Raw genomic sequence first — 72,089 nt, forward strand, 5'->3', positions numbered from 1 at the left:
CAAAAAGAATTTCTAATTTTGACACTTTTCCACTTTGCCCCAGGCCATCCTAAATGAGCTCGGGCCCAGAGAAGGCGGCGGTGTTTATTCTTTGCTATTTTATGTTATTCTTGCACTTTTTGCCTATGCTGTCTTTCACCAAGCCTGCTGGTGTGAAAACTGATATAATCAATGATGAACTGCTATCTGCAGTAGGCTGGTAATGTTTACTTTTACAGACCCTTGCGTTCTAGCTAATAACCAGGTAAGTGTCAAGTACAAACTCAGAAAACACCAGAAAAACTTCCAAGCAGCAGGTAAGTATATGAACGGTAAAAAACTGTAGCAAAAACAGTAAACAAACGGTATTACAAAGAAATAAGAGCTGTACATAGTATGTACACTGGGTTCGAATTGTGGTGGAGGTCTTGGGGGCTCCATGGTGGAAAGTCTATGAGGTGACACATATGGAGCTCAAAACACATTTAGGACTTTTAACTACCATAGCAGGACTCAAAAACGCCAGCCAGTACATGACTAGCGAACACAGCTTTGAATAGTTCTACACACATAAAATCATAATATTTTTCATTAAAACACAGAAAATCATTTACTTCTTGCAGAAAATGTGTTTTGATAGTGAAATTCTTAATGTTATGCAGTCATTTTCAGACTTTGGGACACATTTACTTGAAAACAATGGGAAACTTACTGCTCACCATGTGGCCATGAGGGACAGGGATGCAGTCTCACTTCCTGCTCTAAAATGCAGGGGCGTGGCTAAATTAAGGCTCCGCCAATGGACTAAAACTCATTATGTTTTAGTTGTGACATGAAAATGTAGGACAGCATTTTTTGAGTAAAGTTTTTTTTTATTTAAAACATGAACTTTTGATGAATCTAAGTCTTTCAAGTTAAAAAAAATCTGTAAAAAAATAAAAAATAAAAAAAAACATTTTGCAACATGAAAAAGTATTATTTTCAGAAGTGTAACTTTAAGGGTTAGGTTTTGGGAAAGACACCTCCCAACATAAAATACTCTGTAAATGATGATTTTGTGTATATTTAGCTTATTACCATCTCAATTAATGCCTTGAGTTTAAGTACACACACATTTGTTTGTGAATTGTGGGGACGTTACATAGACTTCCATGCATTTTTGGAAACTTACCCAAACTTTAACCTCTAGCCTAATCCTTATCCTAATTTTAACCCTAATCTTACCTTACCTTAAAACATGTCTTAACCTTAGAATTTATTGATTTACATTGTGGGGACCGGCTTGTGGCAGAAAGGTCCCCCACAACATGAGTGTATAAACAGGTTTTGGTCCCCAAAACATGGTATAAACCCGGTACACACACACACACACACACACACACACACACATATATAGCATCAACACAAACACACACATGCCCACACATAAAAAACACCAGCCATCACCCACAACTCAGAAATGGGCATTAGGAGTGAATCCATACTCAATGATGTTTAAACTGGTTTTATATATAAAATATCTTCTGTTCTGTTTAAGAGCTACATAGGGTGGTCAGTTTTATCTCACTGGTCTGGCAGCAGGGCGGAGGAGAGAAAAAGCTGGCCACTGCATGACCACTATCAACATGATCATTTTAGCCGCAGAAACATTTTATACGTTTCTCAATTGTCTAATGTTTAAGACAAACGTATGAAATTTTTGCCCTTAACCCAAATTTTTTTTTTATCAATCAAGACATTGTCTGAAGTTTTGCTCCTTTAGTTTTGCACTGGAGCCATGAGGCTAATGCAGCTAACAAGTTACAGGAGCCTACAACCACTAGTTTAGCATCATGCTAACTGTAAGTCACTTGGCTGAAATCGCATCAAGTGGTTAAGTGATGTCTAATTGAGAAGCATGAAAAGAGGTAACAGTAGCTAAGCCTGTCACAGCTATTACACAATCGCCTAATCGCAATTATGTGAGATGATGGCAACTACCTGACTATCTGCAATTAGGGGCTGCACAACTTCAGATTTTTTAAAGTTGGCATTTATGTGATGAAAGTTGAGTTTACAATAACAATCCCTGATGACATCATGAATAAAACCACAGAAGAAGGGAATGTTTTGCAACAAGCGATCAGCAGATTGTGGCGCCCCCATTCCAACGAGCCCTGGATTGCGTTGCTAGCCTTCAGGGAACTGGAGATATGGACCTCAGAGCTGCTAGACGATTGCTATGGTATACCAGGTGGTTGCTAAGAAGTTGCTAGGCTATCGCTGTGGTGTCCCATGTTGTTGCTAAGGTGTTGCTAGGCCATTGCTATGGTATCCCAGGTGGCTGCTAAGGATTTGCTTGGCCATTGCTATAGTATCCCAGGTTGTTGTTAAGGTGTTGCTAGGCTATCACTATGGTGTCCCAGGTGGTTGCTAAGGTGTTGCTAGGCCATTGCTATGGTATCCCAGGTTGTGGTTAAGGAGTTGCTAGGCCATTGCTGTGGTATCCCAGGTGGTTGCTAAGGAGTTGCTAGGCTATCGCTGTGGTATCCCAGGTTGTTGCTAAGGTGTTGCTAGGCCATTGCTATGGTATCCCAGGTGGTTGCTAAGGAGTTGCTAGGCTATCGCTATAGTGTCCCAGGTTGTTACTAAGGAGTTGCTAGGCCATTGCTGTGGTAATCCCAGGTTGTTGCTAAGGAGTTGCTAGGCCATTGCTGTGGTATCCCAGGTGGTTGCTAAGGAGTTGCTAGGCTATTGCTATAGTATCCCAGGTTGTTGCTGAGGCGTTGCTAGGCCATTGCTATGGTATCCCAGGTTGTTGCTAAGGTGTTACTACATAAGGGGTAGCTGGTAGTATGAACACCGTAAGCCAAATCAGTTAGAAAAAGCACCAGCAACCTATTCAGATATTGGCTCTGCGACTCTCCAAAGATGAATTTTTCATCAAAGGTTCATCAAAGAATTTTTGACCATAGAATAAGAACAAAACAAAAATAGCCTGTAAAAATTCAGTTTGCACAATGCTACGCTTGCAGTTTGCATGATTCTAAACCAGTGGATTCATAAGCTTCTAATACTTGTTAGCAACATTAGCCTTGTAGCTCCAGTGCTGAACTAAAGACTCAAACCTCAGATTCCAAACATGTCTTGGCTGAGATGCTTTGATTTTTGGCCAAACTGTCACTTATATATTATAAAATGATATTCCAGGCTTAAAAATATACATTATCAAAATATACATAATCATCATACACGTCCCTCTAACAGACATATATATGAGTGCACAGACATGGATGTACATGTACATTAATGAACAACATGTATGGGTTACATGAAAGCGGGAAAAGTTGATTGTCGATTCATAATTACAGTCTTTTTTCTTCTTTGCTCTCACGTTTATGTGTCTCTCCAGTGCCCACTACAGTCCATCCAAGCAATAGTTTGCTGTACAGCTCCCTTTACAATAAGAGAGACAACTGCTTGATCTCAGGTTCGAAGATTCAATACTGTGGGACAAGGTTCAGGTATTAGCCTTTGAGAGTTGTAGGGTGCCTCTCATTTACTTTGACAGGTCACATGGTCAGCAGCACATCACGTATTAAGCAAGGAGTCTCCTGAACCCCAGTCCTCAAGCTCTGGCTCCCCAATGGAATTAGGAGCCGTGTCCAAATTTAAGTCCCGCCTCTTCCCAAACACTTGCTCTTGCAGCTCGATGATGTCGTGACGGATGTCCGCCATCATGAGCAACAGGAAGTCGAAGGATCCTGGAGGTCCCTAGAGCAGAGACGGACAATTTATCAGAAACAGCCCCAACACTGTAAAATCAATCATCTGTCTTAGTAAATTAATAAAAATAAATTGCTGTAACCTAAATCATCTGCATATTTACAGCAACATTGAGGCCTAAATATTTCAATGAATAATTTTCTTGCTTATATTGTTGGTTTTATTGGTGGTTTTATTTTTACACTGCCATTTTCCAGCCTCAATGCTTAGAATTAAACAAACTATGTCTTAAAGACTGATATGTCTTAGGCTGTGATGTCACAACCATGATCATTTCATCCTTACATGGATGTGCACAGTATGTTTTATTACATGGTGCATTAATCTATGAAATAAGGAGAATAAAATGACATTTTCTATGATGTGTGCCCTTTAACCTTTTTCAACACCTTGGGACCACCGGTGGTTCCAAAACGCATTCCGTCATGTTCTTTATAACTTTCATATTTCATAAGCTACATTCTAAAGGTGGTGATCGTATGAGAGCTGTAACTGTCTTCTTTCTAGTCAAATAGATGGGTGATGTCATTTTAAACCCTTATAATAAAAGAAGCTGAACTCCCAATTTTTTTTCTACTGAAAGTCGACCCATTTTTCCACAAATCTGAGCTATAAACAGATGGCGTCTCTTCAGTGATCTGCTCTGTAAAATTATTTTTATAAAATAATACAAAGAGCGTCTAAGATTTTTGGATTTCAGCAGTAAATTGTAAGCATATAGCAATGTGTGTATGATCATAAAAAATTTGCCTTACAATTTGGTCATGTAAATTCAGATGAGAAACCTAAATATACCCTGGAGAATAAGAGGTTAAAATATAATAGTCCACTTCTAAACAGTGCTGGCGTCAATCCCATTCCAGTTAATTCAGCTTAATGTAATCAGTGTTTAATTAAGTTAAATTCAGTTTAATCAGTTTAATTATGCCCATCACTGTTTCTCAGGTTTTTATGTTAGTGTTGTGGGACCAGACGTCATCTCATAACGAGGACGTGTTGGGACAACCTTAAGAAATGGTGGCTAAATGTAGGTGGGAACATATTTCTAAAACAATCCGATGTCTCGTAAAGGCAGAACTCACAGTAGGGGGCGACGGTGCACTCGACAAACTCGTCAGACAACAGGCCTCAATTTAAAAAAAGCTCAATTTACGCATGCAGAGTGTGTCACGTGTGCAGAGAACAAAATACACGCAGTAAAAATAAATGTTACCTCTTGCTGTTCCATTATCCTATGTTAGGTTTCCCTAACTAGCTTGTCTGGCTTGTGTTATTGATTGTACTCCAGATGTTATAAGAGCACAGACTAAAGGGATTTGGGCACGGGTTTAAGAGAGGACGTACCCCTGTCAGACAGCAAAGGTTCTACAAGTTGTACCCAGTTGCGTACTCTCGTAATGAGATCACATCTGGCCCCAAGAGACTAGTTTTTATATGTGCTTTGCATTAGTATCTCATATATACACTCACCAAGCACTTTATTAGGAACACTTCACTAATATTTAGTAGGGCCTCTCTTTGCTTTCAAATAGTCTAAATTTTTCGCGGCATGGATTCCACAAGATAATTGATTGCTATTAACGGGCCCAAAGTGTGCCATGAAAACACCATTACACCACCTCCACCAGCCTGGACTGCTGACACAAGGCAGGTTGGGTCCATGGATTCATACTGTTGGCGCCAAATTCTGACCCTACCATCTGTGTGCCTCTGCAGAAATTGAGATGCATCAAAACTGTCCAGTTTTGGTGAATCTGTGGCCACTGCAGCCTTAGCTTTCTGTTCTTGGCTGACAGAAGTGGAGCTCGATGTGGGATTCTGCTGTTGTAGCCCATCCTCCTCAAGGTTCAACGTGTTGAGCATTCTGAGATGCTTTTCTGCTCAACACAGTTGTACAGAGTGGTTATCTGAGTTACTGTAGTCGTCCTGTCAGTTTGAACCAGTCTGGCCATTCTCCGCTGACCTTTTCATCTGCAGAGCTGTCGCTCATTTCAGAGTAAACTGTAGAGACTGCTGTGTGTGAAAATCCCAGGCGATCAGCAGTTATAGAAATCCTCAAACCAGCCTGTCTGGCCACACTCATGCCATGGTCAAAATCACTGAGATCACATTTGTTCCTCATGCTGATGGTTTATGCAAATGTTACCTGAAGCTGCATGATTTTATGCACTGCACTGCTGCAACATGATTGGCTGATTAGAGAACTACATAAATGAGCAGGTGTACAGGTGTTCTTAATAAAGTGCCCGATGAGTGTATGTACTGATCAGAACTCTCTGCAGATGTGACCTGCGTATTCATTTAACCAATGTTTTGCTTATTGATTTAAGAAGGATATTCAGTAAGTAAAGGAATCTGATCCCAGTCTATAGTGGCTGAATGAAGCAGATAAACTCACTGGTGGTCCTCGGGGTCCAGGAGCTCCTCTCTCTCCCTGTAGAGCAAAAACATTCACATAATCACATCATCAGCCATTTATAGAGGGTGTGCTAAAAGGGGCTGTGTTGTTTACTCTCACACACTAACACACATACCTTAAGTCCATCTCGTCCAGGTGCTCCTGGTGGTCCCTGTGGAAACGGTGACAAAAATCCAGTTTGTGTGGGTTTATGTGCCAGAAACAGGCAGAATTAAACAGGCTGTTACTGTGCCTTTAATATATATGAGATATAATATAATATACTGATATATAAATGTTCTGATTGGCTGCTCTTTAACGTGATTATAAAACACATGGAGCGTGAAGCATCAAGCCAGAAACATCAGATCTGGACAAAAAAAAATTAGAAGCAGAGGGCGACCATAGCTAAAGAGCTTACCACAGGTCCTCTGCGTCCTCGCTTTATGTGCTCCAGGTCAGGCTGGGGGCCCATTGGACCCATGTCTCCTCTGGGCCCCTGAGGGCCTGGCTGACCCCTGGCTCCAGGTTCCCCCTTCTGCCCTGGAGGCCCTGGATGTCCTAAAAACACAAATTACATCCAGACTATTAAAGAAAATAGTCATTATAGTGTCCACTTCTAGTCACTTATAGAGAAATTCCACCATTTTTTTTTACATTTCTGCGTTTTTATTTTTTTTGTTTTTTTGTTTTTTGTACCCGATTTTCTCCCCAATTTAGTCGTCTCCAATTCCACCCGCTAGTTAGGACTCCCCCAATCACAAGATACTATCAACTGTTACGTCAGCTAACAGACGCCTGCGCTGAGTGATGGGGGGAGAAGGAGGGGCCATCCTACCCACCCAGAGAGAGCGAGGCCAATTGTGCTCTCTCGGACTCCCGGCTACGGATGGCTGTAGCATCACCAGGGATCGAACTCGCGATCTCCTGATGATAGGGCCAACGCTTAGACAGTTGCGCCACTCGGGAGCCACATTTCTGCATGTTTAAATGGTTAAGACACAAATAAAGTCATTCAGAGTGGTTTGGTGTGAAATGCTCCATTCTAGAGAAACTTACTGAGTCAGAATTGTTTACAGTGGTGGTGATAGGATGAGTGTAATGCCTCTAAAAAAGCTCCCTCACAGAAAGTTATTACATGAATTGGCTATGAATATGGTGCCTGATGCCTGTGAGATCAGCTTTGGGTTTAAAATGTATTTTTAAAACACATTTACGCCTCAGGGGTACATGCAGGGTGTTATCAGGCAAAATAGTCCTGTAAGAAATAGACTTTCCACCATTTTACTATCATTAACATTACAAATAAAAACTCAGAAGACTCGTGTAGGTTCACTGGTGGTTTTGGACAGTAAACAAAATGGCTATATTTGTGTTGTAGTCATGGCGACCCCTGGTTCCTATCACCACCACTGTAAAGTAATCTGAGTCTGTATGTTTCTCCATAATGAACCATTTCACACCAAATCACTCTGAAAGACTTTGTTTACACCTCAGTTTCTGAATTATTTAGCAATTTCTGAAAAATCGGGAGCTTTGAGACTATTTAAAAAAGAAAAAGAGCTGTGTGCGTATGTGTGTGTTGTACCTGGCAGGCCTGGGGGTCCAGGTGCCCCTGGAGGACCCGTGGGGGCGTGGCCATCAGAATTTTTGCCCACCCTGCCAGGAAAAGGTTTTTCACTGCTGTTAGCTAAGCCAGGCGACAGCACCTACACACAAAACAGCACATCACTCAGAAACTAGCATCTTTTCCTGAATGTAGTTTTCTTTAACATTTAAAGAGGAATTATCTGTGCTATCCATGGAACCTTGGAACTTTGACACTGGCCAATTTAATCGGTCAAATAATGTATTGGTCAGGTGTTAATGCATATATTTGTCTGTTCAAATTCCACATTGTCTTGATTTTCTAAGTGAAAATAAGTAAACACATCCTCCACAGAGAACACAATAATGCACATTTTAATAAACAATTGTTGTTTACATGCTAAATTTAACATTTTGGCAAAAATATTGAATTTCTTCCAACAGAAATTGCTCACTAAACCATGCAGAAAAATGCTCTACTCAAGTGTGTTTCCTGTAGAGGATGTGTTAACATACACTACGTGGACAAAAGTATTGGGACACACCTCTTAATCATAGAATTCAGGTGTTTCGTTCAGTCCCATTGCCACAGGTGTATAAAATCAAGCACCTAGCTATGATCAAACATTAGAAAGAACGGGGTCGTTCTAAAGAGCTCCCTGAATTCGAGCGTGGTTCAGTAATAGGACGCCACGACTGCAACAAGTCAGTTCACAAAATTTCTTCCCCCCTAGATATTCTACAATCAACTGTGAGTGGTATTACTGAAAAATTTATGAACCACAGCAACTCAGCCACAAAGTGTCAGACCACGTAAAGTTACAGAGCGGGCCGCTGAGTGTTGAGGAGCATAGTGCCAACACTGCTGACTCAATAACTGCAGAGTTCAAACTCTGGTTTTAATATTAGCACAAAAGCTGTGCCAGGAGCTTCATGGTTTGGGTTTTTATGGCTGAGCAGCTGCATGCAAGCCTTACATCACCAAGCACAACGCCAAGCATTGAATATAGTGGTGTAAAGCACAACGCCACTGGACTCTGGAGCAGTGGAAACATATTCTGTGGAGTGTTGAATCACACATCTCTATCTGTCAGTCTGATGGGCGAGTCTGGGTTTTGGAAAATGCCAGGAGAACGTTACCTGCCTGACTGCATTGTGCCAGCTGTAAAGTTTGGTGGAGGAGGGATGATGCTATGGGGCTGTTTTTCAGGGGTTGGTCTAGAACCCTTAGTTCCACTGAAGGCAAATCTTAATGATTCAGCACCAAGACATTTTGGACAATTCTATTCTTCCAACTTTGTGGAACAGTTTGGGGAAGAACCTTTTCTGTTCCAGCATGGCTGAGCCCCAGTGCACAAAGCAAGGTCCGTAAAGTCATGGCTGGGTGAGTTTGGTGTGGCAGAACTTGACTGGCCTTCACAGAGCCCTGACATCAACCTCATCAAACACCTTTGGGATGAACTAGAACGGAGATTGTGAGCCAGACTCTCTCGCCCAAAAGACACTCTCCAAAATCTTGTAGAAAGATTCCCTGAAGAGTGGAAGCTGTTACAGCTGCAAAGGGAGACCAACTCCATATTAATGCCTATGGATTTAAAATGGGATTCATAAAAGCTGCTGTAGGTGGAATGTGTTGGGGTCCCAGTAGTTTTGACCATTTAGTGTACTTCCACTTAGAAAATCAACAAAACATGTTCAAACTTTTGTATATGACTGCAATTTAATTTGGGATGATGAAATGTCAAATTCTTGATTCTTTGCCTTTATTTAAATTTGTTTCTCACTAAAACAGGAATATAATCACTAAATTACTCAATTAATTGGAAAAAAAGTTGAGAGATTAACCAATTACATTAACTGTAATTGTTGTTTACAGTCCTAGTTCATGCATACATATGGCTGCATTACCTGTCCAGGTTAATGTGTACACATGTGTTTGTATGTGTTACCTGTCCAGGTGAGTGGGCGTGTCCTATGCGGAGTTTGAGCTGCTGTAGGCTGGCTCTCATGCTCATGATGTCCTGGCAGGTGAGGGAGCAGGAGCCCGCGCTCATCTGATTATCAGATTTAGCCACAGATCCCGTGGAGTGAGCGAGAGACACTACACACACACATAATAATAATAATAATAATAATAATAATATAATAAAGATATTTATCATGAATTCAGCATGGTGTTTCTACACTTTTGACTTCACCCAACTCTGCACGCTACACACACAGAAATACACGCTGTAACTCATGTTTGTATTATATCACTTGTGAGGACTTGCACCGAGTTCCAATGTATTAGTGTAGCCAAGCAATACTGCACCTAAACCTAACCTTAACCTAAGTATCCAAAAGGCAACCCAACCTGTCTGCTCTTTTAGTTTTTCCCAGTTTAAAAAAGGAAGCACTGAAATGTCCTTATAAATGTCCTTATTTGTCCAATCATTGTGGGGACATGTGGTCCTTACAGGGATAGTAAAACACACACACACACACACTCACTGTTGTGTGCAGGAGTACAGGAGCGCTGGTCTGCGGTCAGTGTGTATCCAGCACTGCACTGGCAGCGGAAACTGCCGGGTGTATTTTCACACACATGTTCACACACCGTCCCGTTAGACTCCTCACACTCATCCACATCTGTGTAGAGAGAGATAGAGAGAGAGTGAGTGAGAGAGAGAGAGAGAGAGAGAGTGAGAGAAAGAGTGTGAGAGAGAGAGAGTGTGCGACAGAGAGAGAGTGTGAGAGAAAGAGTGTGTGAGAGAGAGAGAGAGAGAGAGAGACAGAGAGACTAGGTAATATCATAAATGTATTTTTGTCATTTTTAAAAAGAAAAATATTAGATCAAAGGGCCCATAACCTACATGTTTATTGTTATCAAGTCTACAACATTTCAACTGTCAATTCTCATTTTATTTACTCTAACTAGTGTTTATGCAGCCATTATTATTATTATTATTTGGAGAATTAAGAGTCATAAACAAATACATGAATGTGCCAGAACACCAACCTAAGCAGTACGGGTGTATGTGCTGCCGATGTCTCTCCCGATCGAAGCGGTATCCGTGGTAACAAGTACACACCACCCGGCCAAAATTATCTGTACACTGCTGTTCACAGGGAGAGCCAGCACACACATCTACACCTACACACACACACACACACACAGAAATGCACAAATTTCTCAGGCAGATCAGTTATATAAAGAACAACAGCGCCCTCTGGTGGCTGTGAAGAACAATATAACCTGGTGTAACGACATCAAATGGAAAATCCATCAAGTTTGACTGAAACTCATTAAAAATTAAAAAAATACCTTGTTTTAATAAACAATATCACATTTCGATAAAGACTTTTCTTACAGTGCAGTGCGCAAGTCAGAGACCACCCTTCTGTATTTAACTTCCAGTCAAAATGGCCATTATGTACCATTATGTACAAGTTATTCAGAAAACATATTCAACAGAAAATTACACAGAAGCCTCAACAACTAAATATATCATCAGTTCTCAGTGTTTAGTGTGTCGACCAAGTTGGTTTTGCATTTTCTGATTCTCACAACCCAAGAAACCCCAAACACATTCAGTGATGTTGAGGTCTGGACTCTGGGGTGGTCAGTCCATTGTTCAGCTTCTGTGTTTGATGTGTCCGTCTCCTTTTCTCAGTAAAGTTCTTCTTGAACAACTACACATCCTTTCAGACCCACAGCGCTGAGTCGTCTTCTCACAGTGGAAGGATGGCCAGAAACACCTGTGGATGTTTTCAGATCTGAAGCAGCTTGATTTTCTCCTCTCTCTCAGAGATGAAAGCTTTAAGTGCTGTTTATCTGACGGGGGCAGTTTTTGTGTCTACCAGGTCTTCCAGGTGGTTGTTAGGAGCCCAATTTATTCTGTAGCTCTAATATTTGATATAATATTATTAATATTAGTATTTTATGCAAGTGGATTATTGACCATGGTATATTTTGGTTTGTCCATCTGAATTTACATGACCAAACTGTAAGGCAAATTATTCAGTAACTGCATGAATTAAATGTACATTTATATATTTTTTTTTTTTTCGTAAAAGTTCCCCTCAAATTAACATGTGTTTTATGATCACACATATTGCTATATGCTTATAATTTACTGCTGAAAGCCAAAAATTTTAGACGCTCTTTGTATTATTTTATAAAAATCATTTTTACAGAGCAGATCACTGAAGAGACGCCATCTGTATAGTTTATAGCTCAGATTTGTGGAAAAATGGGTCGACTTTCAGTAGACAAAAAAAATTATGAGTTCAGCTTCTTTTATTATAAGAGTTTAAAATTACATCACCCATCTATTATACTGGAAAGAAGACAGTTACAGCTCTCATATGACCCCCACCTTTAGAATGTAGCTTATGAAATATGAAAGTTATAAAGAACATGACGAAGTGCGTTTTGGAACCACCGGTGGTCTCAAGGAGTTGAAAAGGTTAATAATCTCATCAGAAAAATTCCCTGAAAATGAATAATGTGTTCGTAATGGCCTATTGGACAGGATACTGAATAAATGAACGGTGATCTCTGATTTAAGCACAGCGTTGTGTGTTTGGAATACCTGGTTTTTTGTGTACAATGTACAAATATCATGTCCTTTTCAATTATAGATATGCTGACAGTCATTTTACGATTTAAAATTAGTGTTTGAGCTTATTATACTAATTATACTTGGAAAAAAAGTCTACAAAAAGTGATTCACTTGATAAAACAGGATTTTACCTACTTTCTGGTATACACTGGCCCATCACGAACCTGAAACCCTTACAGCACTTCCGCCTGAGAGAGAGAGAGAGAGAGAGAGAGAGAGAGAGAGAGAGAGAGAGAGAGAGAGAGAGAGAGAGAGAGAGAGATTAAGTTTAAAGTGAGGAGTGGCTGCTAGTTTGCTGGGCTGAAAAAGAAAAAGCAATAAACATCTGATTTTTCATCTTGAACAGGTGCATATGTGGAAATTACATTATGAAACTGAGGTCAGAGAATTACTGGAGTGTGCTGAGCCAACGCAAACCATAAACGCTTCCCGTCATGTAGTATGACGCAAACAATTCCCATAAACAACGTTGCTCCCTAAAACAAACCATTCCTCCTTCATTATTCCTGATCTCCGCCTGTGACATTATGGAACAGGATGAGTAAGGACATCAATAAAAATGCAGACATTGCAGTCATAAATAGGATCTTAGGAACTTTCTCAAGAAATAATTACCAAACAAACTGAGGAAGATATCGGTGAATGAAGCTCAGTGTTTACATCTTTATTTATATACTAACACGTCACGTTTCATAGATATAAATGTCAGGTCTGCACTGGAAGACAAGACATTTACAACAGTTATATTAAGATATATTATTCCTCTTGTGCAAAAAACTTTTATCTCCATTTTTTACTGTTTTTTTTACTTTTATATTTTGAAAACTGTAGTCACTCTTTGCACTGCGTTAAAATTTTGTGATGGGCGAGCAACACAAATGGTCCAAAATTACTTGTAAAAGTATCTTTCACCAATAATTTCCATTACAAGTCAAGGTTTTTTCCTTCCCCTGTAAAGTTAGCAACAGCAATAATATACAAATATAAAAATTAGGCATGTGCTTGAACAAACATGTTTTCAATACGGCTTTGAAAACATCTTCATACACACCAATCAGGCATAACATTATGACCACCTCATGGTGTGTTAGTGCGTGTTGTGCTGGTACAAGTGGATCAGACATAGTAGTGCTGGTGTCCACTCACTGTCCACTCTATTAGACACTCCTACCTTGTCAGTCCACCTTGTAGATGTAAAGTCAGAGACGATAGCTCATCTGCTGCTGCACAGTTTGTGTTGGTCATCCTCTAGTCCTTCATCAGTGGTCACAGGACACTGCCCACAGGACGCTGTTGGCTGGATATTTTTGGTTGGTGGACTATTCTCAGTCCAGCAGTGACACTGAGGTGTTTAAAAACTCCAGCAGCACTGCTGTGTCTGATCCACTCAGACCATCACAACACACACTAACACACCACCACCACGTCAGTGTTGCTGCAGTGCTGAGAATGATCCACCACCCAAATAGTACCTGCTCTGTGAGGGTCCATGGGGGTCCTGACCACTGAAGAACAGGGTAAAAGGGGGCTAACAAAGTATCAGAGAAACAGATGGACTACAGTCTGTAACTGTAGAACTACAAAGTGCACCTATATAGTAAGTGGAGCTGATAAAATGGACAATGAGCACAGAAACAAGGAGGTGGTCATAATGTTATGCCTGATCGGTGTATATCACTAATATGGATGTAAAACACCAAAACATATCAATAATACGGATTTAAAAACATCTTCACATATTAATACCGTGGATATAAAACACCTCTATATCCATAATATGGATTTAAACACCTTCATATACAATCGTATGCAGAAGTTTGCACACCCAGTGAAATTCCATGTTTAAAATAAGTTAAATAGAAATGAAGTGAAAAACATTAAAATAAATGAATACGTTAACACATCTTCTACAGGTAACACACTTAAATGTGGGATTCTTCTATTTGATTTAGTACAGTTTCTATTTATTTGCTGAGCTTAACCTATTCTAAAAAAAAAATTAAAAATATTTAATGTGCCATAACTTTTGCACAGGCTACAATTTTTTTTTCTCAGCAAATAAACAATGTGCATTAAAATGTGCAGGAGTATGTTCTCTTTATTAAATCAACAAAACATATCATCTGATTAGAGCACCTAAACTTTTTGCATACAGCCGTATCTGTAATATGGATTTTAAAACACCTTTAGATATCAATATTGATTTAAAACATGTTCTTATCAATACTATGGATATAAAAAGATGAAGAGATCTGTAAACACCTGCACATAGACCCCTGTGCAACAAAATAATAGTCTTTACTGCTGGTTTTGGCTGGTCAGAGTCCAGATTTAAACCCTATAGAGAATATTTGGTCTCACATTCGACACAAACTTGTTTGGCACTGTTTTTCAGTTGTATGAAGCAGTCAATGTTTATCAATGAGTGGAACAGTATTGAGTCCTTCTTTAAAAGGCTGCCTGCAAGTTTACCTACAACACTTCAACATCTAAAGAAACCAAAGGAGAAGCTCTCCCATGTAAACAATCTATTTCTTTAATGTTTTGTTGTTAAGATCATTAAAAGCTTAATGTTTTGTGTTTTGGGCCCCATTTTTAGCACAGAAATGTATATTCATAATATTCACCAGTGCACAGCTCCCGAGTTTAGGACCTTGATAGGAAAATGTGAGGAATAACAGAGGGACAGAGTCTTGAGTGGACATCACCCTGTCCTGTCTGAGGGAATGGAGCGTGCTTCCTCAAGGATCATCGCCTTCTTTCATTCTTTTCCAGCCTCCGTGCTGAAAAACACTAAATCACTTCTCTCTGCTCACCACAGCTCATCTGGCTCTGATCACCGCGGCTCTGATCGGTCATTGTTCACGCAGAGAGAAGCAGGCAGTGCGCGGACGTGTGTGTGAATGCGTTTACGTGTCTGTGTACGTAATCTTGACTGTTTGTTTGGGTTTTCCAGCAGTTTGGACAGCAGCCCTTCTGTCCATTCTGCGCTCGTTCTTCTGCACTACTTCCTTATGACAGGAGGACAAATGAAGAACAGATGCTTGTCTCTCCTTTCTGCTCCTTCAGCTGCTCTTACTGGGCCGCTCTAGAAGTCCGTAATTAGAGTATTCGCATACGACTAAATTTGACATTTAACTTCTGCACAATTTAATTGTTGACATGAAAACAGAGAGGTTTGCAGTGAAATGATTCATTGTAGAGAAACTTGCTTAGACTCAAAATTTCTTTACAGTATGAATAGGAACTAAAATGGAAATATAGCCATTTTGTTTATTATCCAAAACTACCAGTGAACCTAAATGTGTCTTCTGAGTTTTCATATATAATGTTAAGGATGGTAAAATAGTGCCAAAAAATAAGTTTTCTTTTGGTACTATTTTGTCTTACAACACTTTTTACCTCTCTGCCATTAATGGACATTAGAAATTTCAGCCAAAACCTTCTTAAAACTATCATAAAACAAATGTCTCAGGCATCTGGCAGTGAATTCATAACTATTTCATGTAATAACTTTCCATGGGGGAGCTTTTAGAGGCTTTGGTAACACTTTCTATGAATGTCACCTTTGTAAGCATCTATAAACACATTCATAACATGTTATAATGCATTCATAAGGCATTATAAACATGGCTATAAATATTTATAAAAATGCATTAAACATTATAGCCATGTTTATTATGCATTATGAATTGTTAACATAATACATTATAAGTACTGATCATAACAAATTATAAGAGCTCACAAGTCGTATTTGTCCGCTCTAAGTAAAGTGAAGCGTACTGTACTAAAGCCTCCTCCAGTGTTCAGAGTGAGGCTTCAAGTTGAAGTATTTACTGAAGGATTTACTGAAACACTAAAACATTCACAGTAAAGCACATTACAGGCTTCAAATGTCAGAGTTTAAACTAGAGCTGCATCAGTGTTTTACCCAATGTGGGAAAGGTAATGTTCACCACCGTTAGCTTGGTATTTGTCTTTACGCTCTCCAAGCTGGGACTGACTTCTTTGGCACTGACAGTATAACATGTTATTAACACTATTTATAATGCATTATATTAACAATTCATAATGTATAATAAACATGGCTATAAAGTGTAATTCTGTGTAATTCATTTTTATAAATGTTTATAATCATGTTTATAATGCCGTATGAAGGCATTATAACATGTTATAAATGTGTTTGTAGATGCTTACAAACGTGACATTCATAGAAAGTGTTACCGAGGCTTTCAGTCTGGTTCTTATCACCACCACTGAAAACAATAAGGAAAAGTGCCTTCAGTTAACAATCACTTTGCCCATAGGGAAATATTTTATGATTACACAGTCATTGCATGACCATGGAGGCACATCTGCTACAAATACAATATAATAACAGAATATTTAGCTGGGCTATATAACTGTAAAGATTTAAAAAATCAAGTGAACTACAAAGCCCACGGCTGTCGGTGCCATTTCATACAATGTAGGACACTTTTTTTTTGGAACAGTGCTAATAAAACTACAAGTTGAATCTCTGACAAAAAAGTTTCATTGGATATGAATACCTTGAATATTTTGCCTGCTAAGGTGCCCAGAAACATGCTAGCAGGCCTATTAGCTTTTTTAGATTAGCATGCAGGCTTTCTTGTTGTCAAATGTTATTAGGTGGTTTAATCATTTTTCTCATCTGTGTTCATAAACATATAGAAACATGATTTTATTAGTAATTTCTGTATGCTGATGGTCATTTTATATGACAAGATTAGCATGCCAGCTACTGTCCCCTCAGGTTGTTGCTAAAGTGTTAACTGGCTAATGCTAGGTTGTTACAATCTTGTTGTCAGGTGACATTAGCTAGGTTATTAGCTTTTTTACCATTTAATTACGTTAATGGTTATTTTACACCTTTAGGTTAGCATGCTAGAGAACTTTGTCCCCTCAGATGTAGCTGATTACTGCTAGGTTAAAATCTCATCAAATGTCATTAGCAAGGTCATTCCTTTGGCTAGAATTCTGAGGATGTACTGGTGCTTATCGGTAGTCACTAGCTGGCTAGCTACTTAGACAACAGTCTGGAAAAACATAAAACTGATGAAGTTGGGTGACATTTGGCCCCGTTAAAAATGTTCATCAACTCACTTTAATTATGGAATATTGACATTTATCAAAACTATCTAGTATAGAGTGTAGAGACTGACCTCCATGACACTAGGGGGCAGGCTGCATTCTGATGCAATGACTATTGAAAGCACTGCAGTAACCAAGTTTAAATTATGCCGTGGTCAAGAGCCTCACTAGTAGCACAGTCTCTACTCTGCTAGCAATGGGAACAGAGAGCAACTTTGGAAAACTCTGGAAGCTCACGGTTGACTTTCGCTCACAGCTCACAGGCCCACAGCGTCCATGGAGGAGGTCCGGCAAAGTGCCAGTGACTGGATCAGATGGTGACTCAGCTATGGGTCACTATAATGAAATTGTATTTTGATGTACTGGACAAAACCGTTCAAGAAAACCGTGATCGGTTTCAGGAAAATCACACTGAACAACATTCTTGGCTCTAGAACACACAGTGAAGCGGACATGGCGCTTGTTTGTCGTCGCTATGGATTTCCTAGAGAGGAGACGAGTGCAGCACTATGCATCAAAAGAAAATGGCTTCGATCAATGATCAGCACTTTTTTAAATTTTTTTTTTTTTTTGAACGGGCCATTCACGTGGATTTTACAGAACCCATGGTTCTAAACTGAGCCATTCCCTTTACTGAAGAACCCATGAAAAACCATCTTCTTTAAGGGTTTATATAGTCATCTAATCTTTGTCCACTGACTCGTTTTCTCAGCGAGTCCCTGTTTCAGGAGAAGCTTGCTGTCTCAGCAGAAGATACGAGCCCAGGGGCAAAGCCCCAGGACAAGGTCACTTACTCTGTGCCCTCTGCCCTGTTAGCAAGAACCTCCAGTGTCGGGATGAGCCTCACTAATGAGCTCGGCATAAAAGTTAAATCCAGTTAATCTGCAGTGACCCTGCTTTTAGACTCCACACGCATTCACTCACAGGCTGTAGTCAGCATGTTACACAGTCCAGAAAGCCCCTATCAGTTTACATACATGAGAGAGAGAGAGAGAAAGAGAGAGAGAGAGAGAGAGAGAGAGAGAGAGAGAGAGAGATTGATTTTGTTCTGTTATTGTTTTCTGTGAATGCAGGCTTGATTTATTTGCCCATTAACAACTGGAATGTGGATTAATATTCCTAATGATCCCTTTTCCCCCAGCTTTATGAAACTTTGGGGGGAACAAACAAAGGCTATGTTCTCCATGTACGGTCAGACTGTCATTATGCATACGATACTCCATATAAACAAACTGAATGAAAATGACCAGGACTCCCACTTGGGTTGCCAGATTATGCAAAAGAGAAAATAGGACTTCAGCCAGCCTGCAATATGAACGGTTGCGTGAACCTCTACAGAGCTCTGAAAGCCATTTTACACAGGATTGTTCAGCCTCAAAATATGAATAAAATTACACTCATGCTGAAGACCAGCTAACACTCCTGCGCACTAAACCTACGTCACATGAAAGTACATTTAACACCAGCTGCTCAAACTGTACTCCACGACTGCCAAAGCACCTTAATTACTACATTTGATAAAGTGTGTTGGATGGTCTGGGGCTATTTTGGTGAGGTTGCCAGTCTTGATGTCAGTTCAGTGCATAGCAGTGTTAGCTTGCATGAAGCAAGAGTAATTTTCTGGTTCCTTAAGAACCTCATTATGCAGAAAATTCAGAGACGTTTGTAGGACAAATGTCAGTACGACAAAATGTAAACTTTTTTGAACATTTTTTTGCTAATGGCGCCATAGCAGTGATTTTTGAAATCATTAATTTTTCCAATAGAGAAAAACAGTGTAAAACGGAAGTTCTTAATATGTAGGAGTGGATTTAGTGACAAAAGACCTGAATGAGGCCCACTGGATGCACATTTTTATATTAGTTCACTTATAAGTTTTATGGTTTTATGTATGAAAAACAGTCATTATTCATTATTCATCTAAATGACTGTTTTCCAACCTCGTTTCATCCCTTAGAATCAATCAGGCTTTTTGGTTACTGTGCCTTTAAGACTTTAAGCTCTGTTCTGATTGGCTGCCCTGAATTGTATCTCATTCAAAAAGCAGTCAGAAGTGAAAAGCACCTTATAACTTCAGCGGGAATGTAATTTTATTAAGTGAAATTATTTCATTATGCTGGCAGATAACTGAGCTTGTTTTAAGAAATATGCAAAATATTATCTGCCAATGTAGAGTGAACTTCACTTAATTAAATAACTATAATACTACTACTAATAATAATAAAAATAGTAATAATCATTTCTAAAACATGTATACATACATACGTACATACATAAATTATATATATATATATATATATATATATATATATATATATGCAATAGGTTATTTCATGCTTTTTACTATGCCCCAGTTTACACTATCACGGCATTAGTGCAGTCCTTCAGGACTGGAGCCAAAGAGCCCTGATCTAACCCCCGCCTGGAGCTTCTGTCCGGAGTTCTTGTCCTGTTTTTAGGGCTCCCCTGGCGAAAGAGGTCGACCCTTGCGGTTGTTATGGCGACAGAGACGGAAGCAGAGGAAGGGAGTAATGACCGAGGGAGATGTTGACATGCCCAAAGAGAGATACAGAGATGGAGAAGAAGCGAATCTTTCAGCCCTCACAGCCGCAGGTCAACGACCTACAAACACACAGTGAAAAGTGGGTGAGACACAGGAAAAGACAGAGAAAGACTCATTGTCCCGGTTCTACATAGTGTGGTTCTAGACAGTGGTTCTAAAAAGTGCTTGTGTGAGTGAAATCCAAGCAAGAGTGGGTTTGATTATAAACCATACAGTCATCCCTGTACTGTCCCTGTAATTGGTAACTGGTAACTGTAGCAACTGTATTAAAGGGCTCATATCTTACATTTTTCATATTTCCGACTATCATATGTGGTTTTATGTGTCGTCATTTTTTTTACATGACCATTTTTTAACCCCTTAAATGTTTTTGGTACTGTATCTTTAAGACGGATATATGTACATGGTCTCTGTTCTGATTGGCTGCGCAAATTTGTTTTTGTGATGTCACACACATGAGCCCTTTAAACTCTTCAGACGTCTGGTTCCTATCGCCACCACTGTGAACAATTCAAAGACTCTCTAGAATGGAGCATTTCACACTGAACCACTTAGAACAACTTTGTTTATATTTTAACCATTTAATTACACAGAAATCAGTGGAATATCATTTTAATATGGATGAAATTAAAGGATTGAAGGATGGATGAATAAAGTTTCTCTAGAATGGAGCAGCTCACATCAAACTCTGAGGCCTTGTCTACACATACGTGGGTATTTTTTTTAAATGTAGCTTTGTCTGTGTGTTTTGGCCTTTTGTCCACATGCAAACTGCATTTTAGGTCACTAAAACTTAGGTCACTTTAGCAAAACTCCCTCAAGAGTTTTTGGTTTATAATGTCAAGAATGTGCGCCATTATCCCCTTTGTTTGACGTCAGTGTGTGCCAACAGTACTTTTGTTTACTGAGGTGATTCTGGGCAAGGGTGGACGTAGCCAAGTTTGTGCTGGTTTAAACATTGCCATCAGGACTTGTTTATACATTAGTGTACAGTAACTCACACTATATTAGACAACAGAGGCATCAGAACGTGCTATGGAGGTCACTGCTGTGTCCAGCACTCTTATGACACAGACCCCACCGCAAACATTGCTTTGGAAGAGACCCAGTCAGACTTCTAGTTGGTGGGACTTTGAAAATGAACTGACTGTTGCAGAAGAATGGTGAGTTTCTGACAGTGTGGTTTGCATTTAACATGTGGACATTGATTTTTTTAAAAACTTGCTTGGGTGGAAGGCATTTTTTTAAACCTCTGTTTTAAAAAATACCCATGTACGTGTGGACCAGGCCTAAGGCTACGTTTACACAGCAGGTAAAAGTGGCCCGAATCCGATCTTTTTCTCCATATGTGTCACAGATGTGTGTCTGTGTGTCAGTGTGAACAGCAAAAAATGCATTGAATCTGACATTTTCAATTCCGATTTGAGACGCTTTCATATGTGGGACTGAAATCCGATACGTATCCGATACGTGAAATTATGACAAATATCGAGTTGGATTGACATGAAAGTCGCATGAATTCCGATCTGCCTGTTCAGACTGAGTCACATTGCCGCAGATCGGAATTCATGCGACTTTCATGTCAATCCAACTCGATATTTGTCATAATTTCACGCTGCTGAGACTCATAAACATTTAGTCTGATGTTTCTGTACCAAAAAATTAGAAGAGTCTTACCGCAACCGGTCAATGTTCAAAGAGATTTTGAACGAAAAGGCCGAACGCGGCCGGGGGAGACCGAGGCTGCAGCGTCAAAAAAAGGTTCAAAGAATCTGAGGACGCAAACCAAAGAAGTGGCCGTGGCTGAATAACGCGCCCTTTTTACGGCGAACCCAAACACATTCTGAGTGATGAGTCCAGCTGTCAACCACTGGAACTTTATAATCGCTCCTGTGATGCTGGCGAAGATGAAACTGAAGCTCCGGGAGTGACAGGCGTTCGCTGGCCGTCATGACTGTTTACTTCTGGACGAGCCACGCGAAGCTCTGTTCTTTTGTGCATGCGGGTCGGTTTAGGAGCTGATCTGTTCAGACTGATGTTGCATACAGATCACATTTAAAAGATAATGTGAACAGCCAAACAAATAAATCAGATTTGGTGAGAAAATCAGATTTGGGCCATTTTACCTGCTGTGTGAATGCAGCCTTTGTTTAACCTCAACCTTTAAGACATTTTTGAAAAATCGGTGTAGTTCCCCTTTTACCCTCATTTTATGTTTACTAATTAGCAATGACATTCAGGATCATACAGACCCACTATTGTATTTAACTCAATACTGAATATATTTCACTTCCCTCCCACTTATTTGCAGGATAAGCAACATTTAGGGTAGTTAGAATTTAAAACGAGTCGTTTTGACCTGAACTGATCGTATCGATTAACTGCATGTGTCTGTAAATTGTAAAGCCTGTATGATTATAAGCCACACAGACATTACTGTACTTTTAGCAGCCTTGCAAATGTGAGATACAACTGCAAATGGCGACTGTGGCAGCTGTCACAAGTGAAAGTGCTCGAGTGGATGTATGTGTGAGTGAAGTGTGTGTGAAAGTGTGAAGCTGTGAGTGTTTATTTGCTCTGTCGGCGCACTTCCAGGGGTCTGCCCCGGGGGACCCATGAGAAAGAAGATTCATGAGAGAGACAGACACAGAGAGAGACTTTCACCGCAGGAGCCCTTCCAAATTACTTTCAAAACACTTCCACCACTCCATCTGCCCAGCACGTCAATCTGTCCATCCATCAATCCATTCATTCATCCATCAATCTGTCTGTATGGCAGTCCATCCTTTCTTCACCCTTCTGTTACACTTTCCTCAAGTCAAGCTTTCCCTTAAAGTGAAATTCCACATATTGTTTCTAAATTTCTGCATAATTAAATGGTTAAGATGCAAACAGTCATTTAAAGTTTGACATCATTCACAATCTCTTTTCTAGAAAAAGTTACAGACTCAGAATTGTTCACAATGGTAGTGAATGGAACCAGACGTCTGCCACTAAAAGCTACATTCCAAATATTTTTTACATGAAATACACATTTACAAAAGATGACTCTTCAAGGGTTCTTTCTTAAAGAAAATGGTTCTATATAGAGCAATGAACACTCAAAGAGCACTTTGCATGATGAAAGCGTTCTTTGCATGGTAAAATGGTTCTTCTGATTGATAGAGAATGTGCTGTAGATGGTTGTATACAGAACCTTTTTTGAAAAAAGTTCTATATAGCACTAAAAAGAGTTCTTTTTTTATTACAAGCTTGACATCATAACAATAGAAGAACCCGTTTTGATGCTATAGAATTCTTTCCAAAATGGTTCTATATAGAACCATCTTCAGCACATTCTCCATTAATCTGAAGAACCGTTTCACCATTTGCATGATTAAAGGGTTCTTTGAGTGTTCATAGTTCTATATAAAAGCATTTTCTTTGCTAAAGAATCTTTGAAGAACCATCTTTTTTAAGAGCGTAGTTTAAATTCACTGCCTGGTGAATGTTTTACATGGTTTTTTAAACAGGCATGGCGGAGGGGTACATGCAGGGTGTTCTAGAGCAAAATAGTCCTCAAACAAAAGCATTCCATTATTTTACCATCAGCATTACATACAGAAGCTCAGAAGACATGAGGAGGTTCACTGGTGGTTTTAGATACTAAATAAAATGACTATAGTTGTGTTGTAGACATGTTGACTCCTGGTTCCTATCAGCACCACTAAAAAGTAATTTTTTCTACAATAAATCACTTCATATCAATCCACGAATGACTTTGTTTACATCTCGACCACTGAATTATGCAGAAATTTAGAAAAATCTTTGAAATTTTCCCTTTAACAAACATGTGGCTTGTAGCCTTGTGATTACTATTATTCTATATTCTATTGTCAACTTCAGAGTTTCGTTTCAGCTACATACAGGTAACAGTGCTTAGACTTTATTGCCTCTCACAGCGATTCTTCAGCAATTCTCACCTTGATTTCAGTGTTACACACAAAATCTATTAAATACAGACTTCTATTTTGTCACAGTTTATCACAGAAATGATCGCTTGGCTCATTAAAAAAGAATTCAAAAGGTGAGTCATGAACAATTAACATCTCCAAAAAAGTTGTGACACTGTGCAAAATGTAAATAAAAACAAAATGCAATGACGGCAAATCATTTAAACCCTATAAACTGAGAAATGTTATTGTTTTTTGAAAAATAGTTGCCCGTTTTGAATTGAAGTTGGGACAGGGTCAACAAAAGGGTGGTAAAGTGTACTGCTAAAAAAAACACCTGGTGGTTAACTGGCAACAGGACAGTAACATGATTAGGTATAAAAAAAAATAAATAAAAAAATCCCAGAGAGGCGGAGTCTTTCAGAAGATGAGGAGGGGTTCACCACTCTGTGAAAGACTGCACGATCAAATAGTGCAACAATTCAGGAATAACGTTTCTCAACACAAAATAGCAAAGAACTTCAGCTTTTCATCATCTACGGTACATAATAACATTAAAAGATTCAGAGAATCTGGAGAAATCTCTGTATGTAAGGGACAAGGCCAAAAACCAGTATTTGCTGGCTGTGATCTTTGGGCCCTCAGGCGGCACTGCATTAAAAACAAAATGATTCTGTAGTGGAAATCACTGGATGGGCTCAGTAACACTTTTGAAAAACACTGTCTGTGAAAACAGTTCATCACTGCATCCACAAATGGAAGTTAAAACTCTAAAACGCAAAGAAGAAACCACATATAAACAGGATCCAGAAATGCTACCACCTTCTCTGGGCCCGAGCTCATTTAAAATGGACTGAGGGGAAGTGCAAAAGTGTCCTGTGGTCCGACAAATTAAAATTTGAAATTATTTTTGGAAATCATGGACACTGTGTCCTCCGGGCTAAAGACCACTCAGCTTGTTATTAGTGCACAGTTCAAAAGCCAGTATTCATGATGGTATAGGGGGCATTAGTGCACATGGGATGGGTGACGTGCACATCTGTAAAGGCGCCATTAATGCTGAATGATATATACATGTTTTGGCAACATATGCTGCCATCCAGACAACGCCTTTTTCAGGGAAAGGCCTTGATTATTTCAGCAAGGTAATGTATTACAACAGCATTGCTCCGTATTAAAAGAGTCCGGGTGCTAAACTGGCTTACCTGTAGTCAAGACCTGTCACCACTGAAAACGTTTGGCACATTATGAAACAAAAATACAACAAAGGAGACCCCGAATGGTTGAGCAGCTGAAATCCTATGTTAAGCAAGAATGGGAAAAGATTTCACTCTCAAACTACAGCAATTGGTCTCCTCAGCTCAAGACAGTGTTGGTAAAAGTAGAGGCGATGAAACAGAGTGGTAAACAGGCCCCCGTCCCAACTTTTTTGGAACGTGTTGTTGGCATCAAATTTAAAATGAGCGTATATTTTTCAAAAAACAAAATTTCTCAGTTTCAACATTTGATATGCTGTCTTTGTTTTTTTTTTTTTCATTTAAGAATATGGTTTACATGATTTGCCCATCATTGCATTCTATTTTTATTTACATTCTGCACAGCATCCCAACTTGGGAAATGGGGTTGTAATTTAAAACACATTAAACACAAATCACTCTTCCTTCAGTTTAGGTTTACTCAATGTTTTGCTATTTATGGCCTGGTTAGAACAAGGTTGCCCAAAGCCTATAGGGAATCACACTCACTGTGGAAGAATTGCATTTTGCAATAACAATTGCATGGAAGTTTGCAGTCACACTTTCCATTTTGAAATCATCAGCACCCTTTAAAACTTCTCAGATAAAACCATCGCTGACTCAGCGTAACAGAAGGCATGGGAAAAAGTACAACGGAGTTATGAATCAATGGATCGATTCTGTATAATGTTAGTTCAAGTCTGACTAAGAGTGACTTTGTGTGCATCACCAACACTTAACATGCACAATGGAAAAGTACTGGTGTGGTAGAGTGATGTACCCAGGGACTTATGGGCCCTCAGTGCAAAACAAATTAATGCCTTATTTATTTAATTTCCTGTCAATGTGGCCATTAAGTACAAGTTATTCATTTAGGAGATATTTCTGAGAAGATTAGATATACGATAACCCACTTGCATAAGGAAGGAGAAAGAAAATTAATCAAGTTTCCAAAAACTGGAGTTCAAAAATGATTAAAAGATACAGAAAAAAATGGGGATTCTAGCATCCACCTGGGAGATCATCAAATCTGATCCCTCAGATAAAAAGCAATTACAGCTTTCATCTTTGAGAGAGAGGAGAAAATCAAACAAACAAACAAAAAAGTACACTAAACACTACACTATTAGAAAAGATGACTCTTCAAGGGTACTTTAGTAAAGACAATGGTTCTATATAGAACCATGAACACTCAAAGAACCATTTGCATGCTTAAATTGTTCTTTGCATGGTAAAATGGCTCTTCAGATTGATGGATAATGTGTTGTATATGGGTCTATATAGCACCAAAAAGGGTTCTTCTGTTGTTAAAAGCTTGACATCACAATAAAAGCAACATCATCTTTTTGGTGCTATACAGAACCATATATAGCACATTCTCCATCAATCTGAAGAATCATTTCACCATCTGAAGAACACTTTAAGCATGCAAAAGTTCTTTGAGTGTTCAGGGTTCTACCTAGAACTATTGTCTTTACTAAAGAACCCTTGAAGAACCGTCTTTTTTATGAATGTAGAACACCAAAACTAGACATCTGAGATGTGGAGTAAGGTTTTACTGATTGAATCTAAATTTGTAATTGGGATTATTTGGATTGTGAGAAGCTGAAAATACAACCAAATTGTAAGACTGAACTTTGGAGGTGTGAAAAATATCCCTGCAGATTTCTTTGAAAAACTGAAAGCAAGTTTCCTGAAAAGAATGGAAGCTTTAATAAAGGCAAAGAGTGACACACTAAGTACTGAAAAATGTCAAACAGCTATATATATATATATATATATATATATATATATATAGTTGTTGAGGCTTCTGTGTGATATTCTGTGGAATGTATGTGTTTTTTTACTTTATTATGCTGAAAAAAAATAAGTTGTCCACTTGGCCTAATCTCATTTCACCCCTTGCACCTACCACTAAGCCCTCCGTTTTGCACTTTCTCGTCTAGGGGTAGGGTGTCCCAATGTTTGTTGAGATAGAGAGGTAGGGTGAAGTGTTAGGGCTATATGACTAGGGCTACTGCTGTCACTGCAAACTGGCAGGGTCGCCTACAGAGCACCGCTAGTAGCCTGTTAATGAAGTAATGCTCTTTTTTATTTGAGGGTTGATCCATATCATAGAGAAAGATTTCAAGGGCTACCCCTTTAACTCAGTTGCAAGGGGCAATGTGACATTCGAAAACAAGGGGTAGGGGTAAAAATAAGAAATGGGATTGGGCCTTGGTCTCTGACGTCTGCACAGTGCTGTACACTGTAACATACATATGTTAATATTTAAAATCTGAATGAAATAATTCTAATATTTCAAGACTTTAATATAATAAATAATGAATATATGTTGTAGGTTGTAAAGGCTTCATTTGAAAATGGTTACCATGTTAGAGCTGCATTATGAATAAGAGGGAAAAAGTAGACCTCAGTTCTGTATGTATAGTGTTGATGGAAACCACTTGCCTCGTCAGTTACACTGTTAAGAAATTGGATCTTTGTGTGTTGTGGGTCTTTAGTTCTGTCAGTACCTCTATAAGGCCCAATAAAAATTTTAGGGGGCCTGGTTGTGACGGGCCCCATTGCGATTGCCATACCATCCCCCAAGTCACAAGATTTCTGGTTCAAATCATGACTGACAATGTCTGAAATACTTAATCCAGTACTGTTTGATCACTAAGGGGCAACCATGTGAAACCATCTACAGGTCACATGGTGCTTGGACCCCTTTATTGCCACTTACAGCATTTTTTTTAGTGTTATCACAGATTATAATCAATTCTAACGTTCTGAAAGCAATGCAGTTAAATCACCACCTTCAGACTGATGCATCAGAACATTTTTATACCCCAAGTATGTGAGATCTGCTCCACATGCTAACATTGTTGAGGCTGTGTTACTTAGAAATCCAGGTTGATGGAGAATATAAAAAAGGCTATCTGACCCCATTCAGACACACAACTACATTTCATATTAAATATAGTTGTGAGAAATTGATTTGATTGGTCTAAAATGATCAACATTTGTTTAGTTCTACATTGGATTAACATCACCTATATTTTTGATTGTTTCTATACTTAAATTCAATTAATAAGAGATTTTCATTAATTTGAAAAAATTCTGCAGTTTTGCACTGATGGGCCATTAATGGGTTAAGTGATATCTATCTAAGGCCTAGTATTAATCTCATTAGTTCTAACTCTGATAGATGCGTCACGCTTGTAAGCAGAGGCTATGACCCTGCTGATCCTGCAGTCACTGGAATGTGACCCCTATCAACACACACACGGGATGGATGGAGAGTGATGTGGATGAAGGGTCTGCGAGATTGAGATCAAAGAAAGGTAATGGCCCACCAAAAAGAGAGAGTTTGAGAGTGAATGGGTCAGTATGCACTTTACTCTGAGTTGAATTAGGGGGACTATTCTCTACAGAGAGAGCCCAAACTACTGACAGACCGCAGGACGTACACATAATGAAGACGAATTTACAGATACCTCATCAACTTAAACAGATGAAGCAGACGCTGATGAGGAATAAGGTCTAGAAGCTGAGGCTGCAACTGCTGATAGATAAGTCTATGGCTAACAGCACCAATTTCACGATGACGGATTTATCCCAATGCTTTCTGGCCTGAAATGGCCCATATCACATTTGATCATTCCAATTTTTTTCCACTGATGACGTATGTGTGGGTTTATATACCAAAAACCATCATAATTTATTTTCCATTTACATGACCGTTTTCTGACCCCTCTTTATCCCTAGAGGGTAGGGGCAGATAGGCTGTTTTATTACTGTGGCTTTATGTTGCTTTCAAGTGGTCTCAGTTTTATCTGAAAATTGGGTTTCCCACAAGAAAGAGCCTCATGAACCTTTGAAGTCGGGTACAATGAAATTTTCACTGCAGTACGAATTGGCCTTGTTGTGACATCAGTGCTATTTTCAGCATGGTGGCAGAAAGTCCATCAATGTAGTCAAACGCAGTACAAATCGCTGTTGTCGGAACAAAATCTCCAAAATGGTAACTTTACAGGAGAAGGAAAAAACCTTCTTTACTTTTAATGTGAGTCAATGGAGCCAGAATTTTTTTCCAAGTAATTTTGGTCATTTCTTTTCGTCCAGTCATCTTTAAATTTACAGACAATGTAAAGGGCAACAGTCATTTTCAAATTATGCCAAAAACTGAAAAATGACAAAAAAAATGGAGATACAAGGGTTTGTTCTGACAGCAGCTGTAATAATAAGGTCAATTTTAAATGTACAATTAAATCACTTTTTTCTGTTTGGTTTATGTTCAAAAGTATCTGTAAAATAAGCCAAAATCCATGGATGCCAGCTAGCTAGTAAAAAGCCATTTCACACCCCCATGTTCTGTTTACCTCCCATATAAACGTCAGATGAATGAGCTCCTATCTTGAGGAAACTACAAAAAGCAGCATGTCTATCTGTTTCCCTGGTCAAGCTCCGCCCCTTTCTCTATAGGTCCTTTCTATAAGAAACAGAAGTACGTAAATGTCAGGTAAAACAGATTCTGCTACTGCCTTACAGGTGATTATTAACCTCAGAAATGCTGGTGTTCATATCACTTCAGCTCACCATGGGAAGGTGTGTCACTTCATCTCTATCATAGTTGATGAGATTGAAATTTGAGGTTGTGTCCAGAATTGCTGGACAGCACCAAACACAATGTGGGAGTCCAAGCTGTAAAAAGCATTTATTAAGAATTCCTTCACAGCTATCAGAGTACGATACACCAGCTCACGTCTACAGAGCGATAAAAAGATGGTTATAAACAGGTCCTAAAATCTGATTGGCTGATCTGCAATCAAAGCCATTGTAAAATACTTAATATACACACACTGACCACCTCACAACAACTGAATTCTGTATTACTGCGGCACATCACGAAAAATCATTGTGCTGATAATGGAATAATCATTATCATGCTGCTTGCATGGGCCAATACATACACTGATGAAACTAAGGGTTTGTTTAAATTGAGGTACTGACACTCCTTAACTAGAACTAGGCTGGTCAGCTAGCTAACAGGCTAAAAGATAAACATTAAGCTCCCTTCTTGTCTTCTGGCTCCACCCCTTAGTTATCACAGTCACCTGTGTGTAGTTTGTATCTCCTCCTTCTCAGGCGTCTTTAATCTTGTCTCTGTGATTATATTTTTCTGTATAATTTAATTGATGAGATGCAAAGAAATTCAGTGGTCTAATCAATTTTTGCAGACTATTTTGATGTACAGTGCCCTCTACATCCCTCATCAGCACAAATAGATCTAAAAACCGGCATAAAACAATGTCTTAGGAATCAGGAAAAGGGACTGTAACTATTTCAAGTAATAACTTTCTGTGAGGGAGCTTTTAGAGGTGGACGTCTGGTTCCTATCACCACCACTGTGAAAAGTTCTGACTCAGTAAGTTTTTGTAGAAGAGTATTTCTCACCAAACCACTCAGAACAACTTTTCTTACATCTCAACCATTTATTTATGCAGAAATCAGTGAAATACCATTATAATATGGATGAAATGATATAATGTTATATATTGTTGCTTCTCGTTATAGCAACCAATATAGTTTCCAATTCTTGGTATAACGGTAGTGGAAACAAACCATGAATCAGCTACATGTTGGAACAGGAGCAATGTTAGCTGTACTGGTGGGGACGTCCCATCTGGAGAGCATTATAAAACTAGATGTAGAAAAATGGACGGGAAGAAACAATACCACTCCGGCCTCAATGGAATTCACAGGCTTCCTTTTAGCATTCAGAACAGAGCCAAGATACCACATTCCGAGAAGAGAGAGCCAAACTGAAGAGCGTGTGGCTGATATGAGGGAGGTTCCCCTAAAGCTGCTGAAACACGCAGAGATAATCGATCTGTAGTTATGCATGAAGGGACCTATACAGCAATATCGGCTGATCCCAAATACACAGGTAGTCACATTTACATCTCACTAGGGATCCCACTGTACAGAATTCCTGAGTTGGTAACTGAAAAGGTGTTTTATTCATTTTAGTACTGGTATGAAATTTATTACCAGGAGAATCTCTAAAGAGTGTTAATCTTATAATTAGCCTTTTAGAGTTTTATCCCAATGGAGGCAAGTCCTGGGATTTTAAGTGGTTAATATTACTTTCACAGAATATTATATACAGCAGTATGCAAATTAACACGGTCAAATTAACATGCTGATTTTCTATGTGAAAAGAAGTTAGCACATCCTCTACAGGGAGCGGAGCTTCAATTCATTTTTTCCTGCAAATTTTAGAGCACAATTTTTATTTATTTGCCAGGTTTAACAGATAATATGCCTTATAACTTTTGCACAGGCCACAGTTTATGCTTTATTTTTTCCAACATGTTAAATTGAGCAAATAAACAGTAACTGTGCATTAAAATGTGCTATAAAATGGACTTATTTTATTGAAGATCAACAAAAACATGGAATTTGACCAGGGGTACGCAATGTTTTGCAAACGACCATATGGATTATGTATATATGGCAAAAACATATCACGTTACTTCAAGACATTTTACTGATATACAGTATGTATCACGATATTTCGTTTTTCTGATAAAGTTGGAACAGACAAAATATAACCTGTAGTGTCACATATAAAATACTATAATAATAATAAACCTATAACTACAATTTTTAATTTAGTAATGATTAACTGCACTAAATCCAATGAAACAGGCATAATTATGCTCAACTTATAGACTTTTAAGTACTGACGATATCCACGATATTGTCTGAAAACCAAATTATGTCATTTTTCACAATGACGATAAGATATTGGCATATTGCCCACCCCTAACAGCAGTAACTGATCATTTTACTTCATGCAGTGCAAAATAAAATATAAGATAATATAACACTCTGAAACGTCTTATGATTTTTGATTATGTCAGTGCATCAGTGGGCTGGGGAAATAATATTAACAAACAATATCATGTTTCCCCTCCCCCCTCCCACCACCCTCACCAATCATGGAGAGAAAAGGCTCAGCTAGCTCAGAGACCCTCCCTGATACCATGTTTCACTTGCAAATACATCACATTATGGAAGGAAAATCAGTTATAATTGTCAATAATCTGACTGTAATGTATTGACTGTACATACCTTGTGCACCCTGAAGCCTTCAGATCATGTTGTGAAATGTGTGGAGAAGAAAAATCCACCTACTGTGGATGGTCTGTGAGCAGCGCAGAAGAACCCAGGGCATGAAGTTCTTTTAGATGATGTCAGAAGCAGTGTGGGTAATACCCCCTGAGACTCGAGGGGTCCCATGTTGGCTGGCTACTCCAGCGCTGGCTGACTGCTCACTCGCCATAGCAGCACTGATGCTAACTTCAATGGCAGCAAAATGTTTGGTTTAACAGTTCTTTTTCTGGAAATGCTCTTTTCTAGTTTGGTAATTTGCTCTCACTATTTCACTATTCACTATTTATACCAAACTCTTGGGGAACTGGGCAAGTTTTCAGATTTACAAATACAACCCCATTTCCAAAAAAAGTTGGGACGCTGTGCAGAATGTAAATAAAAATCAAATGCAAATGATATGCAAATCATGTAAACCATATTTTTAACGGAAACACTACAAAGACATCAAACTGAGAAATTTTATTGTTTTTGGAAAAATATATGCCCATTTTGAATTTGATGCCAACAACACGTTCCAAAAAGTTGGGATGGGGGCCTGTTTACCACTGTGCTTCATCACCTCTTCTTTAACAACACTCTGTAAGTGTTTGGGAGCTGAGGAGACACTGCTGTAGCATTGAAAATGAAATGTTTTCACATTCTTGTTTGATACAGGAGTTCAGTTCGGGGTCTCTTTTGTCATATTTTTCATTTCATAATGCAGCAAATGTTACCAGTGGTGACAGGTCTGGACTGCAGGCAGGGCAGCACCCAAACTCTTTTAATATGGAGCAATGCTGTTGTAATACATACAGAATGTGGTTTGATATTGTCTTGCTGAAATAATCAAGACCTTCCCTGAAAAAGACGTCATCTGGATGGCAGCACATGTAGCCAAAACATGTATATATTACTCAGCATTAATGGCGCCTTCACAGATGTGCACGTCACCCATGCCATGTGCACTAATGTCCCCCTATACCATCATGAATACTGGCTTTTGAACTGTGCACTGATAACAAGCTGAGTGGTCTTCAGCCCGGAGGACACAGTGTCCATGATTTCCAGATTTGTTGCACCACAGGACATTTTTTCACTTCCCCTCAGTCCATTTTAAATGAGCTCAGGCCCAGAGAAGGTGGCAGCATTTCTGGATCCTGTTTATGTACAGCTTCTTCTTTGCATTTTAGAGTTTTAACTTTCATTTGTGGATGCAGCGTCGAACTGTGTTCACAGAGAGTGTTTTTCAAAAGTGTGCCCATGCAGTGATTTCCACTGGAGAATCGTGTCTGTTTTTAATGCAGTGCCGCCTTGTGGCCCAAAGATCATGGCCAGCAAATACTGGTTTTTGGCCTTGTCCCTTGCATACAGAGTTTTCTCCAGATTCTCTGAGTCTTTTAATGATATTCTGTACTGTAGATGATGAAAAGCAAAAGTTCTTTGCTATTTTATGTTGAGAAACGTTATTCTTGAATTGTTGCACTGTTTGATTGTGCAGTCTTTCACAGAGTGGTAACCCCTCCTCATCTTTACTTCTGAAAGACTCCGCCTCTCTGAGATGCTGTTTTTATACCCAATCATGTTTCCGACTTGTTGCCAGTCAACCACCAGGTGTTTCAACTTTACCAGCTTTTGTTGCCCCCATCCAAACTTTTTTAGAACATGTTACTGCCATCAAATTCAAAATGGGCATATATTTTTCAAAAAACATTGAAAGTTCTCAGTTTCAACATTTGATCTGTTGTCTTTGTACTAATTTCAGTGAAATATAGGGTTTAAATGCTTTGCACATAATTGCATTTTGTTTTTATTTACATTTGGCACAGCGTTCCAACCTTTTCAGATACGGGGTTATAGTTTTTCAGAGGTATCCCAGGCATAGTTACAGTTGCTAGGCATATGAAGGACCAACTGGGTGAACCAGTCTGCTAACCAGTGCTGCATCTCCCGTAGGAATACCAAAAACAGAAGCTCGATTGTGGGTGAAGCGGCTAAACAATGACCTTTTCCTGAATGTATATCTGAGTATCTGTTTTACTCTACACTTCTAAAAAAGATGGTTCTTCAAGGGTTCCTTATATATAACCATGAACACCAAGAGCCCTTTGCATGATTAAGGTGTTCTTTGCATCATGAAAAGGTTTTTCTGATTGATGGGGAATGTGTTGTATATGGGTTCAAGCTTGAAATCATAAAAATAGAAGAACCCCTTTTTGTGCTATATAGAACCATATACAACACATTCTCCTGCAGTCTGAAGAACCATTTCATTCAGGGTTTAGGATTCTTTGAGTGTTCTTGGTCCTAAATAGAACCATTTCCTTTCCCCCAGGACCACCTGTATTTCACACCTGAGGGTAGAGGAGGACAATTTTAGTGTCTATAATATCAAAGCAATCACCAAAACAGTTTCTATCATCCTACAAACACAGCCAGAATCAAAGGTTTGGTGTCCTAACAGACCCAGAGAACCTCATCAGCAGGCTGGACTACTGTAATGGTCTTTTAACTGGACTTCCCAAAAGACCACTAAACAGCTGCGGCTCATTCAGAGCACATTACTCCGTTCTCTCAGTCTTCACACTGGCTTTCGGTTAGTTACAGTTAAAGTGCTGCTACTAGTCTATAAATCACTCGCTTCGTTGCTTCAGCCCAGAATATTAAACCTCTTATATGTTTAGAGTATAGAAATCCAGTAGCTCTCTTAGATCCATGGATACAGGACAGCTAGTAGAGTCCAGAGCCCAAACGAAACTGCTACAACTGGAACATACTGGCAGAAGATCTTAGATGATCTACAAAAATAGGGATTTTTAAATCCAGATAAAAATGATCTTTCTTCTCAAGTGCTTCTAATTGAGTTCTAAGACGTGCCTACGGAGCCCTGCTGGTGACATCCGGTATAAATTAAAATAATTTATAGTAAGGTGTGAGAATGAAATTCTACTGCGTGGCCACGACTTAGTAAGGTGTGGGAACAAGATCGCTCCTTACTAAGGCATGGTCATGCATTAGGATCTCATTCCCACGCCTTACTAAGTCAAGGTCACGCGTTAGGATCTCATTCCCACATCTTACTAGGTCATGGCCATGCATTAGAATCACATTCCCATGCCTTATTAAGTCAAGGTCACGCGTTAGGATCTCATTCCCATGCCTTACTAGGTCATGGCCATGCATTAGGATCTCATTCCCATGCCTTACTAAGTCGTGGCCACGACTTAATTATCTTGTTCCCATGTCTTACTAGGTCATGGCCATGCCTTAGGATCGCATTCCCACGCCTTACTAAATCAAGGTCACGCATTAGGATCTCATTCCCACGCCTTACTAAGTCATGGCCACGACTTAATTATCTTGTTCCCACATCTTACTAGGTCATGGCCATGCATTAGGATCTCATTCCCACGCCTTACTAAGTCGTGGCCATGCATTATTTTTATTTATGCAGGATGTCACCAGCGGGGCTCCATACTTGCCCTTTATTCTTACAGCACTTTACCTTTAATAAGCCATTTTAAGAAGTTTCAATAACTTTATAATATTTAATGTTATTAATTATTATTATTATTATTATTATTATTATTATTATTAATATTTAAATGAAATAATGCGTTTTAAGTTTCCTTTTGTTTATGTTCTATTTATGTACTTTGTATGTCCCTTTATTTATGTTATATATTCCTTTAAGCTGCTGCACTTTGTATCTTTTTAGCTCTTTATTTTTAATTTTTATTATTTTTCACTCCTAAGCTCTCTGTCTATTTTCCTATTTGCCTTTTTGTTTGTAAAGCACACTGACCCGCCTTTCTGTATAAAACATGCTACACAAATACACTTGCTTTGCCTATTTCCTGTGATTGCTTTCCTTTTAATGCTTATCTGTGATTATTAGAAAAAAGCAATAAACTGAGCCATTCATTTTGACTGCCAGTGTCCATTACTGTGTAGAGAAGAGATCTGTGCTGTCAGAAGACATGCAAATTAACCAGCCAACACACACATGCACACACACACAGACAGAGACACATCTGGTCTTCATTTCAACACTGCGGCTCATTCAGCTGATTCAAGTGACCCCCTGCTCCTCCCTGGTGACGGATCTAATAGTGAGAGTGAGAGAGGTTTCTCAGGGACAGAGTGAGAGAGAATGAAACAGTGAAACAGGTCCAGATTTCGTAAAGCTGCCTTTATTTACTGTCTACAAAAATACTGTCTCTCTGTGTCACTGTACAAATGACCTCATTACACTGTAATATTCTGTATATAATACTGTATTGAGAGGCTCATGGGGGCGTGGCCATGCAAAGGGGCTCATGGGAGGTGCATGCTCCCTCTAAAAAGAGACATATGTTGTTAATGTCTTTGTTAGTTCAAAGACGTGTGTTTATAGTATTGTTTTGTGTTGGGGGGTGTTTTGTTTTGGGGGGTTGGTCATCGTGAGGGTGAAGCCTATAGCTAATGGTGACGTCCCCCACACGTTCAGAGCTTTGTATGTGCCTTTCTGCCCTGGTGTTTAATAAAGAGCACTTCTCGTGTTGGAAAACATGACGTTTTTGGTTAAATAAGCTAAAAACTCTTTTACTTACAGCTCTAGTCATCAGCCTGGTTTAAACTCTGAGCATGAAGCTAAACACCCACATCTCCAGCTCAGTGAAACTCAGCAGCCAAAAGGACCAAACCAATCTGCTGTCATGCTCGGTTATCCAGAGACAGTCATTTAAAAAGCTGCATATTTGTTTTGCTCAGGGAAATAAAGAATAAACAGACAGCGACTGTAGATAATTAGTTTTATTCAGTTTGTACACATCGTTCTCTTCACGGCTGAATCATTTTTCCATTGAAAAGTCAGCGCAAAGTGCTGTTGTGTTTCCATGGCAGCAGGTTTACTGGTTCTGAACATGTTATCGTCATGTTAAAGCGACGTACACTTTAGCTGGTTGTTACTAGTTAAGACACGACTTACGGACTTGTGGTGAAACCAAATTTAGCAAAAAGACAACTTTGAAACTAACTAGTCTTTGTAACTAAAGACTTATGCATAAACTTAAGTATAAACTTACGCAACCCAGTCCAGGTTTTGAGTTATTTTCTGTTCTTTTCTATGTTTAAATATTTAGCCAGGGTAATCAAGCACATCGGATCGTTTGCTATAGATGCGGTAGATCAATATTAGAAATGCCAGTGCATTTCTTTTACTCAGTGTGCATTTAAGCATGCAAGTCTTGGGTTCACTACACGACTTTTAAAGTCTAAACAGATTATAAAAGACTGGGCATCTCACATAATCTGACTGTTTTTGCATCACATACTAAATGATCAGGGAACACAAACTACTCAGCTTTTCAGCTGCTGCTGAACCGAACGCTGAGCTCACTGAATTTGCATGAATTCAAGTGTTCTCCCATTACTAGGAGATGCAAATAAACTAATGTGGAGCTGCTGCTGCTCTTTTCTCTGCCATTTTCGCTGAAACAGTCAAGACGTAGCAGGTGAACGTTTAAGTGAGGATCATGGGTTTAAAATGTGATCAGTGAGGTATTTTTAGTGTTTTAAAATGTACATAAACATAAACTTGTGCCTTAAACTTAAGTTTCACTCCAATGAAAACTCTCAGTTTTCATTGCCTGTTGCAGGAGTCCATTCAGATTGAGTCGTTGACCAGTTTACACTAGATTACGTTCAGAGTCGGGTTGAAAAAAATCAAACGTTTGTTAAACTCTGACTGGTCTGAAACGCGATCAGGAGGCCAAAAATCTGAGTCTGCGCCCCTCAAACACGACTCGATTCTCTGTCAACTCTGACTGACCCAAAAATCTGCAGACTAGAGCTGACCAGCACAGACTCAGCCAGTCTGAGAATCGGGGCTAAAATCGGAGTAGAAGTCGTGCAGTGCAACTCCGGCTTTAGCGGAGTGAATGGCAATAATTAGAGAGGAAGAAGGTAAAAGAGTTTGAAGTCCTAATAAAGTCTGAAGTTCGGGGTGGGTGCCGAATGCCCCCTCTTCCGTGCAACGCTGTTTTTTCTCACCTCCAGAGAGGTCTCAACATCAGTTACGGATCTCAGTCACCTTACAATGTTAGACACCCTGTAAACCCACATAAAAGCTTGAGGTGCGACGACTGGCAGCTTCCAACTGCTTCTTATTTCCTGTGTGGAGCTCCTGGAGCTCTTTACAACACACACACACACACACACACACACACACACACACACACATATACACACACACATATACACACCTGCCAGGAACAGCCACGCACACTTCACACACTTCATCTGGATCAAACACAACACACTGCTCTCAGGACGGGTGGGGGGGGTTCATACCCTACACATATTACCTCATGACAAACTTTATCAACGTTTATCAGGCATGTAGTGTTAACAGAGTGGAAGAAGAGAGAGAAAGAGAGAGAGAGAGAGACAGAGCGATAGAGTGACAGAGAGAAAGTGAAAAACAGCAAGAGAAACAGAAAGAGTGAGAAAGAGAGAGCGAGAGAGAAAGCGAAAAAAGGTACAGAGCGAGAAAAAGCAAGAAAGAGACCCAGCTAGAGAGAGAAAGAAATAAAGCAAAAAAGAAAGAGAAACAGAAAGAGAAAGAAACACAGAGAGACAGACAAAGAGAAAGATAGAAAGGAAGAGACAGAGAGAGAAGGAGAGCATGAGAGAGAGAAAGATTAGGAAAGACAGAGAGTCAAAGAGAAAGTGAGAGAAAAAGCAAGAAAGAGAAACAGAAAGAGAGAAAGAAAGAGAGAGAGAGAGAGAGAGGGACAGAGAGGCAGACAGAGAGAGGCAAAGAGAGAAGGAGATAGAGAGAGGAGGGGAGGTTAGGCAGTAGAGGCAAAGGTGAGTGCCAACACTAATATAGTAAAACCACATGGAAATAAATAGAGGAAAAGCCTGACCGGGATAACACAAAGAAAAGAGGGTACAAACGAGAGAGAGAGAGATAGAGAGGAGAAGGAAATCACACTTTTTACCATTAATTAACCATTTACCATTATTAAACGCACCTGCTCCCATTGACCAGTACGGATAGTAAACTGTGCATCGTTTCCTCCCTGACCAGTTTAAGCTCATCTTAATTTTGCAGCTAAAATTTGAAAAAAGACATTTTCCAAAAAAAAAAAGAAATCTGGCAATAACTGTTCTGCCACATCACACTGCACAAACCGTCCACCTGAGAGAGTGACCGCAAACGAATTTCAGTTTCTGTTTTGATTTCAACACTGTCTCAGGCAGGATAGAGAGCTAGAGGTCAGCAGCGGCCTGTGTTTAAACCTCCCACCACAGCTGAGACTCTGGAAGCCGCTATTACAGGTAATTGGGTCCTAAATCACCTTTCCCTACACTGGACAAACAAAGGCTCTGTATTGAACACAGTAACACTTTATTGTAAAGTGCTGTTAGAGACTATTCATTAATTCCTAGTGTTCTGTTTGGTGCCCTTGTTTGTCCAGTGTAGGGGACAGTGATTAGGAGACCATTTCTGTTCCCTTTAATAGTGTTCAGTAACACTACTATAGGGTATTGTTCATAAGGCTGTATGACATCTACATAAGCTTGTCATGGCAACTACATAAATGTTTATAAAGGCTTATTCCAATAGGTGTCATCTGTCATGAAGGCTACTTTAACTAACCATGATCAAAACTGACAAATGTAACCTTTATAGCGAAAGACACCAATTGGAATAAGCCAATTTTTAAATATTCAGAAATATTTATGTAGGGTTACGTCAGATGTCATAACAAGCTTTTGCAGATGTCATGCAGCCTTATGAACAGTACCCTACAGTAGTGTTACCGAACACTATTTAAGGGAACAGAAGTGGCCTCCTAATCATTGTTCCCTACGTTTGGATAATTAAGGGTACAACACAGACGACTATAATAAGAAATAATGAATGGTCTTCAACTGCTTCTCCTTACACTGGACAATTAATGGCACTATTATAGGAAAAGAAATTTAATTTGCTAAATTACACAGGTTTCCTCATTACTCTGCAACACTAGTCACATTCCATCCGTAATGCAGTGCATTCTGGGTCTATAAGAGTGCACTGGCTATTTCACAGACCACTCCAAAAAGGCAGGCTCACTATATAGTGAACAGTGCTGGATCTGGAGAATCTCAAGGGAAACAAAGTACAGAGTAAGCTAAATGCTAAAGTCAGTTCACCCCCCCTCACTCCTCTAACCTCAGACCCAGCATGTCGAGAGAGAGATGGATGATAAATTTATGCACAATAATACGCAGAACTGAGTCACGACAGAGATTAAAGCATCAGAGGCTCTGAGGGGTTCACTATACGTCCCAAATCCCCTCCAGCATGAGTAGTTGGGAAATACCGCTTGCCACAAAACTTAGCTTTTTCTGTTTGTCCTCTTTTGCTCTCTCAAACACAAAAACACTGACCTGAACTCACAACAGCCCACAAGGACATGGCAACATAAGCACTTCTTATAAAAATGCAATGCTTTATTACATTAAGTTTCTGCGTAATGCAGGGCCTATAATTCATTCTGTTAGAAATGTGGGTGATAGTTTACTGTAGGGCAGCGTTCATCAAGATCGTTAGAATTAGATTTTTAAAAAAATAAAAAATAAAATAATCCTCCTTTGCAGTAAAATAAAGCTCTGCTGGTTGTTCAACACAGTTTAACAATAAATGGTCTTAAACTCTGGAGTTAATGTAGAACTGCTGATTCACCCTTTAACCCTGAAGGTTGGCGTGTAGACTGCTGGTCACCATAGCAACGCAGACAACAATCTTGTAGCTAACGAAAAGGCAAAGAGAAAGATTTAAGACAAATATGGATAATTTGGAGACGAATGGACTTATTTGCGTTTGTAATCACTCCAGCTGGTTTCCCGATACGTTTAACTTGCAACGAGAAACTATCAAACACTAAAACGTCACAAAGCTGAAGTCAGATTCTTGTTCGAATTTCAGAAGCTGGCGAATGAGAATGAGAAGCTGATTTCAGCCTTGTAAACAGTCGAATGTTGAGAGACATTTTACAAGAAGCTTTTCTACTTCTGAGGAAAGTTTCCCACCAGAGATGTGAGAAAAGCAGCTATAGCTGAGCTAAAGCTTAAATTAGAGCAAGTAAATCTGTGTTTTCATTTATATTATATTTTTTTAACCTATACTAGTACATCAGCACATACTGAGACATATTTACAGCCAAGATGGTAAAATGGACATTAAACGTTGTGGCTCCCAAGGTGGTTTGGTTTTTGTTGAAAGGATTAAATGGTTCTTCTTAATATTTGGGTTGCGACCCCTGCCTTAGAATTAAACATGCTGTTATTGTTACTGTGTCTTTAAGACTGTTACAGCTGTATGCAAGTTTGAATGTTCCTGTTCAAATGACATGTTTGGTTGATAATCTCAGTAAAAATAAGTTCCAACACATCCTCTACAGGGAACACGTTTAAATACGGCACTTTTCTGCAGAATTTAGTGTGCGATTTCTGTTTATTTGCTGAATTTCACACGCTGGAGAAAAAAAACATGTACCATTACTTTTGCACAGGCCACGATTTATGATCCCCCCCCCCAATATGTTAAATTCAGCAGATAAGCACTAACTGTGCATTGAGATGTGCAGAGGCGTGTTCAGTGAAGAGGATCGCTTCGAAAATCAACAAAAGAGGGGCGCCAAAACTTTTGCACACAACCGTACATCTAAAGGACCTAAACATTTACCTGTTCTGATTGGCTGCCCTGTATTGTGGCTCATTTGAAAAAGCAGTCCAGGCTGAAACACACATCCACTGTTTTGAGCATTTCTACTGTATATGGCGTCGAGAAAAGCTCTGTTAATCCAATTAGTCAGTCCTGCTCTCCATTAGCCTGAATGACTCAGTTACCCCTGAATCAGATGCTCCAGGTGAGTGAGCTCATGTCTCAGACGAGTTTTGCCATAAATCTGAGGCGACTCATGTTCAGATTCACTGCTCCTCTTTATGGAGACTTTTATGTAAATGCTCCTGTGGTTTTCTGAGGCTCTGGGAAGGCCTGATTAAAGAGAACCGGCCATGCAATCTGCAGAGCTTTAATAAGTTAATGTAACACAGAGACGGACGGTCACTGCCGCTTCCCTCTGTTCTCTCTCTCCTCTCCCGTCACAATGCTAGTAAGCAGTATGTTCAGCTGTCAGAGGAGTCATTAATGCATGTGATTTAGCTTCTGTTTTGCAGGGATTGTCTAGTGTAGCCGGTTGAAATTCATAATGAGTACATAAGTGTCAACAGTTGCCTTTATATTCGCAGCTTCCAAACTGTACAAATTCATAGTACATTTCCATCACAGTGGCTAATTCACTTCATGCAGAATCAGAAATGTTATTTTTGTGTTATTTAACACTCAAGCTGTCCCTCTCACATACAGTTACAGGGCCTATATCATGGAAAAGCACATCAAAATAATTTTAATTAAAGGTATTACATTTAAATTGTAGAAGTTCCATTCAGTCCCCAGTCTTCATGGTCCATATATGGCAAATAAGCTACAAGGACAGCCTGCTTTGAATTCACTGTTGTTGTGATGTCACAAAAACCAACACATTTATATATATCCACCTATTCAGACTGCAGCAGTTTTGGCTCTGCCCACTCACAGTGAAGTTATGCAGGGTGTTTCAGCCCTTACTGCTTTTTAAATGAGGTACAATACAGGACAGCCAATCAGAGAAGAGCTCATTTACATATATCAGGCTTAATGGCACAGTAACAAAAAACAGCCCATTTAATGTTAAGGGATAAAGGGAGAATGGAAAATTAAGACATGCAGTGCACCACGTACACCTAGTACGCCTTTTCAGACACGTCACTAAAGGGGAACTCAACACTTTTTCAAAATTTCTTCCAGAGTGGTTTGGTGTGAAATGCTCTGATCTAGAGAAACGTGCTGAGTCAGAATTGCTCACAGTGGTAGTAATAGGAACCAGACATCTGAAGAGTTTAATGCCTCTAAAAGCTCCCTCACAGAAAGTTGTTTTACAATACTTTTGTGATAAAGTTTTGGCTTAAACTTCTGGTTAACCAATTTATTTTAATCCAGTCATGGCAGAGAGGTGCATGCATGGTGTCGTAAGGCGAAATAGCCCCCTAAAAGGCTTATTTTTCAGATTCTCCACTATTTTACCATCATTGACGTTACTTTTGAAAACTAAGAAGATACGTGGAGGTTACTGGGGGTTTTGGATAGTAATTAAAATGGTTATATTTGTGTTGTAGACATGGCGACCCCGGTTCCTATCACCACCACTGTAAAGACAACTGAGACTGTAACTTTCTCTACAACAAGCCATTTTTCATCAAACCACTCTGAATTACCTGTTTACATCGCAAAAAAACATTATGCATAAATTTTGAAAAATTGGTGGAATTCTCCTTCAATAGTACATCCTTGGCAGCATGCCCGAATCAGGGCACTTGCATTCCAGAGGAGCAAAGTGTAATGTAACACACTTACACACAACCATTAGCAAAACCATAAGCCATGAAATTCTGTTAAAACAGTAAAATTGTCCACTGAACTGTATATTTTCTCCATCAGTGTCTGTTCTAGCCCTTCTAACTTGGGGGGCCTCTTCACCTAAACCACACTTCTTCATCCAAATGTTAAACTTTCACACACACAGGCTCCCGAGTGGCGCAACCATCTAAGCGTTGGCCCTGTCATCAGGAGATCGCGAGTTCGATCCCTGGTGATGCTACAGCCATCCGTAGCCGGGAATCCGAGAGAGCACAACTGGCCTGGGTGGGATGGCTGCCCCTCTTCCCCCATCGCTGACTCAGCGCAGGCGTCTGTTAGCTGACGTAACAGATCTGGCGGTTGGCGTTTTCCTCCGAGCGCGTTCAGCTGTCCAGTGACGTTGCGTGAGCGGCAGTTCGAAAAGAAGCGGTGGCGCTTCACAGGTCTCGGAGGAAGCCTGTGTTAGCCTTCACCCTCCTAGCGTTGATAGCATCGTGTGATTGGGGGAGTCCTAACTAGCGGGTGGAATTGGAGACGACTAAATTGGGGAGAAAAAAAAACACAAAAAACTTTCATACACCCCTCAATTCCCCTGTCAATCGTCTGCTGTTAATCATGTACCACTAGTTCTTGTCATACTGTTGAAAAAAATTTCATCTTTAGAATTTAGCTTTTTGAGTTTTACCCCCACAAGCAGACCCCAGCATCACTGCTCAGCATCCACTCAGACCAGCGCAACACACACTAACACACCACCACCACGTCAGTGTTACTGCAGTGCTGAGAACGATCCACCACCCAAATAGTACCTGCTCTGTGGTGTACGGAAGTCTGGAGAGGCCAAGAGGTGTTGCTATCATCTTCTGGATTGTTATTTTGAGATAATGAGTTAATTATCTTGTGATCTCAAAACAAGAAATTTGTTATCTTGAGATCACAAGAAAATAACTAGTTATCTCAAGACAACAGCTTTGTTATCTTGAGATTACAAGATAAAAAACTTTTGTTATCTCGAGATAACAAACATCTAACTCATTTTTTAAGGTAACAACTTTGTTATCCTGAGATAAATAACTCGTTATCTCAAGATGACAACTTTGTTATCTTGAGATCACAAGATAAACATCTTTTTTTTATTGAAATAACAAAATATCTAACTCATTATTTCAAGACAATAACTTTGTTATCTCAAGATAAAAAGATAACTAACTCGTTATTTCAAGATAACATGTATTTGTCTTGAGATAAGTTAATTGTTCTGTTATCTCAAGATAATATCCAGAAAATTAGAACTACCTCATGGCCTCTCTGTAAGTGGGGGTCCTGAGCACTGAAGAACAGGGTAAAAGGGGGCTAACAAAGTATCAGAGAAACAGATGGACTACAGTCTGTAACTGTAGAACTACAAAGTGCACCTATATAGTAAGTGGAGCTGATAAAATGGACAATGAGTGTAAAAACAATGAAGTGCACTAATGTGAGTGACATATTAGTCAAATGATCTCTGTCTGTCCTTCTCTGTCTCTCTATTATCCTCTTTCAATCCATTTCTTCTTCTCTGTCTGTGTGTAAAGAATAAAAATACAGTCCAGCTGAGCTCACACACACACACACACACACACACACACACACACACACACACACACAGAGTAAAGAAACATCGTATGAAGCATGTGTGTTTGCTTTGGCTCCACGCGGCTCGACCTCCAGCACAGACTGAATGAAACAATGCTCGGGTCCCTTTAGGCGTCTCGTTAAAGAGCCCATATTCTACATTTTGTGTTTTTTACTCACTTTCCTCTGAAGTTCACTAATAACATTTGTGTGCTTTTATGTACTAAACCAGCTCTTACACTGCCCAAAAAAGTTCAGACAATCTTTACAGAACACAAAAATCCCTGAAGCAAACCACTCACTTTTCATCAAAACCTGCACTTTATTTTCAAATGATATTTTATTTTCAAATGTTATTCATTATGTATCTGTGTGAACAGTCACACTGTTAAGGTAAGTCAGACAGGGCTGTATAAAAAGCAGCATGTAAAAGATTTGGATTTTGTGTAATGTACAAAGAATTAACTCATTTTCTTCACAATAATTCAGATTCACTACAAGGAGGTGCTGTAAACCCTTAACTTGAGCTTCTGTGCATCACAGAGCTCATCTACTTTCAGTTTGTAATTAAAATGAAGTACTGGGCAGGAATCGGTATCCAAGTTAAGATACTATACGAAGCCCATTACTGTCACTTAAAACAACGTCACAACAAAATCCAGCACCTTATTATTAGTTTTTCAGTGATACTAAGTCATTATTTTTGAGACACTATATCATTTTTAAGGTGCTAAGTCATTATTTTGAGATGCTTTATGTATATATGTATAAACGATGAGATAACATCTTAAAATAATAACTTAGAATCTCAAAATAATGAGAAAGTTTCAAAATAATGACTTCGTATCTCAAGATTATTAGAAAGCATCTCAAAATGAGAGAGTCTCAAAATAATGACTTAGTATCTCAAAATAATGACTTAGTATCTCAAAATTATGAGAAAGTCATCTCAAAATGAGAGTCTCAAAATAATGACTTAGTATGTCAAAATAATGACAGTGTCTCAAAATTATGAGAAAACATCTTAAAATGAGATAGAATCTCAAAATAATGACTATAGTACTCTACAGCTATCTCTGTGAAAACTCAAAATGAGACAGCATCTCAAAAGAATGAGAAAATCTCATATTTTACAAATACAAATCTCAAAGTTTTGGGGTTAGCCTTAGCCAAACATGGACACCAGACCTTGCTTGTTTCCTCTCGTATCACCTGAAGAGCTCCCTGACTCTGTCAGTTGCACTGGACAATGTTGAAGCCTCGCACCTTTGTCCGACTGCCCGTCCAACAATCAGTGGATTGAATGATTGTAATATTTTCAGAATCTCAGCAGTGTCTGACGGTCAGAGGCTTGAGTCTACAGGCCGCACATACAAGACAAATGACTTGAGATATTCAAGCTGAGGCTGGCTTCTTATTCAAAGAATTCCATTCCACCTTAAATGGTGCAGCAGTTACATTCAGAAGCCAGCCCAGGCTGCAGAATGTAACTGCTGCAGCATTTAAGGTGGACTGGAAATTTAAAAAAAAAGTGTAAGAATGGGATATTTATGTAGATTTATGTATATACTGCTCAGATCTGATTCTACTATTGTGCAAAATAAAAGTATCTCAGATTTGGTTGTTAAAAATGGTTCTTATTAAAAATTATAGCAACGGTTGCTACAAAAGAAGGCACATCAATGTCCCCCCCTCTCTTTATCATTCAGAATTAAACAGGCTGTTTTTGTTTTGTGCATTTAAGATACACATCACTGCAGTCAGACCAAAACCTCACATCTCCAAAATAGAAACTTTACAGGAGAAGGAAAAAACCCACTTTACTTTTAATGTAAGTCAATGGAACCAGACCTTTTGTCCAAGTAATTTTGGATCATTTCTTTTGGTCCATTTATCATGAAATTTACATACATTGTAAATGGCAACAAGTATTTTCAAATTATACCAAAAACTGAAAAATGACAAAAATGGAGTTATGCGGTTTCGTTCCAATAGCAGCGAAATAAAGGACCTCCGTTCTGACTAGCTGACACCCTTCACTGCTATAAATGCTGTAGATCATATGTAGATGCAGCATCACAACCATGATTAGTCCCAAATGGGCTTAGACTGAACAATATCTTCTGAAACTTCAGTGTTTTAATCAAAAAGCGAGGAAAATTCGTTTTTCCACAATATGAGCGTATTAATACAAAACCACCAGCTCACAGCTGATTATCTGAGTTCAGACAAAGAGCTTCGAGCTGGGCCTGTGATGTTGGTGGGAAATATTGGTGGGTTTGAGGCTGGCAGCCCCGACCTGCACTTTAAAACGTTCTGGTCATGCTGATTCTCATGCAATAGTAATTGGAATCAGAATCAAGAGGCTTGAAGGGAAGGCATGGAAGTCTACTGTTTGGGATGTAGCGGGAGAGAGAGAGGGAAAGAAAAAGAACCCAAGCCAGAAAAACGCCACAATCCCTCTTCCTCTGAATCCAGCCGGACTGAACGAGACACGAACAGTGTTGCGGAGTTAAGCTGGACAGTAAGCAGACGCTTCCCTCCGTCTGACTCCCAGCACTTGTTTAATGTAGCACTTGGACTGGAGCAGAGATGGAGGTCTGATAGCGCTGGTGAAGGAAACGCTGGTCTGCTCTTGCTCTGGGAATGACTCTCTGGGCTTCGTCAGAGCGGGTCTGTCTGGATACTCCAGGAAAGTGCTGGAGGTATCAAAGGCTGAACGTGTTCCAGCAAACCTCAATACATGAACTTGACCTTCATACACGAGGCCTTGTACACTTAAGATATGATTAGAGAGGTAATCCAGAAACCGAGACCAGGAGGGGTGGGATAAGGATGAAGCGCCTCTTTGAGGGCTACACCTCATCTGCTGGATTCATGAGTGTGCCCCTCACCCTCTTTCTACTTTATTAAGATCATTAAAGTCAAATTTAGGAGATAAGTGTACACAAAATACTGCAACAGTGCTGGGTAAAGGTCAGCAACCACACTTCATTCATTTACTTTCCAGTCAAAACAGTCGTTAAGTACAAATTATTAATATTTCTCTCAATCACACAATACCACCAGCGCCAGGAGCAAAACCTCGTCTTACCTGAGACACGTGCTGGTCTGGCCTCCAGCTCTGGTACACGGATACTCCACTGTTAGAATCTTATTATCTGGACACTCTTCACTGCCAGAAACACAAACAAAAATACCATAATTAACAACAGATTCTCAGCATCTCATATAATAACACTTCATACAATTATCTAACTTCACATGACGGCTAAGTTATACAGTCCAGGCTAACAGAGACAAGGGAAAGGGAAAGAGGGAGAGAGAGAGAGAGAGAGAGAGAGAGAGAGAGAGAGAGAGAGAGAGAGAGCGAGAGAGAGAGAGAGAGAGAGAGGAAGGAAGAGAGAGAGAGAGAGAGAGAGAGAGAGAGAGAGAGAGAGAGAGAGAGAAAGGAAGAGAGAACAAAAGAGAGGAGAGAGAGAGAGAGGGATATTATATATTATATATTATACATTATTATATAGGATATACATTATTGTACATTATTATAGGGAGAGAAAGAGAGAGAGAGAGGGAGGGATATTATATATTATATATTATACATTATTATATAGGATATACATTATTGTACATTATTATAGGGAGAGAAAGAGAGAGAGAGAGGGAGGGAGAGAGAGAGAAAAGAGAGGGAGAGTGGAAGGGAGAGAGAGAGAGAGAGAGAGAGAGAGAGAGAGAGAGAGAGAGAGAGAGAGAGATAGGGAGGGAGAGACTTTTTGACTTTTAACCCCCTTTTATTGAAGCATTAATAATTAAAGAATGTTACATCCTAATAGTTATATTAATAATAATGAGGATCCCCAAAGAAAATCCACCCATCCACAAAGATTCACCAAATGATATCACCCCCAGATCACTGACAGATACAACACTTTCACCAGCTCACCACTTTTCCTCAAAACAGGAAATGTTCTGAGTGCTTTGGTAAAAGACAAACTCAACTCTAATGCGCGATTCCACCAGAGCTCGGAACAGTTTCAGAACATCCACCTCCTGCCCTTCAGACACCGACCTGAAGGACTTCCACACTGATAACTTCGCTTGTCCCACTAAAAAATTAGCCAAGGTACATTTATAACGCTGAGCTTTGGAGTATTTACAGCCAAAGATAAACAGAGTCCGGGTGAACAGAAACCCCAGCCCTCTGAGCGCCCTGTCCAGGAGCTCGAGCAGAGGAACCAGTCCTCTGAGCGCCCTGTCCAGGAGCTCAAACAGAGCAACCAGCCCTCTGAGCGCCCTGTCCAGGAGCTCAAACAGAGCAACCAGCCCTCTGAGCGCCCTGTCCAGGAGCTCAAACAGGATCAGCCCTCTGAGCGCCCTGTCCAGGAGTTTGAACAGAGGAATCAGTCTTTGACAGTCGGAAAACGCATGAAAAACAGTATCTGGGTTATTACAGAAAATGTAAAATGGTTGAACAGCCGGGTTAAATTTTGACACAAACCCATTTGTGGGTACAGCACAGTGAAGGATCCTCCACTGGAGGTCTCCTGACCGTTTGGGCAAGGGGCTTTTGTACAAGAGCCTCCATGAAGGCCGCAGACCCTCAGGGACAGAGAGATGGGCTCTCCATTTGGAGTCACATCTCTCCTTCAGCTCATGAAAGTGCAAGTATTTAACACAGCTCAGGTACAGAGCCTTCTTATCAGCTGTTGAGAAAGACAACTTTTGTAACCCACTCAGAGAGAGAAGTTGCCCCTCAGTAATCCCAGGTTCGGAAACAGAGGGGCTGACAAATAACTCTGGAAATAGCATTTCGGCCAATCCACCAGCCAGAGCACCAGCCACAAAAGCCTTCAGAGGTGGAGGGAGAGAGAGAGAGAAAAAGTATATATATATATATATATATATATATATAGAGAGAGAGAGAGAGAGAGAGAGAAAGAGCAGATAAATGTCACATTGATCCTGAGCTGGTCTGAGTTCAGGCTGTGGAGATTAGCAGCTGCTGAGAGATTGAAACGGTCAGAGCAGGAAGAAGCTTCAGGGCTAATTAGTGAAGAGGTCAAAGAGCACAAAGAGCACAGACCCACTGATCTGCTTTACTGTGAAAGATCTAAATCACATCGAACGAAGGATTTCAGTCAAGGATTCACCTTCCTAATGCAACGCAACCCAGTTTCACTGCGACACAGAGATGCTCACTATCCCTGTTTCAGCATCAGCCACACTTCAGCATTAACTCCGTCTGACAACTTTGATTTTTCAAAATGTCTGGTTGATATGAAGTCATTCAGATTGGTGGGTTGTGAAACGGTTCATTTGTGGAGAAGCATACTGACAGATTTCTTTACAGTGGTGGTGATAGGAACCAGACGTCCTGATGTCCACAATGCAAATTTAGCCAGTTTACTTACTATCCAAAGTCACCAGTGAGCCTACACATATTTATATTTATGTACTGCTGATGGTAAAATAGTGGTCATAATAAGTTTAATAAGTTTTATAAGTTTAATGACTCCCTTCTTGTATTATTCCACCATAAAGTGATTAATATAAATTGATTACCTTTTAGACCAAAATATCTTAGATCAGAAGTGTCACCACAAAACTGCTGTAAAACAATGTCTCAGGCCTCAGGCAGTGGATTCATAACCATTCATTTAATAACTTTCCGTGAGGGAGCCTTTAGGGGCATTAAACTCTTCAGACGTCTGGTTCCCATCACCACCACTGTAAACAATTTTGACTCGGTAAGTTTCTCTGGAATGAAGCATTTTACGCCAAACCACTCTGAATGATCATGTTGACATGTTAACAAAGTAATTAAGCAGAAAATTTGAGGAGGGCAACCCCATTAATTTTTTTCAGTTGAATTGTTAAGATACAAACAAAGTCATTCAGAGTGGTCACGCTTCATTTGACTGAAGCTGTTGTTCACAGTGGTGGTGATAGGAACCAGATGTCTAAGACATTGTTTTGCAACGGTTTTAAGGAGCTTTTGGCCTAAAATGTGTTCAATCACAGGACTGAATTTATTAGAGACAAAACTCACATTTTAACCACATGAAAATGTTCATCACATTTGTGCTCGGGCAAACGTGCGCGCCACATGGAAGGATATTTATAGTGAGTCTTAAAGGGGAATTCCACCGCTTTTTCAAAATTGCTGAATAATTTAACTGAGATGGAACCAAAGTCGTTCAGAGGGGTTTGATGTGAAATGCTTCATTCCAGGGAAACTTAATGAGTCTGATTTTCTGAGGTTTTGATGCCTACAGTGCAAATATAGCCATTTTATTCATTTACTATCCAAAACCACCACTGAACCTACATTCAGCTACATTACCTACATCATAACCTGGGGACTATGTTGCCTCACAACGCCCTGCATGTCCCTCTCCACCATGAATGGATTAAAATAAATGGACTAAAATACATTTGAATTTTTGTATATTTTATCATTGTAATACATTTCTGTGAGGGAGCTTTTAGAGGTGGACGTCTGGTTCCTATCACAACCATTGTGAACAGAGGTTACACTGTAAATACAGCCAATTTATTACTACAATCCAAGACCACCAGTTAGCCTACACCACATTACCTATATTATAACCTACTTCTGATTTTTTTTTTATTTATATTCAGTGTTTATGATAGTAAAACAGTGATAAATCTCAAAATAATATATTTATTTTGGGGGCTATTTTGCCTCACCCTGCCCTGCATGCCCTGCCTGTAAATTCCACTGTAGGCCAAAAGCTCCTCAAAGCTTCTGCAAAACAATGTAACACAAATCAGGCAGCACATTAATAATCACTTCATGTAATAACTTTCTGTGAGGGAGTTATCAGAGGCATTAAACTCCTCAGACGTCTGGTTCCCATCACCACCACTGTAACCAGCTAAAGAAGAGCATTTAACATCAAACCACTCTGAATGACTTTGTTCACATCTCAGCATTTGTATTATGTGGACAACTTCAAAAAATGGATGGAATTTCCCTTTAAGGTCAATATCTCTCAGAGGTTTAAGCCTCTAACGTCAAAGTGTTAGTCATGCAGAACTGAGAGTCCGTTCCCACGACTTGGGCAGCAGATTAGCAGAGGAGAAATACCACAAATATAAAACCTTCCTCTTATAAAAGTCTCGTTACTCTGATAAGGAGAATAAAACGACACAGAAGGTTAACAAACTTGAGTATCAGAACTCCTCTACAGAACCGCAGGGGAACGTCTTAGCACACCCAGCACCTATCAGCCCTTATTCTGCTCTTATCTCGGACTAAAATGAAAAGCCTAAAGGGGAATTCCACCAATTTTACAAAATTTCTGAATAGTCTAGTCACTGAGATGTAAACAAACTCATTCAGAGTGGTTTGGGGTGAAATGGAAGATTGTAAAGACTCATTTCTCTACAGTGGTGGTGATAGGAACCAGGGGTCGCCAGGACAACACAAATATAGCCATTTTATTTACTATCCAAAACCACCAGAGAACCTCCACGTGTCTTCTGAGCTTTTGATGTTGATGATGGTACTATAGTCATAAATCTGGAAATTATGTTTTCTTTGGGGACTATTTTGCCATATAACACCCTGTATGTTCCGTCTCCACTATGAACGGATTCAAATAAATAAATATTTAAGCCAAATTTTAATCATAAAAGAATGTGTCAGTCATCAGGCAGTGCATTCATAACCATATCATGCAAGAACTTTCATTGAGGTGGCTTTTAAAGGTGGACGTCTGGTTCCTATCACCAGCACTGTGAACACAGCATTTCACACCAATCCACTCTGAATGACTTTAAATCTCAGCTATTTATTTCTATAGAAATTTTGGAAAGTCGGTGGAGTCGCCCTTTAAGCTAATAAGCGATATAGGAGAGCAACAGCAGGTTTAATCAGACTCTCTCTCGGCTCTTACCTGTCGCCGCTGGAGAAGCACGTGCGAAGCAAAAACACGCCGGAGAAGAGGAGACAGTGCGCGAGAGACGCGCGAGCAAACCGGGACATGACGCTCGAGCGCGCGAGCGTTTACAGTCAGAGCGGGAAAAGGAAAAAACGCGAAGAAGATGAGGATTAATTGGAGATTAATTGAACGTTAATTAGACATTAATTAGATCGTTTAGAGATGGAGCCCGAGCGCTGGGTGTCCGCGTGCTGGAGCTCCCGCTGAAGTTTTGCTGAAACTCCGCATCCCGGCAGCTGATCAGGACGCAGTGACGTCACCGAGCGCGCTGCAACGGCACACGGCTGCCGCTGGAGGCGCTAATGAGATAAAGCCATTTAATACAGTCGGATCCTGTTTCAGCCCAGACATCAAATCACCCCAAGAGGGAAGTTCTCAGACACGGGCTGGGAAAGAACCGGACTACTTACAGGTTCTGCATCCCCAACAAGCCTAAAGAGACACATTTCAGCATTTTTAATAAAGTATATCTGTAATTCTCTCTGGTCAAAACTGACAGGAGGGGAGTGAATCAGAGCTCCGCTTGTTTTCTGATTGGATCTTCGTCTCTTTTCTGCTCTCAGCTCCGTCCACTCTTAAAAGATGGTTCTTTACGAGTTCTTTAGTAAAGAAAATGGTTCTATGTGGAACCATGAACACTCACAGAACTCTTTGTGTGATTAAAGGGTTCTTTGCATTGTTAAAGGGTTCTTCAGACTGATGGAGAATGTGCTGTAGAAGGTTCTATATAGAACCGTTTTGAATATTTTTCTGTATAGCATTAAAAATGGTTCTTCTATTATTATGATGTCAAGCTTGTAACAAAAGAAGAACCTTTTTGGTGCCTTTTTGGTGGAGAATGTGCTGTAGATGGATCTATAGATAGAAACTATTTGAAAAGGGTTCTAGATAGCACCAAAAAGCGTCCTTCTTTTGTTACAGTCTTGACAGGAAAGAGACATTGTAATAACAGAAGGACTTTCTATGGTGCTATAAAGAAAAATATCCAAACATGTTCTATATAGAACCATCCACAGCACATTCTCCAGAACCCTTTCACGATGCAAAGAACCCTTTAATCATGCAATGGGTTCTCTGAGTGTTCATGATTCTTCATAGAACTATTTTCCTTACTAAAGAAACTTTGAAGAACCATCTTTTTTCAGTGTGTGTGAAAAACCTTTTTTGTTCCTGCTATTTAATTCTGTTTGCTATTTAATTCTAATGCTGCTCTTGAATATGTTGTTAATTATTTATTTTATTTGCTAAACATGTTATTTATTATTTATTATTATTTATAATTTATTATTATTTATAACTTTCAAATTAAATTGCAAAAATGTTGCTGTCTGAAACAGAAATGGTGCATCAGATGGCATCGCTTAAAATGATAAACATCTGGAGCTTTGCAGCACATTTTGAGTCCCTAAATGTGTGGTTTTCATTATGATATGATTTATGATATATTTATTTATTTATTTATTTATTTATTTATTTATTTATTTAAATGCATTTCAATTTGTTATTTTAGATTATTTTATCTTTTCATATTTCAGATTATTATATCTGTTAATTTACCCATTTAGTGTAATATTTATGTGCGTTGCAATTGTTATGAATAATTGCATCAAAAAATAGTATTTTTTCATATTATGATTATTATTATGATGATGATCATCATTATTATTAATAATAATATTATAATTTACTTTGCTTGATTTCTATATTTTGTAATGTTTTAATTTCTCTATCTATCTATCTATCTATCTATCTATCTATCTCTCTGTATATATATATGTACATATCATACTTGTCACTAAGTATATTTTAACTTTGCAATAATATAATGTACAATATAATAATAGACAATAACCTCTAAAAAACAGTGTTGCAGTCTGATACAAGGTCATGTAGTATGTTTTACATTCATCATCATCAACATAATTCAGTAAAACGTTTTATAAAGTTTGAGTTACTGGCTTCAATTGAATCCCACATAAAATTCCTCATAGAGAAGATTCAGCTTTATATCTCAATAAAACCACCATAATAGTTAGCATCCCCATAACGCTTAACAAAATTAGCCACTCTTCAACCTCACATACTGTAACGTTAATTAATAGTTTTACTGTCTCATTAATGAGGAACTGAACTCAAATGTCTCTCATAACTCTTGTGTTACCTTAAATGTGAGAGAAATGTCCAGAGGAAACAGCTGCAGCAGGATGCCAACCTGTAGCTCCTGGCATTTTGTGTGTTGTGGTTGTTTAACAGTCCTGGTATTATTTCATCATGTTGGTCTGTGTTTTTAAAGGATAGCCAAGGTCACTGAAATGCTAACACTGCTAAAAGTAGGCTAAACGATGGGATTATTTAACATCATGCAGATTAACTCCAAGCTTTCATTGTTAGCCACATTAGCATTTTTAATGCTAGAATTATTCATTTATGGAAAAGCTCAAAGTCTGTGCTTTCTACTAAAAAGGTCAAATCTACTTTATGCACCACAAGGCGATTTTTTTATTGTGTATTTCTGGCCTGAAATGACTTGTGGATAGGTTTTCCTTCTGTTGAGTCATCAGAACCTCACTAGAGCATTGTAAATGTCATTTTTGACTGTCCTCCTTGTGTCTGCTGGGCCACACCCCCATAGTTCTGTTCATGATCTGTAGGAAGAACCCAAAACCCCATAACCAAACCCACATAACCCCAACCTCACACATACCACCCTACTCCTCCACACCAAACATGACGAATTAAAAAAAAAAAACTTCTTTTGTTTCAGTCCTGCTTGAATAAATACAAAAAGCAGCATTATTAAAGGACCACAGCTGTAGAAATGGGAAATTTCCAGGCCTTCGGTTCATTATCACCAACCGCACTAGCCAGACTGCTTCAGTTCCCACGGTTTCGCCCTGCTCGGTTTGTCCAGCTTGGGTTTCTGGGGTTTTATTTCGGTTTCTTGTCAATTTCAACTTTAGCCCTGATAAATGTGTTTCCCATAGAGGGCTGTGGGCAAAGCCAGCTGTGAATGCAGTGAATGCTCAAACACACGCACACACATAAAAGCCTTTACACACCAGGCCTTCAGATTTTACATAAGACAGAATGACTGTGTTGATGACGTCCTTTAAAGTGTACATTTAGAGCTGTGAAGAAATCAGAGACTACCTTTCATTTATTTCATTTCCAACCCAATATGAGGGGTTTACATACGAGATAATCCACGTGCACTGAGCGGAGTCGGCAACACAAATGTTAAGAAGAGCCATTTTGTCCTTTCGACAAATATCAAAACACCCTGGGAGCCACCACCCCCTCTTCTGAGGAACAATTTTTCTTTATTACTGGTATTACAAATTTCTTTTAGCATGTGCTGTCATCGTGTAGAGAGAGGACAACAAACTGCAAACATACAAGCAAACAAAAATTACAAGAGGGAATAAAGGAGAAAAAAAAGGTAGAAACTGGGAGAAGAAAACAGACATATAGAACATGTAAAACAAAAACAGAAAAAAAAGAAAAAGAAGAAAAAAGAAAACAGAAATTATAATATTTGTACCCTCAGAGAATGAATTGAGCTATAGCTGTTTTTTATACCTGCCATATATATTTATTTGTGTGTGTGTGTGTGTGTGTGTGTGTTACCATCTTGGCTGTAAATATGTCTCAGTAATGATGTCCTAGTAAAGGATAAAAAAATATATAAACAAAAACACAGACTTACTTTACTCTGCTTTAAGCTTTAGCTCAGCCATAGCTGCTTTTCTCACATCTCCAGCAGGAAACTTTTCTGCAAAAGTGGAATAGTTTCTTGTAAAATGTCTCTCAACGTTCGATTTACGAGATTAAAGTCAGCTTCTCATTCGCCAGCCTCTTGTTCAAATTTTCCCATTCCAGCTTAAATGGAAAAGAACATAACTGCTGCACCATTTAAGGTGGAATGGGAAAATTCGAACAAGTGGCTGGCGAATGAGAAGCGACTTTAGCCTCATGACTTCTTAGTGTTTGACAGTTTCTCACTGCAGATTAAACGTATCAGGAAACCAGCTGGAGTGATTATAAATGCAAATAAGTCCATTCGTCACCAAATTATTGATGTTTGTCTTAAATCTCTATCTTTGCCTTTACGTTAGCTACGTTGCTATGGTAACCAGCAGTCTGCGCTCCAATGGAGCCGCAAAAGGACAGTAAAAGAGCTGCATGCAGCTCCAGAGCCGCATGTTGCCGGACCTTGTGCATAATGAAGGGGAAGTTCAAAGGAAAATAAATGAAAAAGCAAGAGTTTCCAAAACTGGAGTTCAAAAAGTGATTGAGATATGGAGAAAACTGTGCCCCATCAGATAAACAGCACTGAAAGCTTTCATCTCTGAGAGAGAGGAGAAAATCAAGCTGCTTCAGATCTGAAAACATCCACAGGTGTTTCTGTCCATCCTTCCACTGTGAGAAGACAACTCAGCGCTGTGGGTCTGAAAGGACGGTGCAAAGGAAATAGACACAGTACTAGAACACCAATACTGGACATCTGGGGTGTAGAGTAAGGCTTGATGGACTGATGAGTCTAAATTTGTAATTGGGATCATTTGGATTGTGAGAAGCAGAAAATGCAACCAACTTCTAAGACTGAACTTTGGAGGTGTGTCTGCAGATTTCTTTAAACTGAAAGTGGGTCTCCAGAAAAGAATGGAAGCTGTAATAAAGGTAAAGAGTGGACACTCTAATTTCTTAATAATTAGATATTTAGTTTTTGAGTCTGTGTCTTTTCTGTTAAACCTATGCTTCCTGCCTTTTGTCCTGTTGCTAAAAAAAATAATAACTTGTATTTAATTATCATTTTGACTGGAAGTAAAAAAATGGGTGACAGTAACATGACAAAAACATATGAGGGTTAGGATTAGGTTTTGGGTTGAGGTTAAGGCTAGGTTTAGGATTAGAGCCAGGGTTAGGGTTAGGATTAGGTTTTGGGTTGAGGTTAAGGCTAGGTTTAGGATTAGAGCCAGGGTTAGGGTTAGGATTAGGTTTTGGGTTGAGGTTAAGGTCAGGGTTAGGTTTAGGGCCAGGGTTAGGGTTAGGATTAGGTTTTGGGTTGAGGTTAAGGTCAGGGTTAGGTTTAGGATTATGCCCAGGGTTAGGATTAGGTTTTGGGTTGAGGTTAAGGTCAGGGTTAGGTTTAGGATTAGGCCCAGGGTTAGGATTAGGTTTTGGGTTGAGGTTAAGTTCAGGGTTAGGTTTAGGATTAGGCCCAGGGTTAGGATTAGGTTTTGGGTTGAGGTTGAGGCCAGGGTTAGGTTTAGGGCCAGGGTTAGGGTTAGGATTAGGTTTTGGTTTGAGGTTAAGGTCAGGGTTAGGTTTAGGATTAGGCCCAGGGTTAGGTTTAGGAGTAGGGTGAGGTGGGTAAAGTTAGGTTTAGTATAATGGAAGTAACATATTAACAATACATCTGCTTAATGTATCAACAGAACATCTACAAGATATTTACTTCAGTGTATTCAGATGCTTCACTACTGCTACGTCACTGATATGCTGCTGATGTGTTACTGATACTCTGTAAAGAGTGTATTAACCATCTACAGAGGACCACTCCAAATAAAGTGTTACCAAATGAAGGGTGATCCTTGAATATTCACACAGAACTGTTTGTGCAAATGTGCAAATTCTAATATCATCATTTGCAGCTTCATCAGATGATGGAGATTAGCTGCGTAAGTAAGAGTCTGGGTTGCACTGTGATAGCAGAAGCTGGTAAGGGGATTAATGAAGGCCGCGGTGGGAATGTGGAGGTACTGACAAAAAGAGAGAGATAGAGAGAGAGAAAGAGTAATATGAGTAAAGCTTTCCACCAGCACCAATAAATAACTGTAAAACGTGGGATATTAAAGGAGGTTGGCTGATGCTATTTACCGTTTCACGAATTCTTTAGGCTTTAAAATTTATAAGATTGTATTTTCAGAGGAAAGTGAAGAAAATATTTATGATCTGTTTATTCTACTTGAATAAACTGGCCGTAAATGTTTTACAGCTGCGTTTGGACTTTGTGGAGGAATCCAGGCTGCGTGTCCCAAATATTACACAACACCAGCACCTTCCGATAAAGCCAGAGACGATGATGAATTAGCATCTCTGAGATGGACAGAAGCGCTTCCTGCGTTTGGGTAGCTATCGGTTTCGCTAACGTCTCAGGGGTGACTCCTTCATCCACATCTGTCAGAGAAAGACAAACAGCTGGTGAGTGCCTGTGAAGCAAGTCTGGCGCGTGTGTTTTCCCCTTTGCCTGACATTTATTGCAGAAATGCGAGCTTGATAAGTGATGGGTCACCACTCAGCAGTGGACACGTCCAACTCCCCCATCCAAGCATGCAGTCGTAAACAAAAGTGACACCATTTATTTAGTAGTGAAATCAAGAAGAGAAAGGAATGCTCACTTGGGCTGAAAAGGTCCAGTTTAGCGTACTGTTGGGAAATGCAGTGTCCCGATAGACCACTGAAGTCGTGTATCACTCTGTAGGCCCTCTGGGTCCAAGCTGGTTTTCTCAATGGGAAAAATGAAAGGCATGTTCAGAAATCGCCTGTGGTAAACAAGAATGCTCCAAAGCCGATGCGCTGTCTGAATGTCACTTAATCTTCCGAATTATGAGATAGTTCAGCAGTCAAAATCCAAATATTGCTACATTCATGCTACAGCACTGAAATGATGTCACATCAATGTAAATCTAAAGCTCCACTTTATGACATCAGCTACTCAGACTGTGGGCCACAACTGTCAAACAACCACTTTTGACAAAGCTGGCTGGTTTTCTTGAGGCATTTTGGTGACGTTTCCAGTTTTATGATGTCACTTCAACTTATTTCATTAACAATTACACTTAGGCTGATCAACTTCGCAGATAGCTAACAGGCTGGGAGGCCACACTAATATTGAGGGTCAGGCTTTGGATTGGAGTTTTTACTGAGGGATTCTCTGTAAAACAGCATACAAAGTAAAGAACACTGGGTCTCATTCACCAAACATTCTTAAGAAAAAAAATTCTTCAAAAAATCCTACTTGTGCAGTTTTTACGAAGATTCTGACATTCAATAACGTTTTCTTATTTGGGATTTGTTCTTAGGTAGGAACAGAATCTACACACACTCAAGACCACAAAGGTGAGAACAGTTCTGCGGTTGAAGAACACGTCATGAATCTGACGTAGACCTTTTCTTAGGACATTTCACAAGAACACATTTAAGAAAAAAAACTTAGATATTGGTAAATGAGGCCCAGTGTTCCTTGAATGTCTCACAAGCTTCAAATGTCCATGGTTTTGGTAGATAAGTCATAAGTAGTATTAAACCCAATATGGGAAAACAAATGTGTGGCTTGAAATGTACGTAGAGAAAGGCAGTCGGTCTTTTAGATAGATAATAATAATATTTTACCCCCGCTGGCGTCTCTAGGCTAGTCTCAGTGAACAGTGAGCATGTGAACAGGTTTTAAACTGATACCAAATCTTGATGTTGAAAGGTCTGTTTAATTAAATTTATACGTGTAAACGTGAAACTGAACAGGGTGTTTATTGCAGTGCCCTGTTAAGTGATGCTATGACTGAAAGTTCTTGTTCCGTGATGGTCAGGCGTTTTTAGAGTCAGTGTATCATCGCTCAAAAATTTTTCCAGACGTCTTCACATAGCATGGTGGGTCTTCCAACCAACACCGTTCTCAAAAATGACAGCAAGAAAATAAAAGATATCATTGAGGAACTAAAGAAAATGGTGCCCCCAGCACTTCAACATACAATGTAACTTGTTTTATTTGCCTTTATTTATTTTGTTAGTTTACAATTTAATTTAATTGATGAAAGTTGCTCAAAGATTAGTTTTATTAAAGATTATTATCTTCATACATTATTATATAACTATTATTTTATGATAATTACATTACATACTGTATATACATACACAAGTTGGGATGCTGTGCAAAATGTAAATAAAAATAGGATGCAATGATGTGCAAATCATTTAAACCCTCTATTTAATTGAAAAAGTACAAAGACAACACATGAAATGTTGAAATTGAGAAATTAGATTGTTTTTTGAGACATATATGCCCATTTTAAATTTGATGCCAACAACACATTCCAGAAAAGTTGGGACAGAGGAATGTTTACCACTGAGTTTCATCACCTCCTCTTTTAACAACACTCTGTAAGCGTTTGGGAGCTGAGGAGACACTGCTGTAGTTTTGAAAATGAAATGTTTTTCTGTTCTTGTTTGATACAGGATTTCAGCTGCTCATCAGTTCAGGGTCTCCTTTGTCGTATTTTTCATTGCATAATGCGCCAACTGTTTTGGACTGCAGGCAGGTCAGTTTAGCACCTGGACTCTTTTAATACGGAGCAATGCTGTTGTAATACATGCAGAATGTGGTTTGACATTGTCTTGCCGAAATAATCAAGGCCTTCCCTGAAAAAGACGTCGTCTGGATGGCAGCATATGTTGCTAAAAACATGTATATATCATTCAGCATTAATGGTGACTTCACAGATGTGCACGTCACCCATGCCATGTGCGCTAATGCCCCCTATACCATCATGAATACTGGCTTTGGACTGTGCACTGATAACAAGCTGAGTGGTCTTTATCCCACAGGGCACAGTGTCCTTAATTCCCGAAAAACAATTTCAAATGTTGATTCATCAGACCACAGGACACTTTTCCACTTCCTCTCAGTCCATTTTCATTGAGCTCAGGCCCAGAGAAGACTCAGCCTCTCTGGAATGCTTTTTTATACCCAGTCATGTAACTGACCTGTTGCCGATAAACCACCATGTGTTTTTTTAGAATTGCACAACTTTTGTTGCCCCCATCCCAACTTTTTTGTAATGTGTTGTTGGCACTAAATTCAAAACGGGCATATATTTTTCAAAAAACAATAAAATTTCTCAGTTTCAACATTTGATATGTTGTCTTTGTACTATTTTCAATTAAATATATATATATATATATATATATATATATATATATAGAGAGAGAGAGAGAGAGAGAGAGAGAGAGAGAGAAGAGAGAGAGAGAGAGAGCATAGTTGAGGCCCCCTAGTGTTCAGAAATTATCATGATCCTTCTGTCGCTCTTCTTGTAGTGCTAGGCTGCCACGGGAGCGCAGGATTTTTTTTGTAACCTTCAAGACCTTTTCGTGTTCTCCTTTTAGAAATGTTGTATATATTTGCAGAAAGATAAAGTATTTTATGGGGGAAATGATCTACCTTTGCCATTGAAAACTCCATTATTGACATACTGGGATTGAAAGCTTGTCAAACATAGTGACAGTAACCAAGTGGGGCGGGGCTTAACGATGAGTAACAGCAAGACTCAGTAAACAGAGCTGTTTCTTCGTCAAGAGCTTTATTTTTCAGGGCTGATGTCTCTATTCTGAACTCCAAGCTCTGATTTACTGGCTTTCAGTGTCTTGGGTTTGATTTGGATTGGATCCTCCGAGGTCCTGCTCTGACTGATACTGGATCTGAAATCTGCCAAACATCATTTTTACTAAGGCTCTGTCTTCAACTTGGCACTTACAGTAACAATAGTTGTGTTTCCGTTTAAGGATCGCTGGCAATCAAAGACAATGTTCCAAACAGACAATATTCACTCCACGTGTAAGGAAAGTAAAAGCTTCATTCAAAATGTTTCTATAAACCAAAACATGTGAGCTACAAGGACAGAAGACAGCATGACACAGAGTTTGCAGGCAGGCTGATATTTACTCTTACAGTACAGCTTGTGCTGATTTAGTCCGTGCTTTTCGAGAAACGCTCCTTCCCATACACCGCAGGTGCACAGATCAGAGAAGGCGACCGGAAAAATCCCGCCAACATCTGAAAAACAGAGTGTTTAGAGTTTCAGAGAAGTTTCAGACTGGAACATGAAGTCTGAACAGCTGTAAAGGAAGAAGGACAGGAAGCTGGACACGGCTAACATGGGTTCTGTTTGGACGGAACGATACTAAGAAAGCCAACTTACTGTTCTTCATTTTCTTCTTCTTCTCATTGAACTGTAAAAGCTAGAACCACGAAACCTTGCAGTACCGTAGAGTCGACACCCAAATAGGTTGCTTGTGCTTTTTTGGATGATTTGACTTACAGTGTTCATTCAAACATGATAACTTTTCCCATAGGAATGAATGGGGGAATGCTTAACAGTACCTTAGCAACCACCTGGGACAGCATAGCAACACGTTAGCAGCCACCAGACTGCTTTTTGAATAAGGCACAGAACAAAGCAGCCAAGTCATTTACATACAGTCACAGGCAAAAGTTTGGGGTCCCTGGTCAAACTACAAGTGGAAATGCACTATATGGACAAAAGTATTGGGACACCTACACATTACACCTACAGGAGCTTTTATGATGTACCGTTCTAAATCCATAGACATTAATATGGAGTTTGTCCCCCTTTGCAGCTGTAACAGCTTCCACTCTTCTGGGAAGCTTTCTATAAGATTTTGAAATGTGTCTTTGGGAATTTTGTCCATTCATCCAGAAGAGCATTTATGAGGTCAGACACTGATGTTGGACAGGAGGGCCTGACTCCCAATCTCTGTTTTTGGTTTGTCCCAAAGGTGTTTGATGGGGTTGAGGTCAGGGATCTGTGAGGGCCAGTCAAGTTCTTCCACACCAGACACACCCAGCCATGTCTTTATGGACCCTGCTTTGTGCATTAAGATTTCCCTTCACTGGGACTAAGTGTTCTAGACCAACCCCCGAAAAACATCCCCAGCTCATCATCCCTCCTCCACCAAACTTTACAGCTGGCACAGTGCAGTCAGGCAGGTAACGTTTTCCTGGCATTCACCAAACCCAGACTTGTCCATCAGACTGCCAGATAGAGAAGCTGATTCATCACTCCACAGAATATGTTTCTACTGCTTCAGAGTCCAGTGGCGACACTTTACACCACTCCATCCGACGCTTGGCATTGCGCATTGTGATCTTAGGCTGCTTGTGTGTAGCTGCTGGACTACTGGAAACTGTGCGCTTCAGCACTCGGTGAATTTAAGGCTGAGCTGTCGTTGCTCCTAGACCCTTTATTCACAATAAGAGCACTGACAGTTGTCTAGGGCGGATCTAGCAGGACAGGAATTTCACAAACTGACCTGTGGCAGAGGTGGCATCCTATGACAGTGCCAGGTTTAAAGTCTCTGAGTTCTTCAGTACGACCCATTCTACTGCCAGTGTTTGTCTATTGAGACTGCAAGACTATGTGCTTAGTTTTATGTGTGAACAACTGAACTTAATATTCAGGAGGGGTGTCTGAGTACCTTTGTCCATATAGTGTAAGTACACATCTAATAAACCCATCAGAGAACACACTTTTGCACATTTCAAATGCGCATTTACTGTTTATTTGCTGAATGTAACATATTGGGAAAAAAATATATTAAAAAAATTAAATCAAATTAAGGTCTGCATTTTTACATTTTTTTTTTCCCAATATGTTAAACTTATACATAACAAATTGCAGAAAACTGCTTTATTTAAGTTTATTCTGCAAAGAGGAACAACAAAACATGTGATTGTTAAAATTCTGCATTTAACTGTATGAGTATTAAAGATGCAATAAAAGAAAAAAAGGGAGGAAAATAGTTCAAATTCTGATTTTTTTTTTGCTACATAAAACCACACAAGAATTATTAGTGGACCTCATTGAAACAACATAATGAAACTTTACTAACTGAATGATAAGCAGTTTTAGGGGTTAATATCTGACCTTGGTTGACGAGTCTGAATCAGTTGACAGTCAAAGTGGAGCTGAATCATGGGAATCAAGACTGATAATCTGAATTTAGTTGTGTTAGTTTATGTGTCAGAGTGGACATTTAGGGTCAACCATTCCTTTTTTTCAGTGTAGCAGGTCTAAATACTGGAAAGAAAGAACAAGCTAACTTTCTTTTTTGCTACTTTAACCTCAAATCTTTGCTTAATGCTGAAGGCCTCAGTCAAAGGCCTGATGGTGAGCACTTTACCCTGAACATTAACAAGGCTGGAAATCATTCCACTTATCTTAATGTACATGAAGTATCATATATTTGACCTGCAGTTCTCCAGACAGCCCAAACTAATGAAGATCTCCATCTCTATATTATATTTTAATGGGTCTGTATAATCTTACATATGATCGATGGAGCGTATTTCAGCTGTATTATTGTGTGTCTCAGGAGCGAAGTCTCCACTTTGTCCTGCAGTAGCCTGAGAGGTCTCCATAGTCGTTGTGTGCGGACTGAGCTGATTGAACGTACCACAGGCAACATCTGGATTTTCTCTCAGAGTCGCAGTTGCAGCATGAAACGCAAAACACACTGTTACAAGCACATCTGGACCAAAATCTACATCAAGGTTTCTACTGGAATCAAATCTTTGACATAATCTTCAGTCTTTATTTGACCACATGGGTACCAGATACTGAGCAAATGTAATTTATTTTATAATAAGTGAGCGAACAAGTGGCTGTTACTGAGTTAAAGCAAGATTAATGTACAGCTCCATGCAAAAGTTGAGACCACCCTTTATTTATTTCATTTCCAGCCAAAATGGCCATTAAGCGTGAGTTATTTGTTTTTCAGGGTCAGTTATTCAAACAAATCTGCAGATGATATTTTTCCACACCTCCAAAGTTCAGTCTTAGAAGCTGGTTGTATTTTCTGACTTTCACAATCCAAGAAATAGTGAATAAATTCAGTGATGTTGAGGACTGGACTAAAGGAGTGGCCAGTCCACTGTTCAGACATTATTATTATGATTTAATTCTTTTTTTAATATTTTTTATACAACGCTATTGTTATCCAATTTATGTTCTTCTTCTTTTTTCCGTATTTTTCTGCCAGATTTTTGTTTGCTAACTTGTCCCACAGTTTTTCGAGAATTTTTGTATTTTCTTCGTTAAATTATTAGTTGATTTTTTCCCTTAGAAATGAATGGGGTGCAAAAGTGGCACACCCATCTACTGTACGTCTGCTCAGCCGAAAGACACCGTTTTGCATATACTATCTCAGGGCAGGCCCTGCAGCACAAATTCAGTGTTGTTCTGACCCACACTCATCCTTTTGTCCTTTTTTCTTCCCCCTCGTTCCTCCCATAGACTCCCATTCATTTTCGCCCCTAACGAAGCCCTAATCTTTATCTTTCCCAACAGCCACCAAAGTACATATACTAACTCAGGGCAGGTCCCCAAGCTCTAATCCACAGCCATACTGACCCGCATTCCTATTATGTGTCATTTTTTCATCCCTTGTTCCTTCCATAGACGCCCATTTATTTGTGCCTACAAACAATCCCTATTTTTATTTTTTCCTGACGTGCACCAAACTGCATGTACTCACTCAGGGCAGATTTCCAAGCTCTAATCCACAGTTATACTGAGCTGCACTTCTCTATGTGTCGTTTTTCGTCCTTCATTCCTTCCATAGAGTCCTATTCTTTTTCGCCCCAACCCAATACCTGCCTGACAGCCACCAAACTCATGTATTCAGTAAGCAAAAGTGCCCAAGCTCTAATCCACAGTCATACTGACCCGCACTCCTCTATGTGTTGGTTTTTCATCCCTCGTTCCTCCCATAGACTCCCATTCATTTTTCAAAACAGTTAGCAACCACTTGGCAACCCCCTAACAACCATTCAGTTCATACCCCTCATGCTGTAGCAAATGGCAAGAAACACTTTAGCACTCTCCATTTACTTGCATGAAATACACCATTCTAGTTATTATTATTATTAGTAGTAGTTTTGGTAGTAGTAGTAGTTTTAGTAGTAGTAGTAGTAGTAGTAGCTTTAGTAGTAGTAGTAGTAATAGTATTTTTATTATGTTCTTTTTTATTATTTCATTGTATATGTTATTGTGGCATGAAGCATATTTAAAATTTGTTTTGAAAAGATGTTATATACAGTCGTGTGAAAAAGTTTGGGCGCCCCTGGTCAAATGAGTTTTCTTGATTTTCTAAGTGAAAATAATTTAACACGTCCTCTACAAAGAACACACTTCTGTATATTTTCATGCACAATTTTTTTTGCCATGGAGGAAAAAAACAAAACATAACATGCAGCCTGTGCAAAAGTTGTGACACATTTTATATTTTATGTTTTATTTTTTTTTTTCAAAATGTTACACTCAACAAATAAATAGACATTGTGCCCCAAAATTGGCAGATAACTGGCATATATAAGTATGTTTTCTACGGAGGATGTGTTAAATTATTGTCACCTAAAAAATCAACAAAACGTTTACTTTGACCAGGACTGGTTATACTTTTGCATATAACTGTATAGAATAGATACAGCTTACTTACTTTTTTCAGTGCAGCAGGTATTTTATGATTTAAGACAATGCAAAGATGTCTTAAATAACACCTTACCAACACTTTTAGTTTCCACTATTTTTCCATTTGTGGCTCTATAACTTTTCATAAAGCTTTTCTTCACTGATTTTACTCAGTTGGGTTGAGCACATGTGTAACAGTCCATCATTGCCTGGCCTCTTTATGAGATCAGTTATTAAAGCAAAGATAAAATATGGATTTAACCGCATGGTTTCTGCAGCCACCTGTGCGCGCTGTGTGCCGGAGCCGAGAGGTAGAGGATGTCATTTATCAAACCCCGTCCCACTGCACTCATCCTTTCTACAGGCTGTAGAGCTCAGAGTGTGAGACAAGTGGAAACACTATGAATCACTGCAACCAGCTTCCTCACAGCTCCCATCAGAGTGAGAGAGGTCAGAGAACCACAGTCCACTGAAACTTCTACACACTTCTAGAAGAGAAATAAAAATTCCCTTACGGCATCTCTGAGCTCAAGATCAATTTCAGCAAGCTTGACTTGTAGGCCGTGGATTCACCAGTCTCGATCTAGTACACACTTTAAAAAGGAGATGGTTCTTCAAGGGTTCTTTAGTAAAGAAAATGGTTCTATATTGAACCTTTTTTGAAAAGGCTTCTATATAGCACCAAAAATGGTTCTTTTGTTATAGCAAGCTTGACATCACAACAATAGAAGAACCTTTTCATCTACAGCACTTTCTCCATCAGTCTGAAGAACACTTTCATGGCGCAAAGAACCCTTTAATCGTGCAAAGGGTTCTTTGAGTGTCTATGGTTCTACATAAAACCATTTTCTTTACTGAAGAACCCTTGAAGAACCATTATTTTTAAGAGTGTACATAAACACTGTAAGGTTCAAAAGGTACTGTTCACTCTTCAGTCCATACAGTATTTACAGTTGTATGCAAAAGTTTGAACACCCCTGATCAAATGACATTTTGTTGATTTTCTATGTTAACATAAATTAACACATCCTGTACAGAGAACACACCAAAACAGGACATATTTCTGCAAATTCTAGTACAGTTTTTATAGATTTGCTGGGTTTAACGTGTGTAAAAGATATAGAGCAAAAAGTTTCACTTATCACATCAACCAAACGTCATGTGACCAGGGGTGCACAAACTTTTGCACAGGACTGTATATGATTGTATTACATAAAACCGTATATTATGTTCAAAAAGCACTGAGCTGGAACACTCCGTAGAACTACAACATGTATGGGCGGGGCTAAACAGCAGTAGCCTGAATAGGTGAATATTGGTAATTGTTGGTTCTTTTTATATGAGATAAATAATAAATTCAGAACTGTTATAAATGATATTTTCAAACTTTAATAATGTTTACTTATTAAATCAAACTCAAAATTCAATTTTCCTTGATATGAGCTTGCGGATGTCCACCCCCCCCATCCTCATCACTAAGTGCAATGCTAGCCAACACAGCCATCTGTTAGCTGACATAACTGAAAGCCGCTTCAGCTTCACTGGTGTCAGAAGGCGTGTAGACTGGCCTTCACCTGGCCAGCTTGGTAGCACCATGTGATAGAAGGAGAACTAGCTAGCAGATGGCTAAATTAGCGAGAGGCAAGTGTGATGATTCAGGCCTGCAGTTAGCACCATGCTAATTGGTGCAGTCCAAGCTTCTTACTCAGCTCCAAAACTAAAGAAGCAAACTTCAGGCCTGAACGTGTCTTGGCCGACTGTCCACATTTGGGCTGAAGGGGAAACCTGTGTAAATTACATTTCTGGCCAAACTAGGCCTTTAAATGTTCCCAGCTTCACACAGCTATCAACACTTCACCAGACTGGAGCTCAGCTGAAGACAGAGTGTTAAAAATGTGCTGACACAACCCCCCCATGGCTGCTCCAAAAACAGATAGCAATGGAAATAATAAATCAACGACTACACGTCTGAAAGTACAGCAGCAAGGCCGGGACAAAGCGTCCCAGAAGAGTTTTGAAATTCAGGAACATTCATCATGCTATTCGCGCATGTTCTCTCATAAACTCTAAAAGCCTTAATCTGGTCTTTAAATGCTCAGGAACTGCTAAAACATCATAACCACTCTTAGTGCTGCTGCAGGATCAAAACTTGGCCTGCTGTGTGCAGTAATTCCCAATCGGACCTTTAAGGACTGACTAACTTTTCAAAATCAGTTCATAGTTATTTTGCTCTTATTTTAAAGGGAGTTTCTGCATAATTCAGTTGCTGAGATGTAAACGAAGTCATTCAGAGTGGTTTGATGTCAAATGGTTCATTGTACAGAAACTTGCCGACTCAGATTTGTTGTCTAACAACGCTCTGCATGTACCTCACACACATTATCTAAGCTGCTTATCCTTCCGGGTCATTGGGGGTGCTGGAGCCTATCCCAGTGGTCATTGAGCAGAATGCAGGAAACACCCTGGACAGACTGCCAGTCCAGCACAGGGCAAACACACAGACACATACATTCACACCTAGGGGCAATTAAGCATCTCCAATTTGCCTGACTGCATGTCTTTGGATTGTGGGAGGAAATCCACACAGACACTGGGAGAACATGTAAACTCCACACAGAGAGGACCCTGGTTACCCGACCGGGGAGTCGAACCCGGGCCCTTCTCGCTTTAAGTCAAATTATGCGTTTTAAGCTAAAACCTTTTTTCAAACTATTGTGAAACAATGCATAAGGCAGCATATTTGTGGGAGCTTTTGGAGGCATTCCGATGTCTGGTTCCTATCACCACCACTGTTAAGACCATTAATCAACCGAGCTAGCAGGAATCATTACCTTAACTTTGCCTAACGTTACCTACAAGTTCTAATAATGTTTTAAGAAAACCTTTTAATATAATATTCAAACAATGTTTTAAGGATCTTTTCAAATAATGTTCCTATAAGCTTACATGTTAACTAAGACATAACATTTTAACTGCAACTCATAGAGATGTTTTGAAAATGTTATCAGGGCCATTTTTTGGCTTAAAAACCCTCATTAATTACGTATTAATTGAAGAGGGACACATGCAGCGTGTTGTGAGGCAAAATAGGCCCCAAAGAAAACTTTTTTCAGATGTATGACTATTTTACCATCATCCACATTCCATTTAAAAACTTAAAAGACTCAATTAGGTTCACTGGTGGTTTTGGATAGTAAATAAAATGGCCGTACTTGTGTGGACATGGCGACCCCTGGTTCCTTTCACCACCACTTTAAAGAAATCTGAGTAATTCTCTCTACAATGAGACATTTCACATCAACCCCTCTGAATGACTTTCATTCAGACTTTCTCTCTGAATGAGCTCAACCACTGAATTATAAAGAATTTTTTATAAATCGATGGAATTCCCCATTAAAGCACATTCCCCGATTGAAGTACTGCTTTCCCAGCCTTTTGATACAACATGAATAAGCTAAGCAGGGCAATTCACCTAATAAACGTACCCACGGCAGTGTTTTCTTTAAAAAACATGAATGGATTTTCTTTACAGCGTCATCCAGTGAAGAAAACAACAGTTACGATAGTAGCAGTAATAATATTAAATACCAAACAAATTGGACCGCAGGCTGCAAAAGGAAGGCCGCAGGTTTTCACAAGCACGGGTTTATGAGGCTGTGAAGGGGTATATGAGGGGGAAATTGGTGGGAAGAGTTTGTTACAATCTCTAAAAGCTGCTTATAAAGCTCAAGCAACAGGGTAAGGTGGCTAAACCCCAAGCCCCTCCCTTCCACATCCCACCATGAAATCACCATGTGGAAATGTTCTGGTTTACCAGAGAACTGCTCTGACCTGGCGTTCAGAATTCAACTGCAAATCAAGGCCGAATACAAGTGTCATTAAATGCAATGACATAAACAGTGTGGTGTTATATGCAATGACATAAGATGAGAAGTGAATTTAAAGGACTCAAATTATAGAATTGTTTTTTTTTTTTTTATTGTAAGAGTATGATGTAGTGTGTAAACACTCAATGTTCAGAATGTACTGTTCACTCAGAAATGTGTCACAGTACAGAAGCAAAATGTGTCATGATTTCTTATTCTTGGTTACTTTAAAGGGAAAACTGAACTTTGCTCACTTTTTTTAAAGGTGCGGTGTGTAATATTTGGTGCCATCTAGTGGTCAGGTTGCAGATTGCAACTAACTGATTATCCCTCCCTCACCAAGCACATGTAGTAGAACCTACGATGGTGGTCAGGTTTTCTGCCGTCGCCTGTCCCGATTTATTTTGCTTCTTCGTGTTTCTGCTTCTTTGATGATGAGGATTCACCCTCTTTTCCTTTTTCTTGTGCTAAATAATAAGTATGATCCTCCATTGGTCAAAATTTGGGTTTTCAACCTTCTCACAAGACAAAATAGCCAGCCAGCATAAGCAGCAACCACTGGT

General features: G+C 39.4%; 1 protein-coding gene across 1 annotated transcript; it reads right to left on the reverse strand.

Annotated features, from left to right (window-relative positions):
- Window positions 1-2,433: 2,433 nt before the first annotated feature.
- Window positions 2,434-53,581, reverse strand: LOC118818421 (collagen and calcium-binding EGF domain-containing protein 1-like). The gene is made up of 11 exons (XM_036585675.1): window positions 53,352-53,581; window positions 48,524-48,604; window positions 12,472-12,524; window positions 10,731-10,865; window positions 10,223-10,360; window positions 9,679-9,830; window positions 7,731-7,851; window positions 6,564-6,703; window positions 6,279-6,314; window positions 6,143-6,178; window positions 2,434-3,732 (listed from the first exon to the last, which is right to left on the reverse strand). Exons 1-11 carry the CDS (start codon window positions 53,438-53,440, stop codon window positions 3,550-3,552), a joined length of 1,164 nt encoding a protein of 387 aa, XP_036441568.1. The 5' UTR covers window positions 53,441-53,581; the 3' UTR covers window positions 2,434-3,549.
- Window positions 53,582-72,089: the final 18,508 nt, after the last annotated feature.

This window comes from Colossoma macropomum, unplaced genomic scaffold, assembly GCF_904425465.1.
Source record: "Colossoma macropomum unplaced genomic scaffold, Colossoma_macropomum, whole genome shotgun sequence".
Classification (NCBI taxonomy): Eukaryota; Metazoa; Chordata; class Actinopteri; order Characiformes; family Serrasalmidae; genus Colossoma; species Colossoma macropomum.

Bases quoted from the DNA above. Each gene is read 5' to 3' on its own strand.
- LOC118818421 (XM_036585675.1), bottom strand. From the start codon at position 53,440: ATGTCCCGGTTTGCTCGCGCGTCTCTCGCGCACTGTCTCCTCTTCTCC. The intron at 9,831-10,222 runs GTGAGTGTGTGT...GTGTGTGTGTAG, and splicing joins CTGTACTCCTGCACACAACA to TGTCTCTCGCTCACTCCACG. The intron at 6,315-6,563 runs GTAAGCTCTTTA...CCGTTTCCACAG, and splicing joins GAGGACGCAGAGGACCTGTG to GGACCACCAGGAGCACCTGG.